We start from the raw sequence: 69767 nt of genomic DNA on the forward strand, positions 1-69767 counted from the left end.
TGGAGACACGGATGTTTTTCCCGTGGTTCGGATAGGTGGTGCTATCCTACATCCACGTTGATGGAGACTTCAACCCACGAAGGGTAACGGTTGCGCGAGTCCACACAGGGCTCCACCCAAGGGCAACGGTTGCGCGAGTCCACACAGGGCTCCACCCACGAAGGGTCCACGAAGAAGCAACCACCCACAAAGGGTCCACGAAGAAGCAACCTTGTCTATCCCACCATGGCCATCGCCCACGAAGGACTTTCCTCACTAGCGGTAGATCTTCACGAAGTAGGCGATCTCCTTGCCCTTACAAACTCCTTGGTTCAACTCCACAATCTTGTCGGAGGCTCCCAAGTGACACCTAGCCAATCTAGGAGACACCACTCTCCAAGAAGTAACAAATGGTGTGTAGGTAATGCACTCCTTGCTCTTGTGCTTCAAATGATAGTCTCCCCAACACTCAACTCTCTCTCATGGGATTTGGATTTGGTGGAAAGAAGATTTGAGTGGAAAGCAACTTGGGAAGGCTAGAGATCAAGATTCATATGGTAGGAATGGAATGTCTTGGTCTCAACACATGAGTAGGTGGTTCTCTCTCAGAACATATGAGTTGGAATGATGTGTGTGTTCTGATGGCTCTCTCACTGAATGAGAAAGAGGTGGAGGGGTATATATAGCCTCCACACAAAATCCAACCGTTACACACAATTTACCAATCTCGGTGGGACCGAATCAGAAAACTCGGTCTGACCAAAATAGTAAACCTAGTGACCGTTAGGAATTTCGGTGGGACTGACATGCAACTCGGTAGGACCGATTCGGTTAGGGTTTGGGCATAACGTAATCTCAGCGAGACCGATTACACAAACTCGGTGAGACCGAATTTGGTAATTAGCTAACCAGAGAGTTGGTCAGGCAAACTCGGTGGGACCGATTTGCTCTTTCGGTGAGACCGAGTGGAACTCGGTGAGACCGAAAAGTTACAAAGGGGAAACACTGAGTTTACATTGCAATCTCGGTGGGACCGATTCGCTCTTTCGGTGGGACCGAAAAGTTACGAAAGGGAAACAGAGAGTTTGCAACCCCATCTCGGTGGGACCGAGATCCTTATCGGTAGAACCGAATTGCTAGGGTTTGGCAGTGGCTAATGACAAGTGAAACTCGGTGGCGCCGGATAGGAAGAATCGGTAGGACCGAGTTTGGCTTAGAGTTTAGGTCATATGTGGATATGGGAAAGTAGTTGAGGGTTTTGGAGCATATCACTAAGCACATGAAGCAAGAGGCTCATTAAGCAACACCTCATCCCTCCTTAATAGTATTGGCTTTTCCTAAAGACTCAATGTGATCTTGGATCACTAAAATATAAAATGAAGAGTCTTGAGCCTTTGAGCTTGAGCCAATCCTTTGTCCTTAGCATTTTGAGGGTTCCACTTTCACATCCATGCCATGCCAATCATTGAGCTTTCCTGAAATAATCACCTTGGAATAGCATTAGCTCAATGAGCTATATGTTGTTATAAGTTACCAAAACCACCTAGGGATAGTTGCACTTTCAATCTCCCCCTTTTTGGTAATTGATGACAACATATAGATCAAAGCTTCGACAAAAGATAATAAGCATGAAATATATCGTCGCTTTGAGAAGTATGTGATAAGTAAGAGCTCCCCCTAAATTTGTGCATATTTAAAATTTGCTTTGGACTGCAAACGCACAAAGAGTTAGAGTCATGGGTTACTCTTCCATGTCACATACATCTTGGTGGAGCGCTCAAAATGATAAGAATGAAATACATGCACTCATCACCAAGAATAGTGAATGATCACAAACGATAGATAGAATGATAATATTTAAGCAAGCATTGAGCAAACATTAAGTGTAGCTTATGATCAAACACATGATCATCAATGTCTCACAAACATAAGGACGTAGTATCTCACACACAAGCAAACAAAGTTCGAAAAACCACCAAATAAAGCAAGAGAGAAAAGCAACACTCTCTCTCTCGAAGCCTATGATCTATACATCTTCTCCCCCTTTGGTAACAAGTTACCAAAAAGTTCCTAGAAAATGCATAGCACTAGATCGACGCTCAGGCTTGATCTTCAGGTGGTGGTGGAGTCCGGATCACTCCAAGGACGAAGCCTTCGGTAGACGTGGTCGGAGTGGAAGCTGAAGTGGATGCTGGAGCTGGTGGAACTGAGGCTGTGGCTGGTGCAGACGTTGTAGCTCTAGTGTCAGCAACTGGTAGTGCAGACGACCTTGGACCTCGTGGCACCCTTGCAAACGCATGAGTCGTGGTCCTGCCTCTCCTCTCATTCATGTCCTCCTGGAGCTGCTCCACTGCAGACTGAACTTCTGTTACCTTGATGTCCAAGTCATAGAACCTTTGTTCCATGATCCTCTCTAAACTCGCCTGGTTCTGAGTCAGGGTGGCTATACTCTGCTCAATCCGCAGGATGGACGCAATCAAATAACTGAGCTGCTCTTGTTTGGTCTTCAAGAAATAATCAGATGCCTCCGCTTGAGTAGGCATCCTGGCAGCTTTCTCCTTCTTCGCCTTCTCCTTCTGAGCTTGTGCATGGGCAGATGATGGTTCATTCTCTGTCATCACAACTTCATTGTTCTCAAAATCTGGACGGATGGGCAGGTGTTCCTTATCCAATAAATATACGCCCGTGCCCATCTTGGAGTTGATGAGCTCCTGAATCTGAGGGGCATATCCACAGCTCCTCTTTTGATCTGTCGCAGTCCTTTTGATTGTTTCCACTATAAGGCTCATGACTTTGAATTTTTGAGGCACGTCAAAAACATGAAGCAAATTGATCGCGTGACCTCTGATCATCTTGTGATCTCCAGACTTGGGCAGAAGGGTGTGCCTAAGGATCCAGTTGATCGTAGGCAATCCTGATAGCAGATAATGCACTGAGCCAAACTTGAACGTGTCAAGTGCTTCATTCGGAATCTCCTTGTACATGTTGGACATGGAGTTGTGGTCCATCTTTTTCTTGCCATAAATGTCCAGGTCATCTGCTTGCTCCTCTGGGGCATTGATCAGCTTCGCCCATTCCTCAACAGTAGAGTGGTACCTCGTACCCTCAGACATCCATGTAATCCTCCCATCTAGATAAAAGTGAGTTGTGGAGTAGAACTGCATGATGAGTTCCTCGTTCCACTTTGTGAGCTTCTGCCCAACAAAGTCCTCTACTCCACACGCCTTCATAGTCACCAGAGTCCTCCACAATGGAGCGTACCACCTTTATAACGTCGATCGCCAGATTGATGAGCCACGAGCCTGGAATGCGGAGTTGCTCCGCCCCTTTTATACTTGAATTCTCACTCGGATGAGATGTAATAAGAAAAACTTATGTAGTTTATTTATCAAAGACAAGAGCGTTATAATTTTCCCAGTGATTGTTATTGTTTTTGTTTGCGTGAGAAATCCCCCAGTGGGTGGCTTAGCTGCGAATCCGTTTTGCCTAAGTTTGTAAAAATAATTTCCTACCGAGTGGTGAGCCAGCCTCTCACTCGGAGGCTTAGCTGCGAACCCGCTTCGCCTAAGTATTTGAAAATCCTACCGAGTGGTGAGCCAGCCTCCCACTCGGGGGCTTAGCTGCAGTCCAGTACTCGCCTAAGTATTTGAAAATCCTTCCGAGTGGTGAGCCAGCCTCCCACTCGGGGGCTTAGCTGTAGTCCAGTACTCGCCTAAGTATTTGAAAATCCTACCGAGTGGTGAGCCAGCCTCCCACTCGGGGGCTTAGCTACAGTCCAGTACTCGCCTAAGTATTTGAAAATCCTACCGAGTGGTGAGCCAGCCTCCCACTCGGGGGCTTAGCTGCAGTCCAGTACTCGCCTAAGTATTTGAAAATCCTACCGAGTGGTGAGCCAGCCTCCCACTCGGGGGCTTAGCTGCAGTCCAGTACTCGCCTAAGTATTTGAAAATCCTGCCGAGTGGTGAGCCAGCCTCCCACTCGGGGGCTTAGCTGCAGTCCAGTACTCGCCTAAGTATTTGAAAATCCTACCGAGTGGTGAGCCAGCCTCCCACTCGGGGGCTTAGCTGCGATCCAGTACTCGCCTAAGTATTTGAAAATCCTACCGAGTGGTGAGCCAGCCTCCCACTCAGGGGCTTAGCTGCAGTCCAGTACTCGCCTAAGTATTTGAAAATCCTACCGAGCGGTGAGCCAGCCTCCCACTCGGGGGCTTAGCTACAGTCCAGTACTCGCCTAAGTATTTGAAAATCCTACCGAGTGGTGAGCCAACCTCCCACTCGGGGGCTTAGCTGCAGTCCAGTACTCGCCTAAGTATTTGAAAATCCTACCGAGCGGTGAGCCAGCCTCCCACTCGGGGGCTTAGCTGCAGTCCAGTACTCGCCTAAGTTTGAAAAATCCTACCGAGTAGAGAGAGACCCTCCCACTCGGGGGCTTAGCTGCAGTCCAGTACTCGCCTAAGTTTGAAAAATCCTACCGAGCGGTGAGCCAGCCTCCCACTCGGGGGCTTAGCTGCAGTCCAGTACTCGCCTAAGTTTGAAAAATCCTACCGAGTGGAGAGCGACCCTCCCACTCGGGGGCTTAGCTGTAGTCCAGTACTTGCCTAAGTTTGAAAATCATATGGAGTGGAGAGCGACCCTCCCACTCGGGGGCTTAGCTGCAGTCCAGTACTCGCCTAAGTATTTGAAAATCCTACCGAGTGGTGAGCCAGCCTCCCACTCGGGGGCTTAGCTGCAGTCCAGTACTTGCCTAAGTATTTGAAAATCCTACCGAGCGGTGAGCCAGCCCGCCACTCGGGGGCTTAGCTGCAGTCCATTACTCACCTAAGTATTTGAAAATCCTACCGAGTGGTGAGCCAGCCTCCCACTCGGGGGCTTAGCTGCAGTCCAGTACTCGCCTAAGTATTTGAAAATCCTACCGAGCGGTGAGCCAGCCTCCCACTCGGGGGCTTAGCTGCAGTCCAGTACTCGCCTAAGTTTGAAAAATCCTACCGAGTAGAGAGCGACCCTCCCACTCGGGGGCTTAGCTGCAGTCCAGTACTCGCCTAAGTTTGAAAAATCCTACCGAGTGGGGAGCGACCCTCCCACTCGGGGGCTTAGCTGCAGTCCAGTACTCGCCTAAGTTTGAAAAATCCTACCGAGTGGAGAGCGATCCTCCCACTCGGGGGCTTAGCTGCAGTCCAGTACTCGCCTAAGTTTGAAAATCCTACCGAGTGGGGAGCGACCCTCCCACTCGGGGGCTTAGGTGCAGTCCAGTACTCGCCTAAGTTTGAAAAATCCTACCGAGTGGAGAGCGACCCTCCCACTCGGGGGCTTAGCTGCAGTCCAGTACTCGCCTAAGTTTGAAAATCCTACCAAGTGGAGAGCGACCCTCCCACTCGGGGGCTTAGCTGCAGTCCAGTACTCGCCTAAGTTTGAAAAATCCTACCGAGTGGAGAGCAACCCTCCCACTTGGAGGCTTAGCTGCAGTCCAGTACTCGCCTAAGTATGAAACACATCCCAATCTGCAAGGACGACGAGGTGCAGGTCGACTGCCACCTTCTCCTTGGGAGCTTCGCCACAAATACAACATGCGCTCCATCCCAATCCACAAGGACGACGAGGTGCAGGTCGACTGCCACCTTCTCCTTGGGAGCTTCGCCACAAATACAATGTGCGCTCCATCCCAATCCGCAAGGACGACGAGGTGCATGTCGACTGCCACCTTCTCCTTGGGAGCTTCGCCACAAATACAACGTGCGCTCCATCCCAATCCGCAAGGACGACGAGGTGCAGGTCGACTGCCACCTTCTCCTTCGGAGCTTCGCCACAAATACAACGTGCGCACCATCCCGACCCGCAAGGAGGACGAGGTGCAGGTCGACTGCTACCTTCTCCTTCGGAGCTGTGCCACAAATACAAAAGTTGTCTCGAGTGAAGAATGAGTTCCACTCGACGAAGAATTCATGAAGATGTTCAATGATAAACGAAGTTCAGATAAATCCTAAAGGTTCCAAGTAGCGAATCAAAGGTACTCGGGCACCATGACCGAAGTAGTTTAACGGTTACAAAAACTACTCGGCATTCCGAGGCAAATTTAAAGCGTATCCAAGTTTCATAAGATTGTTCACTCAGCCGGAGGAGGGCTGGCAGGCTCCACGAACGAGTCCAGATCGATCCCATCAGCGATCCGAGTAGCGGCAGCAATGAAAGTCTCCATGAAGGACTGGAAGTCGTGCTTTTTGGTGTTAGCGACTTTGATCGCAGCCAGCCTGTCTTCACGAGCCTCCTTGCAATGGACTTGCACCAGGGACAACGCCACATCAGCACCACACCGGGCGGAGGATTTCTTCCATTCTTGCACTCGGCCAGGGATCTCGTTTAGTCGATTCATCAGAGATTCCAGATCATTCTGAAGCATCGCCCCCGGCCAAAGCGTTGAGTCGATTCAAGAGACAACCTCCTTCAGGCGTGCGAGGTAGCTTGTGGCACTGGCGATACGGGACTCCAGTCGGAGCACGTTCATCGCAGTTTCGTCGCAGACCGGGGAAGCGATAGGGTCCAGACCCGTCTCGACCCTTCTAGTTTCTTCATCAAAGTCTTGACAAAGTTCTGCAGCCAAAAGTCAGTTCAATCAACTGAGCAAAATCCAATGGCAAGCATCAACACAGTCGGATTAAAAGAAATACCTCCCAGCATGAGATAAAGCTTCTTGGCAAGAGCCCTCAGATAAGCTTCTGTGTCATTCCTCTTGCGGATCGCAGACTCCAACTTTTCGTTCAGGGCGACCTTATCCTTCTTTCGGCTGGTCACTTCGCGGTTAGCTTCATTAAGACAAGATGTCAGTCTAGTCACCTCTCCTTCAAGCGTTCCGACTGAAGCAAGCTTCTCGTCCGCGAGAACGGTTTTGTCTTGGGCTGCTTTTTGCGCGGCGGCGAGGTCCGAGTCCTTCTTGTCCATAGCCAACTTCATTTTCTCTGCAAAAGAAATAATCGTATCAAAAAAGAGACCAAAGAGATATATTGAAGTTCAGTCGGCAATCAGCTACCTTCCATACCAGCGGCCTCGTCTTGAGCTTTTTTCAGATTTTGCTGAGCCAATTCCAGGTCAAGGCTTAGCTAGATCTGTTGTTTCTCCAAGTCAGCAAAGCGAGCTCCAAGATCACAAGATTTCTGCAATCAGGGAGGGGAAGTTATTTTACAGCGAAAAACGACAAAGACAATAAATACTAAGACTACGATCGACTGCCCGCAGTCCACCATAGTCTCGGGGACTACACCCAGTGGGTGCACTTTGCGTGCCCCCACCGGTTCAGTTTACACTCGACACGGCCAGACCAGATCGAGCGAAAGAATCAAAATACAAAGACTACAGTCGACTGCCAGTAGTCCACTGTAGTCTCGGGGACTACACCCAGTGGGTGCACTCAGCGTGCCCCCACTAGTCCAAAAATTCAATTGACGCACCCAGTGGGTGTACAGATGCAAAGATTTTCGGAAAGAGAGTCTTCAGATAGCATATCCTAACAGAACAAGCGGTGACCAACTAACCTGAACATTGCTTTGGAGAGTCGAGCTGGCGTCATAGGCGGCCTGACTGGCGTCCCGCACCGCCTTCATCTTCTCCATCATAACACCCGCCTGGCGTATGGCTTCCTTGGCATCATTCACTTCGTCCTCTGGGACATGATGGATCGCAAAAACTGAAGGTGGGTCGGCAGGAGCTTGAGCAGTCGACGAAGAAGGCAGGGCACTCGACAATGGTACGGCGAAGGTAACAGAACCCCGATTGGCATCACTAGCGTCCTGAACGACTGGTTCCGCCATCGGCGTCGACTGTGGCACCTTGCTTGCAGGAGCTTTCCTATTTTTCCTCGTCAAAGGCCTCTCAATCTCTTCATCATCATCGTCATCGGGGAGGTCAATAATGTTAGGAGCTGTTCAAAGATCAATCGCCAAAATCACATCACCCAATGGTACACATTGCAGTTGAGTCGACCAAATAAAGACAAAATGACATAAATCATACCCAGATTGGAAGTGACTGCATCCTCCATTACCTCATCCTCATCCCTGTAAGCTGAGGTCCCGGAAGTAGCAGCGCTGCCAGTTCCAAAGTTCGTCTGGTTAAATCAAGAAAAAATAAACATCACGGAGCGTCGAGTGAATACAAAGGGAGACACTCATGCAGAAGCGACGGGGATGTCAATCTTAATCTTCGGCAACGCCTTCCGAGGCTTCTGCTCTGCAACTTTGGGATGCTTTGATGCTTTTTCAGTTGGGGTTGGTGAAGATGTCCGAGGACGCTTTGAAGACTGACCAGTCTGAGCAATCGCCTTTTCACGGGTGCTCGGTCGGTCTTGGTCAAGCTTGGATCGCCTCTCCCTGCGAGGAGGCGACTCGACTTCTTCTTCGTCACTTGAGTCGTCGCTTTCTTCGTCCCCTTCTCCGTCAGAATGCCATTTGCCACTGTCGCCGCCGCTCGCCTCTCCTTCCGGGTATTGCTCTTGCTCTCCGTTGGGCACTGAGTACATTTCGATAAGGGCCTGAAAGAAAGCAGGAAGAATAAAGTCAGTCGACGCAGTATAGACAGCTGCGCGAGTGAATTCAGGTTATAATCAAAAGCTCAAAATCGGACCTTTTTTGGTTCATGGGACTGGTCGAATGGAGGAACTCTCCTGGCTCCCCTGGGGTTGTCCTTGTTTCCGGTGATGCCCGGCAGCCACCCCTCCAGTATTTCGTCATTGACCTCCTCCGGGTGAATTCGAGTGGTGTCGTCAAGACCCGAATACATCCACATCAGATGGTCTCGAGCTTGAAGAGGCTAGATGCGCCGCCGAAGGAAAACCTCCAAGAGATCCATACCGGTGACCCCGTCACGGATAAGCTGGACCACTCGTTCGACCAGCACCCTAACTTGCGCCTTCTCCTCTGGGATCACCTTCAAAGAGGAGGGTTTCCTCACTCAGTCCATGGTAAAAGGAGGGAGGCCAGTTGACTGCCCTGGCGTCGGCTGGTCTTTGCAGTAAAACCAGGTCGACTACCATCCGCGGACCAAGTCGGGAAGAATCATGGTCGGAAAGGAACTTTTCCCTCTCATCTAAACACCAAGACCCCCACACATCTGAATCACTTGTGTTCTCTCATCACTCGGATTGGCCTTTTTCACCGTCTGAGAACGACAGGTGAAAATGTGCTTGAAAAGACCCCAGTGAGGCCGACAACCCAAGAAATTCTCGCACAAAGACACGAAAGCAGCGAGATACATGATTGTGTTGGGAGTGAAGTGGTGGAGTTGTGCCCCAAAGAAATTCAGAAATCCCCAAAAGAAAGGGTGAGGAGGCAAGGAAAACCCACGGTCGACGTGGGTGGCATGGAGAACGCACTCACCCTCCTGAGGTTGCGGCTCGGATTCCTTCCTCGGAAGCCGCGCCGATCCATGGGGGATCAGTCCTCCGTCGGCTAGGTCGTCGAGGTCTTCTTGGCAGATCGTCGAGTGGATCCAGTCGCCCTGGATCCAGCCCTTCGGTAGGCCGGCTCGTGAGGAAGATCCACCCCGACTGGTCGCCTTCCCCTTCGCCTTTGCCGTCGCCTTCTTCGCCCGCTCCAGAGCCGCCGTCTTCTCCTTCCCCATCATCACCGGCGAGACACGTACGGAGCGGCGGCGCTGGGGCGAGAACGAGCGCGACGAAGAAGCCTGAAGATGAGGAGAGGAAATGAGAACGCATTGTTCAAGAAACCCCGGTCCGACGCCTTATATGAGGTCACTTCCGAGTGGCTGACTGGTAGGCCCGAACGATCCTGTCAAATCCCGCAACAGTCACGCGCGCGATACGTGGCGAAAAAGGTGGCGCGGAGATCGAGGCGGCTCCGCCCTATCCCATCCGATTACTGCGGCCTCCCCCATCCCGCGCGCTTCCCAAAATTCGAATCCCACGAAATCCGTGGGCAGCAGAACAACTTGTCAGACAGAAGATCTCCTCCACACCGTCACTCGGAGCTTTTCAAGTAAAGAAACTCACTCGGCAAAAAAACTAAGAATGGATCAAGGCGACTGAAAAGGAAGTTGCTGTCGTCACTCAGGTTCATTGATCCGAAACAAGATATGCTCATGGCATGAAAAATGAGTCGGAGAAGTTCTCAACTCCTTCCCCACTCAAACCTCGATCCATTCGGGGGCTAATGATGAAGCTATGTACCTAGGGTAGGGTCATGGACCTGTCCTAATTTCCCTACCCAAGGACATCTCTAGAAGAAATCACCTTTCAATCGACTTGGAGGTGTTCCACTCAACAGACTCGAAGACACTCGACCAAGAAGCAATCACTCGACCAAGAAGCAATCACTCGACCAAGATCCAACCACTCAACGGCCAGGAGACCTAAAGTCACTCCGCACGCTAACGGTCGGTCATTAAGTAGCTTTTATGGTCATCATAGCACTTTATTAGGGGCGTTACCAGTAACGCCCGACCTTAATGTACTTAAAACCCTGCATAACTGAGGGCCGGAGGGGTCTGGCGAACTCTATATAAGCTACCCCCTCCTCAGTGTAAAGGGTTCGGATCCCTGTAATTCATACACACATAATCCAGTCGACCGCCCCCGGGCTCTGAGACGTAAGGCTATTACTTCCTCCGAGAAGGGCCTGAACTCGTAAACCTCGTGTGCTTACAACTACTCCATAGCTAAGATCTTGCCTCTCCATACCTACCCCCTACATTACTGTCAGACTTAGAACCACGACATCACCCTCTTATTAAAAAGCACTAGCTGAAGAGCGCAGCTGTCATTTGCATTCATCACTGTTAATTTATATTGGGTATGACTATGATTGGATCTCTTTTACCATGAATTACAATGTCTAGTCAGTCCTTGATCTTTAAAGGTGCTTTGCATTTATGTTTTGCGGTCTCAAAAAGGGCTAGCGAGATACCATCTTGTTATATCATATTATGATTGTTTTGAGAAAGAGTTGTCTTCCGAGATTTATTATTATGACTTGCTACTTGATTATGCTATTGATATGAGTAATGATGAGACCTGAGAATTATTGCAAATGTGGTTAGTTATGATCTATGCTGAAAACTTGAATGCTGGCTTGACATAGTTACGACAACAAGAGTAAACAGAGTTTGTAAAAGTTTTTCTTTCTTTCAGTTTGTCAACTGAATTGCTTGAGGACAAGCAAGGGTTTAAGCTTGGGGGAGTTGATACGTCTCCGTCGTATCTACTTTTCCAAACACTTTTGCCCTTGTTTTGGACTCTAACTTGTATGAATTGAATGGAACTAACCCGGACTGACGTTGTTTTCAGCAAAATTACCATGGTGTTGTTTTATGTGCAGAAAACAAATATTCTCGGAATGACCTGAAACTCCACGGAACATCTTAGAAAAAATAAAAAAAATCCTTGCCAAAGATGAAGACCAGGGGGCCCACACCCTTCTCACGAGGGTGGGGGGCGCCCCCCCCCAGGGCGCGCCCCCTACCTCGTGGGCCCCCTGTTGCGTCTCTGACTCCAACTCTACCTCCATATATTGAGTTTCGATGAGAAAAAAATCAGAGAGAAGAAATCATCGCGTTTTACGATATGGAGCCGCCGCCAAGCCCTAAAACCTCTCGGGAGGGCTGATCTGGAGTCCGTTCGGGGCTCCGGAGAGGGGGATTCGTCGCCGTCGTCATCATCAACCATCCTCCATCACCAATTTCATGATGCTCACCGCTGTGCGTGAGTAATTGCATCATAGGCTTGTTGGACGGTGATGGGTTGGATGAGATTTATCATGTAATCGAGTTAGTTTTGTTAGGGTTTGATCCCTAGTATCCATTATGTTCTGATATTGATGTTGCTATGACTTTGCTATGCTTAATGCTTGTCACTAGGGCCCGAGTGCCATGATTTCATATCTGAACCTATTATGTTTTCATGAATATATGTGAGTTCTTGATCCTATCTTGCAAGTCTCTATAGTCACCTACTATATGTTATGATCCGGCAACCCCGAAGTGACAATAATCGGGACCACTCCCGGTGATGACCATAGTTTGAGGAGTTCATGTATTCACTATGTGCTAATGCTTTGTTCCGGTTCTCTATTAAAAGGAGGCCTTAATATCCCTTATTTTCCAATAGGACCCCGCTGCCACGGGAGGGTAGGACAAAAGATATCATGCAAGTTCTTTTCCATAAGCACGTATCAATATATACGAAATACATGCCTACATTACATTGATGAATTGGAGCTAGTTCTGTGTCACCCTATGTTATGACTGTTGCATGATGAACCGCATCCGGCATAATTATCCATCACCGATCCGGTGCCTACGAGTTTTCCATATACTGGTTTACGCTTATTTACTTTCCCGCTGCTACTGTTACAATCACTACAAAATACCAAAAATATTGCTTTTGCTGTCTTTACTTTTGTTGCCGCTACCACCATTATCATATTACGTTGCTACTAAACACTTTGCTGCAGATACTAAGTTTCCAGGTGTGGTTGAATTGACAACTCAACTGCTAATACTTGAGAATATTCTTTGGCTCCCCTTGTGTCGAATCAATAAATTTGGGTTGAATAATCTACCCTCGAAAGCTGTTGTGATCCCCTATACTTGTGGGTTATCATTGAGCAATTGACAGAATTGAGCATAGTTATGAGAATATCTAGGCATGATCATGTATATAGGCATCACGTCCGTGACAAGTAGACCGAAATGATTCTGCATCTACTACTATTACTCCACTCATCGACCGCTATCCAGCATGCATCTAGAGTATTAAGTTAAAAACAGAGTAACGCTTTAAGCAAGATGACATGATGTAGAGAGATAAATTCATGCAATATGAAATAAACCCCATCTTGTTATCCTCGATGGTAACGATACAATACGTGCCTTGCTGCCCCTTCTATCATTGGGAAAGGACACCGCAAGATCGAACCCAAAGCTAAGCACTTCTCCCATGGCAAGAACTACCAATCTAGTTAGCCAAACCAAACGGATAATTCGAAGAGACTTGCAAAGATAACCAATCATACATAAAAGAATTCAAAGAAGATTCAAATATTATTCATAGATAGACTTGATGATAAACCCACAATTCATCGGTCTCAACAAACACACCGCAAAAAGAAGATTACATCGAATAGATCTCCACGAGAGAGGGGGAGAACTTTGTATTGAGATCCAAAAAGAGAGAAGAAGCCATCTAGCTACTAACTATGGACCCGAAGGTCTGAGGTAAACTACTCACACTTCATCGGAGGGGCTATGATGATGTAGAAGCCCTCCGTGATGACGGCCCTCTCCGGCGGAGCTCCGTAACAGGCCCCAAGATGGGATCTCGTGGATACAGAAAGTTGCGGCAGTGGAATTAGGTTTTTGGCTCCTCTTCTGATCGTTTGGGGGTATGTAGATATATATAGGAGTAAGGAGTACGTCGGTGGAGCACCGAGGGGCCCACGAGGCAGGGGGCGTGCCCCCCACCCTCGTGACCGCCTCTTTGACTCCTTGGAGTAGGTTCCAAGTCTCTTGGATCACGTTCGGTGAGAAAATCACGTTCCCGAAGGTTTTATTCCGTTTGGACTCCGTTTGATATTTTGTTTCTCCGAAACACTGAAATAGGCAAAAAAACAGCAATTCTGGGCTGAGCCTCCGGTTAATAGGTTAGTCCCAAAAATAATATAAAAGTGGAAAATAAAGCCCAATATAGTCCAAAACAGTAGATAATATAGCATGGAGCAATCAAAAATTATAGATACGTTGGAGACGGCCGAGGTGGGCACAACCCACCAAGGCGCGCCTGGGTCCCTCAGGTGGGTTGTGCCCCCCTTAGGGAACCCCTCTGGTACTTCTTTGGCCCATCTTGTATCTTTTGGCCCAAAAAATTCTCCAAAAAGTTTCGCTGCGTTTGGACTCCGTTTGGTATAGATTTTCTGCGAAGTAAAAAAAGCAAAAAACAGCAACTGGCACTAGGCACTATGTCAATAGGTTAGTCCCAAAAAATGATATAAAGTTGCTATAAGATGATTGTAAAACATCCAAGAATGATAATATAACAGCATGGAACAATCAAAAATTACAGATACGTTGGAGACGTATCACACAACATCAAGGTATAAAGCATAAACTTTCTTGAAAACTAACAAACTATGTCGTCAATCAACTTTGCAATTACAATTCATCATATTTTCAGGAAGGGTCTCGTGTCGGAACCTTTTGGCAAGTCCACATACTCAACTATCATTTAGTCTTCTATGATTGCTAACACTCACAACATATATATGGAGCAAAAAGTTTCAACCGGACACCTAGAAAGATAGGGGCTAATAGTTTCACCTCCCAACTTATTCACCTCAAGGGTGATGTCAACAATAATAACTCATGATCACCCATATCCAACTGGATATATGTTCCTAGATCTTTCCCCACCACATGATGCTTGCCAAAGAGAAAATAAAAAGGAATAGAGGAAAATACTTTGACTCTTGCGTAAAAGGTAAATACATAAAAGTAAAAGATAGGCCCTTCGCATAGGGAAGCAGAGGTTGTCATGCGCTTTTAGGTTTTGTATGCACAATCTCTTAATGCAAAAGAACGCCACATTATATTGCCCCTTATGATAGCAACCTTTATTATTTAGTTCATCGCTTTTATTACTTTGCCATCACAAGTTCGTATAACGCTTATTTTCCCTTACACTAAAAGATCAAATATATTTAGAAGCAATTTTTATTGCCTTATGCACCGATGACAACTTACTTGAAGGATCTTACTCAATCCATAGGTAGGTATGGTGGACTCTCAAAACATGAGTTTGGGTTTAAGGGTTTTGGATGCACAAGTAGTATCTCTACCTACCAGTAATGTGCAAGTCAAATTCTTGTAGCAAAATAACCCACCTAATGAGTCTAGGTTTAGCATCTTTCTTTTCCATAAGGTATTTAATAGCAACATGATTGGTGTGAACAATTACTTTAGAATCAACAATGTAGGATCTGAATTTATCACAAGCAAAACACAACTGCTAAAAATTCGTTTTCAGTAGTAGCATAATTTCTTTGGGCACTATCTAGAATTTTACTAGAATAATGGATAACATTTAATTTCTTATCAACTCTTTGTCCTAGAACAGCACCAACAACATAATCACTAGCATCACACATAATTTCAAAAGGCAAGTTCCAATCAGGTGGTTGAACAATAGGTGCAGAAGTTAAGGCTTTCTTAAGTGTTTCAAAGGCTTCTACACAATTATCATCAAAAACAAATGGAACATCCTTTTGCAAGAGATTAGTAAGAGGCTTAGAAATTTTAGAGAAGTCTTTAATAAACCTCTTATAGAAACCAGCATGACCAAGGAAACTATGAATGCCTTTAATGTATTTAGGACATGGCATTTTCTCAATTGCATCAACTTTAGCTTTATCCACCTCAATACCTCGCTCGGAAATTTTATGCCCCAAGACAATGCCTTCATTCACCATAAAGTTCCACTTCTCCCAATTCAAGACAAGATTAGTTTGTTCACATCTTTGCAAAACTCGATCAAGGTTACTTAAGCAATCATCAAAAGAAGTTTCGTAAACGGAAAAATCATCCATGAAAACCTCAACAATCTTTTCACAAAAGTCAGAGAATATAGCAGTCATACATCATTGAAAAGTATCAGGTGCATTACATAAACCAAAAGGCATACGTCTATAAGCATAAGTTCCAAAAGGGCAAGTAAAGGTGGTTTTCTCTTGATCAGGTTGTGATACATGTATTTGAGAGAAACCAGAATATTCGTCAAGAAAGCAAAAGTGTGTGTGCTTTTGACAATCTTTCCAACATTTGATCAATGAAAGGCAAAGGGTAATGATTTTTTCTAGTAGCTTTGTTTCATTTTCTAAAATCAATTACCATTCTATAGCTAGTCACTATTCTTTGTGGAATGAGTTCATTTTTATCATTAGGAACAAAAGTAATACCTTCTTTCTTAGGGACACAATAAACATGACTTACCCATCTACTATCAGTTATGGGATAGATTATACCTGCTTCCAGAAGCTTTAGTATTTCAGTTCTTACCACTTCTTTCATCTTAGGATTCAATCGTTGTTGGTGATCAACACCGGGTTTAGCATCAGGTTCCATATTAATCTTGTGCTGACAGAGAGTGGGACTAATGCCCTTAAGATCATCAAGAGTATATCCAATAGTAGTGCGGTGCTTCCTCAGAATTTTTAATAATCTATTTTCTTCATGTTCTGTAAGGTTAGCACTAATAATAACAGGATATAAGTTTTTTTCTCATCAGGATGAGCATATTTCGAAGTATCAGACAATTGCTTTAATTCAAACACAACATTACCTTTAGGTGGAGGAGGACCTCCTAGAGTTTCAACAGGCAAATTGTGTTTAAGGATAGGTTGTTGTTCAAAGAATATCTTATCTATTTCATTTCTTTCATGCAAGTGCATATCATTTTCATGGTCTAGCAAATATTGTTCTAGTGGATCAGTAGGGGGTACGGCAATAGAAGCAAGACAAATTATTTCATCCTTACTAGGCAATTCTTTATCACGAGGATGTCTACAAAACTTAGAAAAGTTAAACTCGTGAGACACATCACCAAAGTTGACACTGGTCGTTTCTTTATGGCAATGTATCTTAGCATTCATAGTATTCAACAAAGGTCTACCAAATATTATGGGGCAAAAATCATCTTGTGGAGAACCAAGAACTAGAAAATTAGTAGGGTATTTTATTTTTCCACACAAGACTTCAACATCTCTAACAATCCCATGTGGTGTGATGGTGTCCATGTTTGCAAGTTTAATAGTAACATCAATATCTTCTATTTTAGCAGGTGCTATATCATTCATAATTTCTTGATATAAGATAAAAGGAATAGCACTCACACTAGCACCCAAGTCACATAAACCATGATAGCAATGATCTCCTATTTTAACTAAGACAACATGCATGCCAACAACAGATCTATTCTTATCTTTAGTATCGGGTTCCGCAATTCTAATTGATTCATCACAGAAATAAATAACATGCCCATCAATATTATCGACCAAGAGATCTTTAACAATAGCAATACTAGGTTCTATTATAATTTATTTAGAGGGTCTAGGTGCTTTAATGTTACTCTTGTTAACCACGGTTGAAACCTTAGCATGTTCTTTTATCCTAACAGGGAATGGTGGTTTTTCAATATAAGCAGTTGGCACAACTGGATCAACATTGTAAATGATAGTTTCATCTTTAACTATAACTGGTTCCTCAATCTTTTCTTTAATAGGGGGATGATATTTAAACCATTTCTCCTTAGGGAGATCAACATGAGTAGCAAATGATTCACAAAAATAGGCTACTATCTCAGAGTCAAGTCCATATTTAGTGCTGAACTTGTGAAAGGCATCGGTATTAATAAAAGTTTTAACACAATCAAACTCAAGCTTAATACCTGACATTTTACCTCCGTTGAGTTCCCAATATTTAGAGTAGTGTTTAATTCTTTCCAAAATATCCCACATGAATTCAATAGTCTACTTCATAAAAGAACCAGCACAAGAAGTATCGAGCATGGATTGATCATTACGAGAAAGCCGAGCATAAAAATTCTGAATAATATTTTTCTCTCAAGAGCTCATGATTGGGCCATGAATATAACATTGACTTAAGCCTCCCCAAGCTAGATCAATACTTTCTCCTTCACAAGGCCAAAAATTATATACATAATTCCGATCACGATCAACTAGATGCATAGGATAAAACTTTTTGTGAAATTCCAATTTCAATCGATTCCAATCCCAAGCTCCAATATCATCACATAGCCTATACCATGTCAATCCCCCCCCCCAGAGATAAAGGGAAAACCTTCTTCTTAACTTCATCTCCGGGTAAACCTGCAAGCTTAAACAATCCACAAATTTCATCCACATATATCAAATGCATATCAGGATGTTTCGTTCCATCTCCTGCATAAGGATTAGCTAGCAATTTCTCTATCATACCCAAAGGAATTTCATAACCAATATTTTCAGTAGGTGCAGTAGGTTGACGGGCAACTCTTTGTGCTTCTGGTCGAGGTGAAGAACTGAAGATACCCTGAACAAACCCCTCAAAGGATTGTTTTCCATAGTAGCAAGTAATAGTAAATTTCAGCATGCTATATAAATTTTTCCTTACGAATTTCAACTTACCAAGAGTGCTTCACTCCCCAGCAACTGCGCTAGAAAAGAGTCTTAATGATCCACAAGTATAGGGGATCAATTGTAGTCCTTTCGATAACTAAGACTGTCAAACCCAACGAGGAGCAGAAGGAAATGACAAACGGTTTTCAGCAAGGTAATTTCTGCAAGCACTAAAATTGTCGGTAACAAGTAGTTTGATAGCAAGATAATTTGTAACGAGAAAGTAACAGTAATGGTAACAAAACTATAGCAAGGTAGCCCAATCCTTTTTGTAGCAAAGGACAGGCCAAAACAATCTCTTACAGTAAGCAAAGTGTTCTTGAGGACACACGGGAATTTCATCTAGTCACTTTCATCATGTTGGTTTGATTCGCGTTCGCTACTTTGATAATTTGATATGTGGATGGACCAGAGGCGGAGGACGAAATAAATTTAAGGCGTGGCTAAGTCTTGAGGAAAGAATTCTTTTGATGCAAATCGAAAGAGTCCTGGAAGTCATTCTCGCATTTTTAGGACATAGCTCATCAAATGCAACCTTCACTTCTGGAATTCTTTCTTTGACCCAATCAAGCAACTCTAAAAAATTCCCCTTGTTCAAAGAAGAACTAGATTCATCGTGTCCACGAAATGGTTCACCTTGCAATGCTAGATAAATCACAATGCCCGAAGATGTATCCACACGAGTTTCATACTTGACTAGTGAATGTTAGTTGTATGTTGTAACTTTACTTTTCACACTTGCCCCTTGATTTTTAAAATCATCACATGTTGTTTTTGAAATATTATGGATGCTACATGGTCCACCAACATGTTTACGAAATGCTGCAACCGCATTTTTTCAACAGTCAAAACCCAATTTGGAGAAGACATCATGCTTTAAAAGATAACAATAGAAGCAATAATCCTTATGCTTTGTTACACTATATTTCAACCAATCAAAGTCCTTATACCATTGTGGCCGGAAGCATCTTCCATCTCTATTTGGGGGGAAAGTGCAACTAGTTGGTTGAGTTGCACCCATTCGTATATAAGCAAATCTAAATCATCTCTAATGTTGGGGGCAATCACAACATTAATATATTACTACAATCTTCTTGGATTTAAGGCTTCAAGCTGCTGTTCAAAATTGCTACAAAATTTCAGACAAAAGAGAAATTACCTCTTCCCATTTTCTTTGGATTTGCTAGTCCATTCTTCTTTCTATCCATCTTCTAGTAATCTGAACAGAACATCACCGGTTGGGCATCTTATTTGCTTGTACGTATAATCATCTAAAAACAAAAACTTGTGCGTACAGTACAATACACAGTACACTAGTGGCGGCTGCAATTAGTCCTCTGATTCGGGAATTACCAGGAAAATCCCCAACCGCTGTCACCCGCTGGAGCTTGCTGTCGCAGCCCTCTAAGCCCCCAGCCTGCCGCCGCCGTCATCGGTCGCCTGCCTGGTCCTCGCGACCTGGCTAGCCGCCTCCGTGCTAGCTTAGGGTTGCGTCACGCCTGGGGAGCATGCGTGTGTGCCATTTTTTGCCTTCTGTGCATGGGCGCTCGATCGAATCGATGCTACCTGCATGGTCGATCTCCACCGGGCACCAGCTAGTGGCCCAACAGCCTGGATGTGTCGGCCCATCAGGTCAACCAGAAGTGACGATGGCTGCGGTCGAATGAGTCTAGAGTGCTAGTGCATATGTATAACTTTTTTTGCCCAAAATCAAGGTATGGCGGCTGCCATACCCTTCCCACCGGAGCCCTCTGCCAGTGGGGTGGACCGGTGCTTGGTTGTTGTTGAAGATGTTGATGAAGATTGGCTTCCCAAAGATGACAGGGTTGTTGGTGATGACCATGGCATCGATTTCCTCCTCCCGGGGGGAATTTCCCCGAACAGAATCGCTCCGCCGGAGGGCAAAAGTGCTCATGTCCAAGTTCTGCCTCGAGACGGCGGAGCTCCGTCCCGAAAGTCCTCCCTTTATTTTTTAGGGTAAATGACAATATATAGCAAAAGATGGTCGCCAGAAGTGGGCCAGGGGCCCACTACCCACCAGGGCGCACCTGGGGGGCGCCCTGGTGCCTAGTGGGCACCTAGGTGGCCTCCTCCAATGTCTGTTTTCTCTAGTATTTTTTATATATTCCAAAATAAATCTCCGCAAAATTCCAACTCATTTGGAGATGTGCATAATAGGTATCTCTGACGTAACTTTTTCAGGTCCAGAATTCAAGCTGCCGGTATTCTCCCTCTTTGTGTAAACCTTGCATATTATGAGAGAAAAGGCATTAGAATTACTCCACAAAGTGTTATAATGCATGAAAGCACTATAAATAGCAGTAGGAAAACATGATGCAATATGGACGTATTACAACATACCATGTCTTGTATATAATAGGTTATGATGTGTCTAACATTTAGCGTTTGATCCATCTCAAGCAGCACCAACTTGGAAACAAATTATTTTTAAAATGATAAACATGTTTTTGTTTTATTTAAATATGGTGTGCCAATGTACAAGTGCCTACTTTCTTCTTCTTGAAACGGGTTTCATATAGAAGATTCGCAAAATTACCGCAATGAAGAAAGAAAGTAGGCACGTCAATCTTATTTGAATAGTGTCCCCGTCAACTCAATCAAAAGTTTGCTAAAACAATACATTAAGGAAGTAGAACAAAGAAATTCACAATAATCATGGAACAAATTCCACGATAGATGAAGGAGAACGGGAAACATAGCGAGAGAGTAAACATAGTGTGGCATAAAAAACTAGCAAATGATGAATATGTGATGGCCAGCCTTAACTGATGCACACTCCTTATGTACTGCAGACTCTCCTCACCCCTCCCTCCCTCAATCCCTCTCTCTGGTATGCCCGTTCACGAATCTAGCTCTTTCCCTTACCCAAGTCCCACCTTCTGATTCGCGGCCTAAATTCACCCCTTCCTCTTCCTACACCACATAGACCACCCAAAATCTTCTACCACAAGTCGTTGATTTGCCTTTGCCATCGTTCTAAAGGTCACTGATATAATCTTGGATGGCGACAACCCTTCCTTCTGGCCTCCCTCTCAGAGGGACTAACTGAATATATCGCTAAACTAGACCCTTATAGGTTATTGCGGTTATCAGCATTGCTATTGTCACTAGGGTCATCACCTCCCCCCTCCCCCCTCCCCCCTCGCCTCCTCCAACTTAACGAGAATGGATTAGAAGTATATATATTCTTTACTTTTCTCTATTGTTTGTCTTTGTCATAATAATTAAAAAGTAAGATGATGGTGGATGAAGATGCCACAAAGTAGATGAAGGAGTCGAACTAGAAAGAGAGCGAAGAGTAAATATATAGTGACATAAAAACCCAGTAGGTAACGACTGTGTGATGGCTAGCCTCAACTAGTGCACACTCTTCTTGCCCTCCCCCTTTGCCAACTCTTTCCCTGGTATCTCCCTTTAGCCTTTGTTTGGTAGGAGTGGATTTGGAAGGTTTGGGGAGGAGGGGATTTCAGGAGATTTGGTGAATCCCCCTCTTCCACCCAATCCCTCAGATCCCCTTGAAAACTGAAATCCCCTTCCAGCCACAGTCCCGTCCATATAAAACACTATTTGGTAGGGAGGGATTGCCATATTGAGTTAAAATGGTGTAAAATAGTTAAAAATTCAATCTTTACATACATAGCTAGACACACTTGCTATAAAATTGTAAATGACAGCTAATAAAAATGTGACAACGGTTCTTCACATCACCAAAATAATTTTGCTTGACTTGGAATCAATATCTCATCACAGCAATATCAGTCACATCACAGCAACATAATCTCTCATAGCAGCATGCCTTGGAACCAATAATATCTTCATAGCAATATGATCTTTCATAACACCAAACATGATGCAATATAGGGGACTTGTGCTATAGCTCACAATCAATTGTATTTTTACAAACCAAGCAAGGATGAGAAGATGTTGTCATACATATGAAATGCTCTTACAATGTCATGATCATTGAGTTTTTGAATGGGCAAAAGTTTGTCCAGCTTGCTTCTCTAGTTGCCTGAGAACCTAATAAAACAAAAGGAGATGCGCTTTTTAAATAGGCCAACAAGTCAGACAGATGACTAGTACAAGAAAGCTAAATTGGCCAACCTATGTTCTACTCCCTCTGTTCCCTAATATAAGACCTTTTAGCTATTTCAAAATATTGACTACATACATACTAAAATGAGTGAACATACATACTAAAGTGTGTCTAGAACTCTAGATACATACAAATCAAGAAAAAGCTAAAAGGTCTTATATTAGGGAACAGAGGGAGTAGTACTCTATACTCACAACAAGTCAGACTGATGACTAGTACAACAAAGCTAAACTGCAATTGGTTCATATCTCAAACAGGTACAAAGAATCCATCATAATAAAGATAGCAAGTTTCAGACTATAGAAAAGCAAAAATAACAAAGTACCTCTCTATCAGAGACAACAAGGAATACAAGAACCAAACCAACAACTTGACTAGCCACATATCTTAAGTGACAAGAAATTGGAGGAAAGAAACAACAAGTAATTTGCTTAATATTGTTCAGTCCAAGAAAACATACCTCTGGATACAAAGAAAGAAGTGCACAATTACTACAAGTAAATATTTAAGTCAAGTATTTTCTCCGTTGCAAACCATGAGGCCCTCAAATCTTAAGATTTAGTTTTGACAAGAAAAGTAGAGAATTAAAATCCTGAGCATATAGAGAGGACATCGACAGCAAACAAGTTAATCTAATACACGCTTACAACTAGTTCATTCAGATAAGAACAATGAACCTGCACATGAAGTCATTGTTTAGTCATTGCTTAGTAATGTAATGCCAGGTACCAGAAATCTTCAGTCCAACTAGTTAGCTACATCATAAGTACTTCATGTTAATAGGAACAAAGTAGCTTACCTTAGATACGTTGAGGCAACTCTGCCATTTCGCTCCGAAGAAACACGGCAACACTCTCTTCATCTTCGGTGGCAGAATTGAGGAAAATCTCACGGTTCTCAACACTTTTGAAGACTTCGTAGGAAGCGGCTCTTTCATGGCGTTGTATGCTTTCCATCTTATGCGGAACAAGAATGCACTTGCTGATGGAGAACTCATGTGCATTTTTTGCCCGACCAACAGAGCAGATTCCTCCTCCGCTTGCTTCCTCTTAATATCCACACACTATGCCATCAGTTTCACCATTAGATCATCACGCTTCTTACCCTTCTTTGATTCCTTCACAGCCTTCTTTACTTGAAGCAGCAGCACCACCTCTTTGTGTAGCATCTCTTGGCTCATCACTTTGAACACAACATCCCTTGGACCATCGCTTTCTTTAGCATCTCTTGGCTCATCACTTTGAGTAGCATCTCTTGGATTGTCGTACATGTGTGAATCATCATCGTATTGATTCAGGTCAAAAGAGAAGGCAGTCTCCTCTCTTTCAACTTCAGGATCACCATCACTGACTTGTGTAACCTCAATTGATGTAAAATTGTAGTTACCTTCTGCTATGTGTCCTACACAAACACCCAAGTTATCATTAAAGGCCACATTGCAATGAAAATTCATTATAAATGTCAACAAAAAGAGAGGAAATGAAAATCCATTAAACCCAGTAACTCATCATCATAGAGATCACCTAGCTTAATTATCATAGAGTGGAAAAGGCTTAGTCTGGAACTTACTTATTTCTGGCCACGACTGCATATAAAACAAATGATTTATCAAACTTAGATTACTCGAAAACAAAATTGATTACAAAAGAAGTATGGAATACAAGAAGTTACAAAGACATGCACTAAACTAGAACTTACGGTCATCAAGTTCTGCCAAAGGTGTGGGTCGGCATCTATCATGTGTGTATGATAATTCCAGCTGACACCGCTTTGTTTCCGGGCATCCTTGAGAAGTCTGCATTGACCCTTTAACTCTTTCTGCTTCTCTTGATTTATTGTTTTGTGAAATTTGTATGGCCATATCCATCACTAATATATAATCTGCACCGCACTGCCATCACCATCAGCATCAGACCACCACAAACAAGCACTACTAATACTACTATATATCTCTAGTTAGGCAGGCAGATCGACCGCGAGATCAACATCAGTCACCAGGAGGGGGCGAACTTGGTTTAGAATCTGCCAATTTATCCTCCTAGATGCATCAGACCATCACCAGCACAAATTTATGGCAATCTCGTGGGCTAGTGTTAGGGTATAAGAGGGGCTAGAAGAGGACGACGTCCTTGGCGAGCTAGCCAGGTAGGGTTAGGGTCCATGTGGAGCTGGGGCTAGGATACGTCGTTCTTGGCGTGCTCGCCGGTGAGGACAAGGCGGACAGAGGGCGTGCGGGAGGTGGCCGCCATGTCGAAGACTTGCCTCCCGGGAGAGGAGGGGGAGGGAGGGGCAGCGATGACTTACCACTGGGGAGAAGTCCGGTGTGCCGGAGGAGATCGCTAGCGTCGGGCGGCGCGACGTCTTAGGGAGGAGTCGGCGGCGGCGTCTTGGCGAGGAGTCGGGCGGCCAAATCCTCGAGGCCACCCTCGAGGGTTCTGAAGCGTGTGGGAAGAAGTGGATAGAAGGGGAATGGGTTTGGCCCATGTAACCTCGCGTACCAAACGGATTGTCGAGGCTTTGCGAGGATTCTGGGCCTCGAGAGGTTAATCCTCTAATAAAAACACCTGCGACCCACGCGAAACAAACGAGGCCTTACGAATATGGTTATTTCTCCTAACTCAGGTCACACCTCCTACTTTCCCGCCACAAACCCACCACTTCCCCTCTCGCGCTCTTCGACCACCAACAATCATTGAATTGTTGCCCGACCACTCTGATCTTGGGTCGCCGTCGCCGGTGTCCCTACCTCATGGCCTCGCCTCCGAAAGAAATAACCGAAGGCACCACTAAACCCCTTAGAGGTGACCATCATATCGATGTTGCTAGCTAGCGATGTCACCCGAGTCATCGCCCTTGCTCCCCCTCCAACGACATTTATCTTTCCCCGTTATAGATTTTAGATTGACCACATTTCGTTTTTGCAGCTATTACAAACTTTACCACAAAGCACTATCCTTTTCTATGACACGTATTAATTACTAGTATTAGCTTTTTTACAGCGTTTTAATAATAATAATACCCCTCCAAAGAGTGCAGCTGGTCCATTGCTGACATGGCACACCCATCTCTTCCAAAACACCCTATCGCCCCCCTGCCTCGAGCTGCCATCCGATGAACCAGCAAAACCGTGGACGAGCACCGCCGGTATTCTGCTCCCGAATTCCACAGATTTCCACTCCCCACTCCCAAAGTCCCGATACTTTATAGCCGGCGACAACAAACCCAGCAAAATCCCATCTCTCAACCCAGTGAATCTGCTTCCCCTTTCCCTTGTCTGAGATCTCAGCCCGAGCCTGCACGCCGCAACTTCCACCGGAATCCTCCCCTCCTAGCCGCAGCGTCGCCGGATTGATTCAGAAGGTGGTATATCTGGATTGGATTCTTTCATTTATTTCTTGGTTCTTGTCGTGTTCTTGCTCGGAAAGATAGGATCTTGCCGCCGCTGGGCCGTCCCTGATTCCTCGGTGGTTCCTGTTTTTGCAGGCATTCTTGGTGGCCGGAGAAGCAGTCTTTGGTCCTCTGCTCGAGGTAATGGCAGCGGATAAGATTTGCTTTGGATGCGGGGGGTGTTATTTTAGACTATAAATACAGTATAAAGGCACAGCGCTCTGGCTTTGTGTTATCTTGTCTAGCTTATTTTAACTGAGAAAGTAAAGGGGGTCTAAATCAATGTTACCATGCTCTGCATTAACTACTACTAGTAGCATATTTTGTTTCAGTACAGCAAAGTTTAATGGAGTGCGAACTGCTAAGTGTTCTATTTAGGTCGAAACTCTTTGTTTTGTGGGCTGTTGTCCCCATTACTGTATTCAGTGAATAATGTGATTGTTTAGCAGTTGATGGCCTCCTTTTTTACTTTGTTTTTCTGTTATAATGTGATTTGATTTCTCACCATTTCAACTGATTGATTCCATGCAAGCCATTTAACTTTGCACTGTGAATTTGTAGCTTGCTTCTTCCTTTAAAATTTCTCAATTTACATTGACCCGTTGCAATGAGGAAAAACATACTGGATATCTATTGGGAGGGAGAGGTTGTTGCTTGTTTGTGCAAGTTTGATTTCTGCTGTAAAATGCTTAATTTAAACTGTTATTTCCTTTCATGCATGTTATCTACAAAAAAAATCTCAGTTATATGCAGGAGTGGTTAATTAGATACTCAAGTACATGCCATATGTGTGAATCGTTGGTTATATATGCATACTGCCCTAATTCTTGTTATTTGGATTTGCTGACAGAAGAATATAACTGTTATTCAGATCATCATCAAACATGTCGCTGCTATCGAAGTTACGGTTGGTCACTGTGGATGTGACTGGTACTCTGCTTGCTTACAAAGGACGGCTTGGTGATTACTACTGCATGGCTGCTAAGGCTGCCGGAAAGCCATGCCCTGATTATGATCGAATGCATGAAGGCTTCAAGCTTGCATACACTGAGATGGCAAGGAAATACCCATGCTTTGGATTTGCGGCAAAGATGCCAACGATCGAATGGTGGAGGATTTGCGTTAAGGATTCATTTGTTAAGGTAAAGCCGTTTTGCAGATATGGAATTTTTTTCAGGAATTAGTGTTGACCTTTTCATTTTCCTAGTTATCTGATTGCTCAATTTATACTACAGGCTGGCTATGATTACGATGATGAGACATTTGAGAAAGTGTTCAAGCGTATTTATTCTGCCTTCGGCTCCTCTGCGCCATACTCAGTGTTTCCTGATGCACAGCCCTTCATGAGAGGGCTGAGGGAGAAGGGTATCACAGTTGGCATCGTCAGCAATGCAGAGTACCGTTACAAAGAGGTCATCTTGCCTGCGTTAGGGCTGAATCAGGTTTGATAACATTAGAGACGACAGTCACAACCTTTTCAGCCATTTGTCGTCTTATAAAAGCAGTCACCTGATGCATGTCTTAGCTGTGCATCTAGGGCTCGGAGTGGGACTTCGGGGTGTTCTCAGGCATCGTCGGCGTCGAGAAGCCCGACCCAACGATCTACAAGATCGCGCTAGAGATGGCGGGGAACGTCGCACCAGAAGAGGCGCTCCACATTGGCGACAGCTACCGCAAGGACTATGTCCCCGCACGAAGCATCAGGATGCACGCGCTGCTCCTGGACCGATTCAAGACCGCCGAAGCCGAGAGCTGGAGGAAGTCTGGCGCACCGGTCCTCCCTGACCTCGAGGCCGCGCAGGCATGGCTCACCAAGAACCCGACCGAGGAACCCGCTGAGGAGCCACTAGGGGCCGCGCTGCTGCGCAGGATGGCCGAGAAGCTCTGAATCTCGCCCCTGGGATAGTTCCTGTTGTGCTCTTGCTGGGCAGTGAGGGAGCCAAGGAGAAGGGATGTGTTGTAGTGATGGTTCACTGGCCTGTTTAGCTAGCTGGAGCTACTTGAACTCTGGTAGTAGCTTCGGGTACTGTTGCTGACTGCTGAATGTGGCAAGTGATTCAGTCGTGCGACGAACATCTTGCAACGACGAATAATTCTAATCATGTTTTGCATAATGGAGATATTTAACATGGTTCTGCATCGCGTATGAGGTTGATAGGATTGCAATGTTGGGGGCATTTTGAAACTCCCAAGATGAATGTGATATCTCAGCAGAAGCCTACTGTGTGGGCACAGTGGGTAGAAAGCCCTCTGGTTGCTCTCCCTGGTTCTGTTGTTTGGGTCCCACTGTCAGCCACCAGGGCGCCATCCGGCGATAGTTTGGTGAGTAAAGATTGGCTAAAGGCACCTTCAGTGTTTTTGCCAGTGTCAATCACCTCGCCATCAACTGGAAAGGCGCCTTGGCAAGTGAAGAGATCATCTGGGAGAAAATTTCCATTCTCGCCAGGTGAGACCACCAACAGATGGGGTAATTCTGTCGAGTATTCCCTCAAAAAGGGGCAAAATGTCTGAGTATTTGGTATGTGGATAATAGTAGTTTGTCCAAGTATTCTCCGCCTTTCGTTGCATTTCAGAAAATCTATTGTGGCAAGATTGGCTGGATGGATGTGTAGTGTGCATTCCTTTTTGAAATTTCCAGTGCTGCTAATTGTCCCGGGTTGCTGGGTAGAGAGAATTCCATGAAATGAAAACCACTACGACAAATATCAAAGCAAAAAACTTGCTGCCCCAATGGTAAGAGACAACGGCGCAGCAAGGCGTGCATATCCTTCTAGTTCTACACAACTTCTAAATTTTACATCAGCGCCACAAGGTAATAGGGGTACGCTTCTCTCTTTCTTCAGGAAAACAGAGATTTATTATCATGGTGATCTAGTTCTACTCCAGGAGAGGCTTGGTTACATCTGCGCCGCCCCACTTTCGCACACGGCTTGAAGCCAGCGCAGCCTGCAGTTTTAGGGCATGAGAGATGAGCATTTTCCATATAAACAACATTTACATACTTACAACATATCCGAAATCAAACAAAGGTGAGAAGGAATTTTATACCTCTGCGTTCCAATCCGTTCTCCACACTATGAAGATTAAGATCAGTGTCTGAAGTGCAATCCCGCAAAGCATGCCGGCCCAAATCCCCTGAAATCACAACCAACGCCACAAAATTCATAACCGAAAATATCGAAGAATCATACCACAAATACCCTCCTCCATTTTAATTTTTGCAATTTTGCGGTACTGTTTAAATAGCATAGCCAATTACCCCAACTCCATAGTTGAACTTGTAGCCGAGGAGATATCCCAGGGGCAACCCGAAGATGTAGTAGCAGCCGAGGTTGATGTATGCGACAAGGCCCTGCCACCCTCCTCCAATGGCGACCCCTGAATGAGAGGAATATTGAGGCGACATGAACAAAATGAAACTAGCAATGGTGTGAGAGGGAGGGAGGAAGCATGCCTGAAAGCACGGGCTGCACGCTGTTGAGGACCATGGTGAGGCCAAGCAGCCCCGCGATCCTGGAGACGGCGTGCTGGAGCTCCGAGTCGGTGGTATAGATGATGGAGAAGCTGTCTCTGAAGATGAGCACGAGGGCCATGCAGAGCAGCCCGATTAGCAGCGACTCGCCGACGACGACCATGACCGCGTGCTTCGCCGCCCTTGGCCGGCCGGAGCCCAGCTCGTTGGAGACTCGAACGCTGATGGCCGCGTTGAGGCCGATGAAGATCATGCCCTCCCATCCGTTCACATTCATGCTGCAAAGCCACAAATGTTGTTCTGTCAGTTAGTTCAGAATGTTGTCAGGTTGTAATGAGTTTTGGTAACAAGTAGTAGTAGTACCAGATGCCGAGGGAGTCGACGGCGATCTGGGCGTCCTGGAGGTGGCCGGTGAGGACGGTGATCATGCCGATGTACCAGATCTCGAGGCAGAGCATGACGGCGGACTCGAGCGAGAGCCTGACGAAGGCCCACATGTCGCTGAACGCGGCCACGGACCAGCCCCGCCAGCCGTCCCGGCACCAGCCGACGATGTAGGCGGCCTGGGCGAGCGCGATGGCCCAGAGCGAGACGTCGTAGGCGGCGGCGGCGCCGGGGAGGCCCCAGCCGAGGACGGCGACGAGGAGGTAGGTGAGCGCGGCGTGGAAGCCGAGCCCGGCCACGCCGACCCAGGCCAGCACCAGCACCTTGCTCTGCGCCTGCAGGAACTTGGCGGTGGGGAAGTTTACGGCGAAGGAGAGCGCGCCGGGCAGGATGCGGAGCGCGAACCGGGCCGCCTCGCGCGCCACGGTGGCGTCCTGGCCGATGGCGAGGAGGAGAGGCTCGGCGAGGGCGTAGAAGGGCACCATGAGGAGGGAGGCGGCGATGAGCACGATCCAGGAGCGCTGCAGATAGACGCCCAGCATCGCCACCTGGCCGGCGCCGAACGCCTGCCCGCACAGCGTCTCCAGCGCGCTCCCCATGCCCAGCTGCATGCCATGCACGCGACGTGTTCGTTAGTAATGGCGGGTGTGAGAGAGTGAGTGAGTGCCGGGGAGGGAGGAGAGGAGATGGGTGCGTACGAGGAACCCGAAGGAGAAGGTGGAGAAGACGGAGAGGCCGATGGAGGCGGCGGCGAGGGGCAGGTTGCCGAGGTGGCCGACGAAGACGGTGGTGACTGAGCTGACGGCGAAGAGGCTGAGCGTGGCGATGGCGATGGGCGTGCCGATGCCCCAGAGGCGCCGGGACTCCTCCCAGACCATCCGCGCCGCCTCCCCCGCGGTGCGCACCGCCGCCGCGTCGCCGTGGCCGCCGCCGGTCCCCATCCTCGATCGGCCGGCTTGCTGATGCAGCAGCTGTCACCGGTCTGCCTCCGCCCTCGGCTATCAATCCAGGTATCTATACTCCACGCTCCGGGGAGGGAGCGGAGGGCGGCCGCCGGTAGGTAGGTGGCAGCTACCCGCGCGCGCGCTCGAGAGAGTACCTACCCGTTGCGCGCGCGTGCCTGCACGCCCGTTTATCGAGACGTCGAACAAATTCTTCTGCCGATTCATCACCAGACCGGTTCCTCCTCCCAGGCTCCAGTCGTGGTGCACTCGGTAGTGTCCGCGGTGCGCCGGGGCTCCCGCGGTGGCAGGCTACTGTGGGTGGTCGCCGGATCTGGGCGGTCAGATCTGAGGCTTTGGACGTGGTCTGGCCGATGCACAAGATGTCGCAGGGGTTCTCGTGGGACAAGATCCGGGTGAAAACCTTGTCTTCTGCTGACGGCCGGAGCCGGTGATGGTGACGCCCCATGCGTTGTTTCCTTCTTGAAGGCATCGTCGAAGTGAAGCTCCCACCTCCTTCTGCTACCTTCGGAGAAAACCCTTATCAATCAGTCGGATGATGGCAGCGCTCATGTGTCGTTTCCCATTGGGGGCATCATTCTTGAAGAGGTTCATCGGCTAGAGGGACCAGTGAACTACTACAACGGTGGAGTGGCGTGGCATCTGACGCGTCGACAACGGCGGGTGTCGACGGCATGGGGTAGCGGGGTCTGGGTGATGGTTGCATGTTAATGGACGCACGCAAAATGGTGGCACTGTCTGGCGTCGTGGTGGCGTCAACGGTAGTTGGGCCTGGCAAGGCATGTGCATTGATCTCTCTTGAAGATTGGATGGCATAAGATGGCAGCGGCGGATTCTTCAGCGTGCGCATGCAATGTGTGCTGAGAGTTTGCTACACCGGTTGGTATGCGGTGTGTGCTGAGAGTCTGCTACACCGGTTGATGCTCTCAGCTCCTGGCAGCCTGGGATGGCCACTGGATTAGATGGTGTGCGTGGATACGACACTCCATGAGACTTGTAGGTGTAGCGATTGGGGTCACAAGAAAGGTGGCTTCTGATTAATCCATATATCTAATTTGACGGACTTTGTTGAATTAACTTTACGAGACTTGTAGGTGAAGCAATTGAGGTCGACAGAAAGGTGGCTTTTGGTTGATACTCCATTGAATAATTAATGAAGATGGCTATCGATGCAAAGGGCGGAGGTAATCCTCCTTTTCAAAAATAATATGTTCATCTCTTGAGCGGCGTCTGCAAGTCTGCTGAAAATTGAATCGATGCAGCTCGTGAAGAGCTTCTCTTTGGATATAGACTACTCCTTCATTGTTACCCCGATTAAAGAATACCAGTACTTCATTGTTACCCCGAAAGAAGTTACAGCAAATCTGTTTTCAGACTTCACCAGGTTATCGGAAAACGCAACTTTGGTGTCCCAAGGGATGCACAGCACTGTATGGAAACTCATAGGGTCAATAAACTATTACAGTACATTACAGGATGGTTAATAAATCCATACCACGAAACAAGAAACTTGATACTCCCTCCGATCCAAAATAAGTGTCGCAGTTTCGAACCGGGACTAGTTCAAAACTGCAACACTTATTATGGATCAGAGGTAGCAATACAATCCGTAGTGGTACTCAACAACAAAGATCGGCTGCTGTATGCATGCCCCCTAGCACAACAAACAAAAGAAATAGAAGAACATAGATAGATCCGTTTGTTAAAATGTACACACAGGTGGTCTAGAGCTACTGGGAATGTCAGGTATCATTTAGGGCATGATGATACATTTCACGTAGTCGAGGCGGGCATCAATTGCACGCCATATCAAGTTCGGAAACACCCTTAGCGGCCTGCGGGGTGCCTGTTCCAGGACAGGTAGTTGTGATCTCCCAGTTTCCTGCAAAAAGGCCATAATTTAGATCGTTAAGAAGGCTCTCATTCAGATAGGACAACAGAAGAAATACTGGTTAGTTACATTACAACAATTTACACTGACTGTGGTGGTTTGGTGTCAAGATTGTCCTGTAGTGCTTGTGATAGCTTGATCATGTCCGCACATGTATGACAAAGTATGAGCTGGTATGGATGCAGCACTCATGGTAGACTACCAGGGTAAACCAACTAATTCTATATACCTATACTTATATACTATATAGTGTACCAGTTTTGAATTGGACCTATAGATCAATGCTAACCATTGGTCTGCTAAATCTAACGGATGCGAGCAGTTCGATTTGCGGTGAGCAGTAAAACGTGGATGTCTCCATCCTATTCTAGAACCACTTAATTTCTGCATTTGTATAATGACATTTGTGATTTTTTTTAACCAAAACCACTCTGTAATTTAAGACGTGCAATGCACGTGTATGCATACTAGTAGTAGCATAAAAGGCCAAAGTAAATGGGAGCAGCTGGTTGTCCTTTGCCTGGTCGGCTGGCCCTACTGACATTGGCAAAAATATATATGCTTCTACCCAAAATCTCTTTCAACAAAAAGAACAAATCATGAACTATGCTCATACAAGGATACAACCCAATGCCATCCTAATCTTACCAAGACTAGGAGAGTCAAGATGAAATAGAGTACATCATCCATAGTCAGGAGGATGTCAGTATACATGGACGGATCACTCTGCCCCAACCAACCTTAAGTAACTGCCATACTATCTATGCCATGGCGACCAAAATAGTTGCCACGGGCCACAGCCCACAAGTGTGGCTAATTTAGGCAAAAAGGAGGCTAAGAAAGTGTGGCAAGTCACAGGTGCAAAAAGGAATCAAACACTTCACAGAAAAAGAGAGGTAAAACTGACAATTCTAGGGGTTGTTATGTTACATATCGAACCAAACACTCCCAAAATCCAGCAGATTAGCTGCAGGCATAGCATTACTGCTCCAAATGTAGCATTAGGTGGACAAGCATCTCAACAAAGCTAAATGCATGTCTCACGCATGGCTTACAAACACAAAAGGTACACATCAGCAGTGGCACATTTTCATTTAACTGTAATGGACCTGAGTTCAAAAGCTACTAACCTTGGCTTTATCAAGTATAGCAAGGTGAATGCAAATGCCAAGAAAATACTGAGTCCACCAACTATAAGGTACGCAAATCCAAGAAAATCATTCTTTCCTCCCAGCCAGGTTGCAGTGGAAAGGACCAACTTCTTCTTGCCACCGAAGCTATATGTATTGTAGTTGTTACTCAGCCTCACTATTATGGTATCATTCGCCTTGAGATCAACGTATATCCTCCCATATAACTTTCTGAATGTAGGAAGCGCTGCAGTCCGCATCCAAACAATAAGATCCTCCTGTTCGCTCAGCTGCCACATAGAAAGAGAACAGACATGAATAACTTTTACAGGTATTCAATACCCAGAGAAACTTCTTTTATCCAAGTCAAAGAACTCAAACGAACCATTGTTGCAAATTAAAATGTTGAGGCTATATATAGTAAGTGAACAATTGTAGCCTACATATATATGGAACACAGTACAGATTAAGAATTTGCATACCGGGATACTTGAGTTAAGCTTCTTTCCACCTATGAGCGCACCATTCTGGAAGTTGCTTGGGTAGACATTGTTGGCAAATTTGTGCTCCCTATCACTTTTCCAGGAGATGTCCTTCTTGTCTACTGTCAAGTTGTCTTTACCACGAGTGAAGCTATATGTGTCATTAAACAAACTCCAAGCAATCAGACCACAAGGAACAATTGGTTTTCCATCAGCCGTGAACCTCTCAGGGTCACATGAGGTTGTCGTATTTGACTTCTTGTAATCTCTTAGCTGTGCATCATTTCGGCTCTTCACATACCTGAAATTGGAAATTTTGTAGTACATGTTAAGCCCCCAACACATGCTATTCGTAGCAATATGGTAACCAAATTATCAGTTAATCTGCTATGTAGTATGCCTTTTTTATTTTGATTGTACAAAATCGATTTGCAGTTTGCAGAGAAACATGAAAATGGATAGCTGTGAAGTTGCTCCAGAAGTTATGGACTGAAAACATCAAATAAGACTATACCTCCTATGATTCTGATAGAAGTTATCAAGCTGGTAGTACACATAAATTGGCTGTTTCATCTCCTTTGTAACCTGCACGGTAGCAACCAGATCTCATTTTAGCTAAGAGACTGATAGAAGGTGCTTGCTTTTAGCTGGACACGCAACACAATTCTATTCACTTGAAATATTTATACTGTAAGATAATCGTTCAGTTATGTATTACCGTGAGAGTCCTTGTGCAGTCTTTGGGTATAGTCTCATTCTGGATGTACGCAAGCTTGTTATCAGTCATGTTAGGTGGGACACATGCATGATCATACCGATCAATGATCTCAACAACCTGCAGTCAGTCAGCATAAGTGAAGTCAGAAACTGCCAGTGTGTGTGTATGTGTTAACACAATGTGTAAAAGATACTCAGCGCCATACATCTTGTGCAGCTAGTAGCGAAACGACACCAACTGGGACAAAGACGACGCCGACAAGGAAAAACACCGAGACAACCTGCATAACACAAGACGAAACATCTGTGAGCTGCACCAGCACGCGCACTGTTGTATTCTACACCGTAATCTCTGGAGGCACCATGCTTACCCATTTTGGAGTAAGGATCGGCTTGCAGGCCGGCAGCTCTTGCTGCGTGAACTTGGAATCTGCGCATAATAACCCAGGAGTAAGAATTGGCTTGCATGCCAGAAACACAAGCAGCACCGCAAGGTTAGGAGTTACGCTAAGCAACCACTTCATCCACATATCTATACCAAACGTTCAAGATGTCTGTTGCTCATACACAAGCAAACAATGCGATCAGGTAACTAGACACTAGACTGTCTCTTTTTCCTTGATTAAACGAGCTATAATTGCTAGATTAAGCTCCGTTGCTTAGCATGAGCTAAGCTTATAGTGTAATTTAGTTGCTATCCAAACTTCGTGAACTTGGAACCTGAGCATAGGGATTCAGGAGTAAGAATTGTCCTGCATGCCAGAAACACAAGCCACACCACTAGAACAGGAGCTTCCATAAGTAACCACTCCATCCACACTTCGATCCCAAAGGTTTAGTGATATCCATAGCTCATACACTAGACCGAATGCCCTTTTCTGGATGAAACGAGCTATAATCACTAGGGTAAGCTCCGGTTCTCAGCAAGGAAAGTACAGACCCGAGCTACTAACCCACCGTGGTGCCAACAGTAAGAGAGAACACGACCACCTAGCAAGCAAGCATCCCCGAGCCCCCCGCGCTAACTAACCAAACCAAATCGGCGCCGCCAAGAGCACCAGCAGCACACCGCATCCATTCCGATTCCCGGGCAGCAAGGAGAGTCATATCAAGCAGGGGAAGAAAGGGGCGGCGGCCAGTCCAGGCCAGATCTCACTCACACTTGGGCATCCTGGTGTTGTTCCGCCTGGCGGCGTCCCCATCGGCCCCGGGTCCGCCGTTGCTCGTGCCGGCCGCGACAGCGTCCATCATCATCCCCCCGCCGCCGCCACGCCGCTCCGGAGCCCGATAAACCCCGGCCCGCCCCGGCGGCGCCGCAGGAAGAGGCGGCCTCCGCTGGGGATCCGGGGAGGGAGGGAGCTCGCGCCGATCTCGGGGCCGGGCTCGCCGCTGGCCCTCGGGGAGGGAGGGAGGGAGCTTGCTTGGGTGGGAAGGAAGGGAAAGCGCGGAGTGATTCTGACCCCTCGGGGACGGGGGAGGGGGGATGGAGGAGGGACGACGGCACGGCTGCGGTGGGTGCGGGGTGGGCCGGTGGGGTGTGTCCGTGTCGAGCCGGGGGAGACGACCCTGGGGGTCCCGCTGGTCAATGAGAGCTTGACTTCTCCGTCTCCGCTTTCACTGGCTGGTTTCTTCTAGAAACATCACTTTTGTTTCTGGTTTGTTTTGTTTTGGGGATTTCTTTTAAAAAAATTGAAGGTAGATTATGTTCTACTCCCTGGTGTCAACAACGCTCTTATATTATGGGACGGAGGGAGTACCTTATATAGTTTTGAGGATTTCTGATGAGCTATTTTTATTACTGATCGAGACGGCTTCTACGATGAACTAATGAAATAGGCAGACTGTTTTAATGCATTTTTGTCTTTCGCATTGCGTATGACTCGCAAGATTGCATGAATCGACAACCTCCGAGATAGACACGTTATCCGATCTAAATGGTGCTCGGTGAGGAACCGGGGAAAATTGGTCAGCCCGTGGAGTTCTTTCTTCTTCTTTTACCCAGAAATTAGTTGCTTGAATATGAAAGTATTTTGGCTGGCATATCTGCTCTTTGTTTAGTGCGAGAATTCGACTCTACTCATGTTATAGTCGCGGATGTACTTATTTATACTACCCTAAGGAGGAGGGATTAACTAATGGAGTGCATTTTGATGGCAATTCTAGGCAAGACCTATAATTACATGGTTTGTTTCTGGCAACCCAGAATTCTTTATCTTGGCGTAGATTGGTGTGTTAGGACGGATGATGCGAAAAAGCTTTTTTTTTGTTTGACCCGCGTCGACGGGTGCCAAACCATCTAGGATGAGTCAAACAAGCGGGAAGGGCCTCCTGGTAATATCCGATATACTAATGGTTCGCCATATTAGTATCTACTCCCTCTGTACCGAAATACATGTCGTTGGAGTAGCTGCAGCTACTCCAACGACATGTATTTCGGTACAGAGGGAGTAGATAGCACTTATATGTGATGTCAAATCATTTTTTTGAGGTTTGGCTGTGGTAGCAATCGAAATGGTTGTTTCAACCGGGATGGCCTTTTTCTAAAACTTAAGATGATTTATTCTCACAAAGAGGTACGCATTTCTCACATCGGTCCATTGGTTATGGGCTGGGCCGAGGACCCATCGAAGACTGATGAATGGGCCATGATGGCCCTGGTCCTCGGCGTAATCAAGATGAAGAACTCCTGGAGGCTTGGCGTACACTTCAAGCGTATTTGAAGGATTAGCGTGTTTATCCCTAAACTGTAACCGACCATGTGTAAACCCTAGGTACCCCCGGCGTCTATATAAGTCGTGGGGTTTAGTCTGTAGAGACACGCGTACACCTTCGCAACGTTTAGAGCTTACAACATCCTCATACGATCTTGAGGTAGATCAATCTGTACTTTGCACCCCATCACAATCAATATATAAGGGCATGACACAGGGGTTTACCTCATCAAGAGGGCCCGACCCTGGGTAAAACATCGTGTGGCGAAGGCAAGGCAGGGCGCGCGGGCGAGCTCCGGCCTTGGTGGCCGAAGTGCGGGGCGTAGGCAAACGACATAGATTGAGCGAGGGGAGGGGTAATGGGGAGAGGAGCTCACCGTGGAGCTCATGGCGGGTTCAGTGAAGGCCGGGAAGGCTTGACGGCGACACTATCGACGGTGGTGGCCAGCGGACAAAAACGAGGAAGACCGACGAGGGCGGCGCGATGCGGCGGCTTGGCGAAGTGCCCTTCAGTGGGGATGATTAGCACGACAATGCGGATCTTCTGGCCATCTTATGGCATGTGGAGGCTTCTGGCCACGGGATCGACGTGGACATGGCCACGACTGAGCTCGGGCAAGAGCACAATCGGTGATGGCGAGTGAGGGAGTGTGGGAAAGCAGGGCGGCGGGGGTGCAGGGGGTCGAGGGGGACTTATAGATGTCGGGGAGGCAGCGGATGGCCGGCACGTGGCCACGGCCGTGCGTGCGGCGTCCACCTCCCCTCTGGTGAACAAAGGTAGGGGACGACCGATGGGCTGAGCCGTATACTGTAGCAACAGGCCGAAATGCACAGTGTAGTTTTCCCCTTTTATTCTTTTCCTTATCTCCTAATTAATATAGCTCATGTTTTATAATTACTTGAGGTGAAAAATAGATTTTGTTGATCATGATATTTGACATATAAATACTATTTAATGTAGCAATGACATACACAAGCTTTTGCAATATTTGGAAATGCATAAATATTTGTTTATTCCAAATCTGCCTATTTAAATACTATTGGTCCACATTAATTGTTGCTAGAGTCAAATTACAATTCCCAGTGAGTTTAGTTCCACTTGGAAAATTGCTTAGGGATTTAATCAGATGATATGAACATTTTTAAATGACAATTTGGAAAATATTTTTGTTTTCTTATTTCTAAATTTGAATTTGATAGTTGAATTAATTCTTCATTTAAATTTAATAATGTTAATCATGATGACATGGCTTCATTAGGGTGAGTTCATTGTAACTTAATTATAGGAGCATACATTGTACTAGTGGTTAGTATTGTTCCAGTTCTTTCTACATCATTAAAGCATCACTGCTAATTATTGACGTTTTCTACTACACGTAGACATCATATTTTGAATTTTTCTTATAACTGTAGAATTCAACCTTCGTACCAAAATCTCCAAGGCCAGTCCTTTGACTACAAATATAGTCAAATCATACATAACCCTTGACTCCCGACATTCTTCAAACGACTCATTTGGGAGATTAGCTATAAGTCAACAAGTTCATATGACTATTTAGTAATTCAATATCCGTGTGTTCCCACTGCATCCTTTATCTTACTTTTTAATCAACTTAAATAGTTAAAGCACATTTCTACGACACCTTTCAGAAGGTTTCACTTGCAGGATGACGATATTTACAAAATTCCAAAAAAAGGCAGCGCGGTGCACATAGCTCCCGCTTGCGCAGGGTCCAGGGAAGGGTCCGACCAATTCCAAGGAGCATTCAAAATTATATTCATGATAAAATGAAAATTGAGCATAGTATTGAGGTATGTTTTTCTATATACACAGTATTGGAACACAGTATTTAGCAGTGCTTCATCTTGTAATGTATGTTCCTTTTCTTCTTCTTTTAACAATAGGCCAAACTGAAACCTTCAAGTATTGTCTCAAAATTTCTCCAAGAATGATTGAAGATTCAATCCTAACTATGAGAACATATGTAGATGACATCTTGCAAGTACTTTGCCGCAATCCCAAAAGGATATTAATTTCTTCTCCATTATCCTCCATATTTAAGAATTTCTTCTTAGAAATACCAATACAGGCAATTGTCGATCCGCCAATACTTCAAACTCTCTTTTAAGAACTCATAAGGCATCTGGTGATCAAATTCACCGAAAGTGAGGACGACATTTATTCTTTCAACGAGCAACTGAAACATTGTACCAGCTTCTAGGTCCTAAAAGGATAGAACTACCAGGTGCAAGCATCACTCCAAATCACAATGATCAGGAGTACAAGTATATTGGAGACATTGGTATCACAAAAGGTACAAGTTACTCTGTTTGTCATCATTTTACTAGCTCTCCTTTTTTTACTAGTTCAACTAACTTTGTTCATCAGTTACAAAAAGAATTGTATGACCAGTTGTTCTCAAAAGGACAAAGCACCTTCTCAAAACTACAACAGAAATTCTCGTAGAACAACTTCGACTTCGAAACTCCTATTGTATCTCCTTATTGTATTTGACACCTACTTATGTTAAATTGTGTATGGGTCAATTTTTAAAAAAAGATTGGTGACCTGCTTACATGTATAAAAGTTGGTATCACTACTAGTTATCTTTTATTAATCCAGTTCATTTCTAAGAGCTACTTATTTATGCAACCATTTTTTAGGCACACACCGTGAGTTACAATGGAATTCAAGATCTCAAATTGAGAGAAAATCATCTGACTGTTCCTCCAACTAGTAGCAGAATCTTGAGTAACAGAAGCAGCTCAAGTGAAAAAATCCGTTCTAAATAGGTGATAAGTGGGGGCTATCCTTAAACAAATGTCTATTTGGTTCTAAAACGAACCCTCATGCAGTAGTAACATTTTGTGGAGAAGCTTCGTTTCATATTTTTGAAGAATTAGCTCTAGATCCAGTTGCCAATTCTAGCTACAGTTTTGGTAGTATGGTACATCTATCTCCAGATCCAAGTGCACTACTGTAACACGCCAAATATTTAACCCAAGATTTTACAAAATAATAATAAAATTTTGATAGAAATAAAATTTTCTTGTATAATAGTAATATGCTCAAACTGGTCCGGAATTGGAAAGTGGATGTCGTGATAAAAAGAATTTAATGGCCAAGACGGGTTTTTGCACAAAAATGATCTATAGGCATCACAGGATCTCACATAATTTTTTTGCATTTCTAGATTTTTTTTGACATAGTTTTAGTGCAACAGGAGCAATTTAGGGTTTTCAAAATGCCATTAAAGAATTATTTTCGGGAAATTTTATGATGAAAATATTTCCTACTGAATTTCACAAGTAATGAAGGAATATTATCAATACCAATAATTTTTTCAAAAAGTTTTGTGTATAGAGGAGAGGAATTTGGAAAACGGGAAACAAAAATGACTGGAATTTATTAAAAGACCTACAACCCTATTTTCTTTTGCTCAAACAATTCTGAAAATTTTCCATCTTGCAGTCCTTCCAAAGAAACCCTGAAGTCCTGAAGATCAGCTCCATTTGCATCTTGCAAGTTCACCAAATAATTCCCTGGAGTTTTGGGTCAGAACTGAATTCGATGAAAACTTGTACTAGAAACTTTGTTATTCTGCCTAAACAACCCTGCTGTCATCACTATCATGTAAGGAGACATCATTCTGCCTGGTTTCATGACCAAAAAAATTCCCTAGGCCACTGTTTCATTTCGTCAAGCACCTCATGTGCATGGCAGAAACCTGCGAGCTCATGAACTTGCAATCGACACCTGGTCATTTGGCCAAACAAACATGTCCGTCATCTCTACCAGAGCAAGAGTAGCCATCCTTCCAAAACTCGTAACCAGTAGAGCTTCCTAGATCCCCTAGCATTTCGTCGAACGCCCCGTGTGCGTGCCCAGAGCGCGCGTGTTGCACGCCAGGACCAGGACACCGCCCGCACCCGCACGTCCCCGGCATCGCCTCGCCTGGCTCCCTCGCGTGCCTGGGCCACCACCCGCACCGGCTGCAGCCTTCTCCGCTCCGGAGCCCGTCCCCGTCCCCCGGCGCCGAGCAGCACCGTCCGCCGCCCAAGTGAACTCTGGGACGGCACCGCCCAGGCCACCTGGAGCCCCTCCGAGCCAACCAGCGCGTCACGCAATTAACTGCCAACCGCCTGAGCTCATCCGCAGCCCACCGACAGCAGCCGGTTGCGGCTCCACACATGGGCTTACGTGCCGCCACGCCAATGGACCACTTGGACAACAGAGGCGATTATAAAATACGAGAAGCTCCCTAGGCCACGACTCCGCGCCACCAAGAACACCAACCATAGAAATCCCCAAAGCAATTTCCAAGTACGTAGATTTCATGGCGGGAGCGCTCGAGCCTTTTACCGGAGATGCTCCGCCGCCCCAGAGGCCGGCCTCTCACCCCTTCTTCTTGCCCCCGCCTTTCCCCGCCGGAGCCCGCATGGCGCCGACCCATACTCAGCATGTCCAGGCGCGCCCGCGTCTTCTTCGCCCGCAGGCCGGGCTGGCTCCTCGTGCCCAGCCAATGAAGACCGCAGCAGCCGCGCCTGCGTCGGTGAAGCTGTACCGCGGCGTGCGGCAGCGGCACGGGTGCAAGTGGGTGGCGGAGATCCGGCTGCCGCGCAACCGGACCAGGCTCTGGCTCGGAACCTTCGACACCGCCGAGGAGGCTGCTCATGCTTACGACCAGGCCGCCTGCCGCCTCCACGGGGACGCCGCGCGTCTCAACTTCCCGGACAAGGCCGCCTCGTCGCGGCCCCCCCTCAACGCTGCCGTTGATGCCAAGCTCCAGGTCATCTCCCGCACCATCGCCGCGTCCAAGAATCATACTCCAAGGCCACGCCAATAAACTGCCCCGCCCTTCGGGAACTCTGGTGGCTCGGCTACGTACGTTGACACGTTGTCGGCTTCCGCTTCCGCGTCTCCTATCCACTGGCGGCGATGGAACAGCTCAACTTGGGGGGACGAGTCGGAGAGTTTCATGCTCAACATGTACCCGTCCTAGGAGATCGACCGGGACTCGCTCACTGCTCAAAATGTTACAGAGGGAGTAACATATTGTACTGTCATTTTAACTTTCAAAAGTAAGACGCGTTAGAGCATCTACAACGGGACCCCTCAAACTCGTCTCAAATGTCCGGGGCAGGCCGCCCGATCATAAAATTTAGACCTGGACGGACCCCTTAAACGGCACTCAAACGGCCGGGCTGACCAGCACCCCCCATATCCAACCCAAAGATGCGGCAGATATGGGGCGCCCGGGCACGCACGTCAGACCCGGCCCACGCTGGCCCAACCGACCCCACATAAAATCCTTTCCATCTGTTCGTCGGACCAAACCCTACCCACTTCACTCTCCTCCGCCACCCAAACTCGTCTTCGGCTCCTTTCGGTCCTCTCCGGCATGGCGGGCAGCGGATCTGAGTCTTTCACCTCCAGATCCGTCGACCCCGAACTCATACCGCGTGGCCCCGAGGAGGAGATGGTCGTCCGGCTTGCGCTCCGCCGCGCTCGGGAGGAGGCCCGTGGACGGTTGCGCTCGGACTCCATCCGTCGGGAATCCGTTGCTTCCGCTCAAATGGGGCATGGATCCGGCGCTAGGCCGGCAATAGCTGCCTCGCTGGAGGCCGTGCGGTCCATCTGGCGTCCGAACGGGCTGGCAGACGCGAATCCCTCCGGTGGCGCGCTGAGCATCGGGGCGCACCATGGGCCTCGTCTGACAAGGTCATGGCAGGGCGTGCCCGCCGTGCAAGGCACCGGGAGCAGGAGGCGGTGGCAGCCCTCGTGACGGCGGATGTCAGCGAGGCGGAGTCGCATTCGCCGGCGCCCCGTATGACGCATCAGTCCGAGCGCCGCAACCATATTGTGGTGGACGTCGGCGGCTCGTCCTCGGATGGATCCATCATCGATCTGACGTCCACCGGCACCGTTCGGATTCCGGTCTCCGGCGAGGAAGAGTAGGGCATGAAAGACGGCATGGCCTTGAGTCCCGTGAGCCAGTTCGTGTCCTACGCTCTACCCTACCTTGCCGGCGACCGATCCAACACTCTGCCCGCCGGACATGACCAGGGCGGAGCCAGGCGAGCGGAAACGGACGAGCTCCGGTCAAAGATCACTAAGTTGAGGTATTCGGATGTGAAATGCGTTTTCAAGGGGTGACCGGTCACTGTCCGCGGATGCGCCCGGACGCGTCCGTAAACGTTTGAGGGGTCAGATTTGTCAAGTCCAACTGTAGATGCTCTTAGTAAGCATGTGGATAGTCCAAACCCTTCCATGAAGCATGACCCAAAAAGAAAAGAATGCTCACAGCGCAAGAAGAACAAAATCAAACTGACAACGCATAATAATAAATAATACTCCCTCTGTTTTTTACTCCGCGTATAAAGTTTGGTCAAAGTCAAACTACACAATGTTTGACCAAATTTATATCAAAAAATATGAACATCTACAATACTAAAACTATATAGTATGAATATACATTTCATGGTTCATCTGATAATATTGATTTCATATTGTGAGTGTTGATATTTTTTAATATAAATTTAGTCAAATTTTACAAAGCTTGACTTTGACCAAACTTTATATGCATACTAAAAAGAAATGGAGGGAGTATAATCTAGTAAGCTGAGCAGGTTGGGGGCCAAACCTGGCTTGGCTGTCTCTGAAACTCAGTTTGAAAGGATGGAGTGGGCAATGGCAATGGGGAAAGAAAGCACACTCCATGTGAGATGAGATGTGGGTGATATCTCCGCAGCTGTTGTACAAGCCTCAAGAAAGACGCAGAGGAGGGTCCTGCAGAATAACTCTGATTTTCTTAGTACCTCTGACTCTCTGAGTACGAGTAAACTGCCTATCTAGTAACTTAGCAAGTACTGACAAGTGCAAAATAAAATAATGTGCTAGTAATATATATACGTGCTATTAATACACAACTACGGAAAGTTCTCTTATGTTTTGAGCAGAGACAGGGCAATGATTAACTGGTCTACTTGTGAGATTTGACAGAATCAAATCTCACAATTAGGGTAAAACACATGGATTCATTTCATCCTACTCCTACATGATGTGGGGTTGTTATATCTAAGCATAAACACGCCGTAATTAGCACACACTCTGAACTGAAGCTTGCAAAACCAAACTCTTTTCTTTCGTCAAGCCTGACAAAAAAAATGCATTTGCATGATGTGTGTGAGAGTGTGAACGTTGGAGAAGCAAGGATCAGTGCAGGGCAGCAGCCGCAGAAGAAGCAGCTGAACCTCAAGACAGACAGGTCTTACTCAGATGAAATAAACCGAGTTCTAAGTGTATAAAGGGTGATGATTCATTCGAGAGACATAGGAGTAGCATCTAACATAACATATTGTACTGCCAACTGAAGTCTCACGAGTAATACACCTGTAGGCTGAATGCAAAATCTCACAAGTGGAGTAGTTGTGAACTGAATCTTGCAAAGTCCAAACAAACCCTTGCTTGAACTTGAAGCCTGACAGAAAGAATAAACTCACACTGGTAAACACATGAATTTAATCTAGGACAGCGTCCCCATATATATTAACGGTTGGTTAACGCCACACACATGGATAGTGTGCCAAGAAATCAAACCGATTCAGAAGAAATTAACACTTCTATAACTGCTCTAGGTCGAAGAAGGGCTGGGGAGCGGAAAGGGGAAGATTGGACGCGAAGAGAAACTTTATAATATCATGCGGAATAACTCTGTTTTTTAGCACGTCTGAAGAGGAACTTGCCTATCTAGTAACTTAGTATGTACTGACAATGTACAACATCATACGTATAATGTAGCAGTATAGAGGTGCTATTAATGCACAACTAAGGAAAGGTCTCTTGTGTTTTCCTTTTTGATAAGAGACAAGGCCATGATTAATTGAATTGGTGGGATTTGACTGAATAAAACCTCTACATGTGTAAGTACTCCCTCCGTCCCAAAATTCTTGTCAAGAAATTTGGGACAGAGGGAGTAGTAAGTAAAACACAAGAAATTTGGGACAGAGGGAGTAGTAAGTAAAACACACTCAGTCAAGGCCATGTCTCTGTAGTTTTTTTTTAATTTTTTAGAAAAGGCGGACGACCCCCGGCCTCAGCATCTGGAAAGAAGAAACCAAGTTCTAATAAGTGTATAATAAAGAGGGATCATTCATTCCAGAGACATACTAGTAGCTGTATCAACACAAGGGGCTGTCGTGATACATGTTGTACTGTGAATTGAACTCTCACAAGTAAGACAGCTTATTAGTAAGTTGAATGCCCCCCAAATCTCACGAGTGCTTGTGAAGTGAATCTTGAAGCCTGGCAAAAATCAAGAATTGCTCCCAGGAAATCTTGAAGCTTGACAAAGTCATCACATAGCGTACAGTACAGTACAGGGTGCCAATAAACAAAGTGAATCAGAAGAAATTAACACCTCTATAGCTCTAGGTCGAAGAAGAAGTGCTTGATTACCGATTGGGGTCATAGAGAAGCCTGACAAAGTCATTACATAGAGGGAAGAGGTCCTCTGCCGTCACCGTCAGCCGCCCGGCGGCTTCCTCCAGCGGCGACGGAGGGGAGGATGGGGATGGAGGTGCCCGGTGGCGTGCGGGGTGGATTTCACTTCCAACCTTTGCAACAACTAAGGATGCATACAACCATTAAGCATCAGTATCAGGATTTTTATCTTGGTTAATAATCAAGCCCGGTCCTCGAGTACCCGGAAAGGCTGGTCGTCAAGAATAAATAGGGAACTAGGGGCTGATCTTACTTGTGAGTGATGAGTGTCTAACGGTGAAATTAGGAGTTGATGTTGTTCGGCCACTGTACATTTGTGCCTGAGAGTATATATAATGTGGTTGATTGATCGCAGCGAATATGGAAATATGGCTTAATTGCTAGTGTTCTGGTTCAAACGGTTTATGTACTCCAAAGTGTATGAGGAAAGAAACTACATTAAGCCTACTGCCAAAGATTACGCATGCAAGTGGTCGTGCCGGAGTGGTTATCGGGCATGACTAGAAATCATGTGGGCTTTGCCCGCGCAGGTTCGAATCCTGCCGACCACGCCTTTTTTTTCCCTCTTGTTTCCCTATGCTTGTTTCTTTTTTTTTGAACACTTCCCTATGCTTGTTTCTAACCAGACGAATGGTCTCCACCAATTGTTATCTTGGAGGATGTTGTTTTGTTCTAGAAGCGTACCAAACAGAATCACCATTTCTAGATTCTGTTTTTTTATTTAAGTTATGAAACGGGATCGACAGCCGCCGAACGTTTATATTATTTTCACATTTTAAGTCATGCACTTTTAGTACAAATTGTGAACATTAAAAATAAATGTAAACATTAAAAATAATTGTAAACATTTTCTTACAATCCTTGAACATTTTTAAAAATTCATGAATATTTTTTAAGTTTTAAAAACATCCTTTGAACATTTCTTAATTTTGCAAACTTTATTTCAAATTTGTGAATATTTTTGAAATCCAAGATTTAAAAAAAACATTGAACATATTTTTATACTCATGGTTTTTAGTTTGTAATATTTTAAAAATCAGTGAGCATCTTTTGATTTAACGAACTTTAAAAGAAAAGATAGCCGGCCAATGGTACACACCTATGTTTGGTGGTCCCCTCTTTCACTTCCTTGCTTTTTATAAGATAGCAGTGGAGCTAAGTGAAAAAAATATACTAAGCGAGCGAGTGGACCAGGGAGCCGAGTTGAGCTAGCGGGAATTTCGTGGGGCGGCTCATGTGAATGTTATACAGGAATTTCATGGTTTCAGCGTTGAATAGGAGCTTCCAAGGGGCTTGCGAACCTTCCCCTAGGTCGCGAACCTAGGGTTCTCTAGTCCTCCGGCGGCGCGACCGCCGTGAGTTCCTTCGAGACCCGATCGACACTCCGTCGATTGGCTTCCTTTTTGCTCGAGCACCTACCCGCTCCTCCTCTCTATCGTTTTCGCCCCCCAAGTCAATCTGGTCTACCAGGGAGACCTTGAGCGATCATGGCGGAGGGGCAGGGGAGCGGATCGGGCACCCAGGAACAGGAAGACGATATCAGCAGGCTGCTTGAGAGATTGAACCTAGAGGAAGATGAAGCAGATGACCTAGTCTGGGAAGATGAAATTGATGCGGACGAGATTAAACCGAAGTGGCTTGCCCTAGGGCGGGTTCTGACGATGAAATTTTTTAGCCAGAGTGCCCTGATCGCGGAGATGAAGGCGGCGTGGAATCCTGCCCAACCGGTGGTTTGGAGAAGGATCAAAGTAAACCTCTTTTCTATTCAATTCAGCTGTCTGGCGGACTGGAATAAGGCCATGCATCAGGGGCCTTGGGATTTTCACGGTATGGCTTTGCTCATGGCCGAGTATGATGGATTTACAAAACCAGAGAGAATAAAGTTAGACAGGTTGGAAACTTGATGCCAGATTCACAGGTTGCCGGATGGAGTTCTGAAGAGTAAGAGTGCTTTACATAATCTAGCTAGCAGAGTTGGCTTGGTGGAGGAAGTTCAGGTTACATTACCGAATGGTTTCATTGGTGAATTCATCAGGGCAAGAGTGAGATTGGATGTAAACAAAAAGTTGACTAGGGCAGTTGGAATCACAAAGGCAGGTTCGAATCCTGCCGACCACGCCCTTTTTTTCCTTTCGTTTTCCTCTTGTTTCCCTATGCTTGTTTCTTTTTTTTGAACACTTCCCTATGCTTGTTTCTAACCAGACGAATGGTCTCCACCAATTGTTATCTTGGAGGATGTTGTTTTGTTCTAGAAGCGTACCAAACAGAATCACCATTTCTAGATTCTGTTTTTTTATTTAAGTTATGAAACGGGATCGACAGCCGCCGAACGTTTATTTTATTTTCACATTTTAAGTCATGCACTTTTACTACAAATTGTGAACATTAAAAATAAATGTAAACATTAAAAATAATTGTAAACATTTTCTTACAATCCTTGAACATTTTTAAAAATTCATGAATATTTTTTAAGTTTTAAAAACATCCTTTGAACATTTCTTAATTTTGCAAACTTTATTTCAAATTTGTGAATATTTTTGAAATCCAAGATTTAAAAAAAACATTGAACATATTTTTATACTCATGGTTTTTAGTTTGTAATATTTTAAAAATCAGTGAGCATCTTTTGATTTAACGAACTTTAAAAGAAAAGATAGCCGGCCAATGGTACACACCTATGTTTGGTGGTCCCCTTTTCACTTCCTTGCTTTTTATAAGATAGCAGTGGAGCTAAGTGAAAAAAATATACTAAGCGAGCGAGTGGACCAGGGAGCCGAGTTGAGCTAGCGGGAATTTCGTGGGGCGGCTCATGTGAATGTTATATAGAAATTTCATGGTTTCAGCGTTGAATAGGAGCTTCCAAGGGGCTTGCGAACCTTCCCCTAGGTCGCGAACCTAGGGTTCTCTAGTCCTCCGGCGGCGCGACCGCCGTGAGTTCCTTCGAGACCCGATCGGCACTCCGTCGATTGGCTTCCTTTTTGCTCGAGCACCTACCCGCTCCTCCTCTCTATCGTTTTCGCCCCCCAAGTCAATCTGGTCTACCAGGGAGACCTTGAGCGATCATGGCGGAGGGGCAGGGGAGCGGATCGGGCACCCAGGAACAGGAAGACGATATCAGCAGGCTGCTTGAGAGATTGAACCTAGAGGAAGATGAAGCAGATGACCTAGTCTAGGAAGATGAAATTGATGCGGACGAGATTAAACCGAAGTGGCTTGCCCTAGGGCGGGTTCTGACGATGAAAAGTTTTAGCCAGAGTGCCCTGATCGCGGAGATGAAGGCGGCGTGGAATCCTGCCCAACCGGTGGTTTGGAGAAGGATCAAAGCAAACCTCTTTTCTATTCAATTCAGCTGTCTGGCGGACTGGAATAAGGCCATGCATCAGGGGCCTTGGGATTTTCACGGTATGGCTTTGCTCATGGCCGAGTATGATGGATTTACAAAACCAGAGAGAATAAAGTTAGACAGGTTGGAAACTTGGTGCCAGATTCACAGGTTGCCGGATGGAGTTCTGAAGAGTAAGAGTGCTTTACATAATCTAGCTAGCAGAGTTGGCTTGGTGGAGGAAGTTCAGGTTACATTACCGAATGATTTCATTGGCGAATTCATCAGGGCAAGAGTGAGATTGGATGTAAACAAAAAGTTGACTAGGGCAGTTGGAATCACAAAGGCAGGTTCGAATCCTGCCGACCACGCCCTTTTTTTCCTTTCGTTTTCCTCTTGTTTCCCTATGCTTGTTTCTTTTTTTTGAACACTTCCCTATGCTTGTTTCTAACCAGACGAATGGTCTCCACCAATTGTTATCTTGGAGGATGTTGTTTTGTTCTAGAAGCGTACCAAACAGAATCACCATTTCTAGATTCTGTTTTTTTTATTTAAGTTATGAAACGGGATCGACAGCCGCCGAACGTTTATTTTATTTTCACATTTTAAGTCATGCACTTTTACTACAAATTGTGAACATTAAAAATAAATGTAAACATTAAAAATAATTGTAAACATTTTCTTACAATCCTTGAACATTTTTAAAAATTCATGAATATTTTTTAAGTTTTAAAAACATCCTTTGAACATTTCTTAATTTTGCAAACTTTATTTCAAATTTGTGAATATTTTTGAAATCCAAGATTTAAAAAAAACATTGAACATATTTTTATACTCATGGTTTTTAGTTTGTAATATTTTAAAAATCAGTGAGCATCTTTTGATTTAACGAACTTTAAAAGAAAAGATAGCCGGCCAATGGTACAGACCTATGTTTGGTGGTCCCCTCTTTCACTTCCTTGCTTTTTATAAGATAGCAGTGGAGCTAAGTGAAAAAAATATACTAAGCGAGCGAGTGGACCAGGGAGCCGAGTTGAGCTAGCGGGAATTTCGTGGGGCGGCTCATGTGAATGTTATACAGGAATTTCATGGTTTCAGCGTTGAATAGGAGCTTCCAAGGGGCTTGCGAACCTTCCCCTAGGTCGCGAACCTAGGGTTCTCTAGTCCTCCGGCGGCGCGACCGCCGTGAGTTCCTTCGAGACCCGATCGACACTCCGTCGATTGGCTTCCTTTTTGCTCGAGCACCTACCCGCTCCTCCTCTCTATCGTTTTCGCCCCCCAAGTCAATCTGGTCTACCAGGGAGACCTTGAGCGATCATGGCGGAGGGGCAGGGGAGCGGATCGGGCACCCAGGAACAGGAAGACGATATCAGCAGGCTGCTTGAGAGATTGAACCTAGAGGAAGATGAAGCAGATGACCTAGTCTGGGAAGATGAAATTGATGCGGACGAGATTAAACCGAAGTGGCTTGCCCTAGGGCGGGTTCTGACGATGAAAAGTTTTAGCCAGAGTGCCCTGATCGCGGAGATGAAGGCGGCGTGGAATCCTTCCCAACCGGTGGTTTGGAGAAGGATCAAAGCAAACCTCTTTTCTATTCAATTCAGCTGTCTGGCAGACTGGAATAAGGCCATGCATCAGGGGCCTTGGGATTTTCACGGTATGGCTTTGCTCATGGCCGAGTATGATGGATTTACAAAACCAGAGAGAATAAAGTTAGACAGGTTGGAAACTTGGTGCCAGATTCACAGGTTGCCGGATGGAGTTCTGAAGAGTAAGAGTGCTTTACATAATCTAGCTAGCAGAGTTGGCTTGGTGGAGGAAGTTCAGGTTACATTACCGAATGGTTTCATTGGTGAATTCATCAGGGCAAGAGTGAGATTGGATGTAAACAAAAAGTTGACTAGGGCAGTTGGAATCACAAAGGGAGGTGAGACAGAGAAGTACCTAGTGAAGTTTGAGAAACTTTCAACGTTTTGCCACGCTTGTGGTTTTATGGGCCACTGGCATGAAGAATGTGGTTCTGGGGAACATGATCAATCTAAATTTGAATGGGGGAGCTTCCTGTTGGCAGCAAGAAGAGGAAGAGGTGGTGGCCGAGGTGGTCGAGGCCCTGCGAATAGACAGAAAGAGGGAGAAGAAAATCAAGGTGGGCGGGGCCGAGGATCTGGACATGGGTTTGGAAGAGGCCGGGGCACAAACAGCCAATTCAACCCACCTGATCCAAGTAATGGAGGTAACTATGACAGGCCATGGAGATATAATTATAATCACATGGAAGGAGCGGAAGAAGGAGGGAGGATAGGTGATGAGATTGTTCAAGCATCGACTCAGGATGTAAGAGTTAATGTGGAGTCTGATAACGTCCTGGGAACGAGACTAACAGCAGATAGCAATTCTGTAGCCTTATCTGGAGGTAAAACAAATATGGTTTCAGACCTAAAATCTGCTATAATTCCCTTTGCTGGGAGTAGTTCAGAGAAGGCCCCGGAGATGGCCACCATTGCACCAAAAATAAATCTATTTGGGGGAGATGCACAAGACGAAGAGAGGGAGATGGAGCCATCAAACACACCTCAGAAAAACTCGAACATGAAAAAGTTTAAGGACAAGGATGGGCTAGCGGTGGACAGTAATAAACACCAAGAAAATACATCGGCGACGTCCCGCGAGGACGATTGCCGGACGCAATGAAACTACTATCTTGGAACTGCCGGGGGCTTGGGAACGAACCGGCAGTTCGAGCTTTGTTGGACGTCCAGCGAAGCACATGTCCCGACGTGATGTTTCTATCGGAGACTCACATGGATAGTTTTCCAGCTGAATGCTTGAGGAGACGTTTAAAGATGGATCAGAAAATGGTGTGTACTAGCAATGGGAGAAGTGGAGGTCTGATTCTGCTGTGGCGTAATGGAATAACGGTCCAAAGACTTGGACTAGACCCAATGTTCATAGATGTTCAGATCACGTGTGATAATAATACGTGGCGATTTATTGGTATGTATGAAGAATTCCGCTGGGCAAACAAACACTTGACATGGGGTCGAATGCGAGATCTATATCAGAGCAATAATAATCTTCCATGGTTGATGATGGGAGACCTCAATGAGATCCTTTTCTTGCATGAGAAGGAGGGGGGTAACCCATGGCCCCCACAATATATGATAGCTTTTCAACAGGCAATCGATGACTGCAGGTTACATGATATGGGGTATATTGGAGATATTTTTACATGGAGAAGAGGGAGAATTAGAGAAAGACTGGATAGAGGCCTAATCAACAATGAATGGGCTAGCCTGTTCCCTAATGCTGGTGTAGAGCATTGTAACTTCAATCATTCAGACCATCGACCCTTGTTGCTGAACATAGAATTTTATGTTAACCAAGGAGTTGCAAATGGTGGTCCTAAGAGGTTTGAAGCGTGATGGTTGAGAGAAGCGCAGTTCCCGGACTTGGTAACAAAAACATGGGAAAGTTTGAAGAACGACCCAGCGTCACCGGGGGTGTTCGAGAAGCTTACAAAAATGCATTCGGTCTTTCATGATTGGGACCGGCGTGTTCTGAAAAAACCAAAGAAAAGGTTAAGAAAAGCCCAACGTGAGTTAGAGAGGGTCATTTCAGGGCCTATGACTGATGAAAATGAGACGAAGAGGAAGGAGCTTGCAGAATTGGTGGAGTATTTACTGGAGTTGGAGGAAATTCATAGTATGCAAAGATCACGAGTGGATTGGCTTAAGTTTGGTGACAGAAACACAACTTTTTTTCAAGCGTTTGCAGCAGCGAGGCGTAAAAAGAATTTTATTAAAAAATTGAAAGATGCCAGTGGCGATATAATAGAGAATGTGGATGAGTTGAATTCTCATATCCAGAGCTACTTTGAGGGGCTGTTCACCTCAGAGGTATTTGACACGGACCAGGCGTTGTTGCAAAAGGTACAGCCTAAGGTAACAACTCAGATGAATGACATGTTGATGGCCCCGTTTACTTCTGATGATGTTCGTAAAGCGGTGTATAGTATTGGGGATTTGAAGGCACCGGGTCCTGACGGACTACATGCGATATTTTTTAAAAAGTATTGGCACATTATTGGGGAGGATATTACTGCTGCTGTACTACATGCTATCAACTCAAAACATATTCCACAAGAGTGGAACGATACATCTATAGTATTGATCCCTAAGGTGGATTCCCCAGATGTGATCACTCAATACCGTCCAATCAGCCTTTGCAATGGTCTGTACAAGATAATATCTAAGATGCTTTCTAGTCGTTTGAAAAGTATTCTGCCAGATATAATATCTCCAACCCAAAGTGCATTTGTTCCTGGTAGAATGATAACTGACAATATTCTAGTGGCTTATGAGTGCATTCATAAAATTAAGAACACTAGGAATACTCAGGCTGGTCTGTGTGCAGTCAAATTGGACATGCATAAAGCTTATGACAGAGTTGAGTGGGTTTTCCTGAGGAACATGATGAAAAGGCTGGGTTTTGCTGATCGGTGGATAGATCTTATAATGGAATGTGTGAGCTCAGTAAGATACAGGGTTCGTTTTAATTCACAAGAAACATAGATGTTTATTCCGTGGAGGGGAATTCGGCAAGGTGACCCTTTATCACCTTACCTCTTTCTAATTTGTGCTGAGGGTATTTCTAGCATTTTGCAGTATGAAGAAGAAGTTAGTGGCATTGATGGGATAAGAGTGTGCAGGAATGCACCGTCAGTTTCACACCTTTTATTTGCTGACGATTCTCTAATTCTCATGCGGGCAGATATGTTAAATGCAACTTCCTTACGGCAAGTGTTGGAGACTTATTGTGCAAATTCGGGACAGTTGGTAAGTGTTGGGAAATCAAGCATTTTCTTTAGTCCAAATACTCTGTTGCAAACAAAAGATGAAATATGCCAGGAGCTAAATATTACAAACCAGGCTCTCACAGATAAATATCTTGGTCTACCTGCTATGGTAGGTGCAGATCGGATTGATTGTTTTGAACACTTTTGTGAGAAGATTAAGAAACTCTTGAAAGGGTGGATGGAGAAGCAACTCTCTACAGGGGTAAGGAAATTTTATTAAAAGCAGTAGCTCAATCCATCCCTGTGTTTGCCATGTCAGTTTTTTGCCTACCAAAAGGAGTTTGCAAATATATCATGGATGTCATTGCTCAATATTGGTGGGGAGATGATGAGGAAAATAAAAAAATGCATTGGTTCTCTTGGTGGAAACTTTGTATACCAAAGTGTGATGGGGGTTTGGGTTTTTGTGACCTACACTCTTTCAACTTGGCGCTCCTTGCAAAACAGTGTTGGAGATTGATTATAAATTCGGAGTCTTTTTGTGCTCGAATTTTGAAGGCGAAATATTACCCCGATGCAGATTTGCTGCATGCTGGGCCAAAAACTGGGTCTTCATTCACATGGCAGAGCCTGGTAGCAGGTCTAACTACTTTTAAAAGAGGGTATATTTGGCGAATCGGATCGGGTGAGAATGTAAGCATATGGAATGATCCATGGATTCCCTTCAGCCCGGACAGGAGAGTTATAACTCCTCGGGGACAGATCCTAATCTCACGAGTGGTAGAGCTAATTGATCCAGTTACATTGCAGTGGGATGAACAATTGATACGGGATATTTTTTATCCTGTGGACACTACTAGAATTCTGCAAATACCGCTCAATTTCTAAGCTTTTGAGGACTTTATTGCATGGCATCTAACAAAGCATGGGAGATTTACGGTTAAGAGTGCATACCATGAACAATGGTCGCATAAGTATAGAGGTCAATATCTCCCAAGCTCATCGTCTAGTAGTACCATGCAAGCTGCGATCTGGAAGAAGCTATGGGAGCTTCAAGTGCCACGGAAAATTCAAATCTTCTGTTGGCGGGCATTGAGAGGAATTGTTCCAGTTAAATCCATTCTCGCTAATAGACATACCTGTTGATGGTGCATGCCCAGTGTGTCATCAGGGGGCGGAAGATCTGCGTCACATGCTGTTCCAATGCGATTTAGCAAAGAGCCTATGGGCCGGGCTGGGTCTATCAGAGCATATTGACTTCGCTTTACAAGTAGACAGATCGGGGTCGGTGATCCTGGAGTTTCTGCTGTTGGAGTCAGACCAACCTCTGATAATGATGTCAAATGTGAAGAAAACGGAGGTGATAGCGACCGGATGCTGGTACCTCTGGTGGCTGCGTCGACGACACACTCATCATGACTCTATTCCTCCTATCTTCAGGTGGCACATGTCTATTCTCGCAATAGTGAAAAAATGTACAAACTCTGTGATGCAGAAAGCGACTTTAATGGAGCATAAGTGGAAGAGACCAGAGCCAAGGTTCATAAAACTTAATGTTGATGCTTCATTCCATGCGGATGAGGGAGCAGGCTCTGTTGCAGGTGTGCTACGAGATGATAGAGGGAATTTCATTGCAGGGTTTTGTAAATATATATCACTGGCAGCAGATGTTGTGACTATTGAAGCAATGGCATTGCGGGATGGATTAATTCTGGCGAACTCCTTGGGTTTCAACAGAGTAGAAGCGGAGTCGGACTCGTTGAACGTCATCAACTGTTGTCGAGGACAAGATCAATGGTGGGATGCAGCTGCAGCGATCTTCGCCGAGTGCATAGACTTATCAACGTCAATAGAAAAGGTCATCTTCTCTCATTGTTTTCGCGAAGCAAATTCAGTTGCGCATGAGCTAGCAAAGTTTAGTTTTTGTAATAAATGTGATGACAATTGGACTAACGAACCTCCTGAGTTCTTAGTTAGGCCAATTGGTGAACGATGTAACTACCGTTTAAGTTCAATAAAGCTAGCCATGATGGCCTCCCCCCCCCCCCCCCTCCCCCCCCAAAAAAAGGGGCTTGCACAATGACCACTGACTAACACTGACTCCAAAATTTGCAAGGACACCACAACCAGGCACCAATCAAACCCACTCCCCTCTTAGAACAAATACAGTCTCTATCAGCTCCCAACATGATATAGGAATGGAAAAAAACACAATCATAACATAATTAATACACAAAGCGCAACGCAGATAAAACCGAAATGAAACAATCGACCGCAATAACCTGTAAGAGAAACAGTGCTTTTGACAGTCAGGTCTCCACTGCGCGGACTGTATGCAATAAGTCTTGATTTTTGATTATATTTATACCCTCTCACCGAAAAGTAACACAGCTGCACCACAGCACCAGTACCGTCTGTTATAAGGTCAAACAGATGTCTCTCTTTTCCCATAAATGCCCGCCATGTTAACTGTGGAAAGAAAAAAAGAAAAACAAATTCTTTCTTCTGTTGGTGTCAGGCTGGGTGGTGTGTCGTCTTCTTCCTCTTCTTCTTTCTACCGAGCAGGAGATTGTGTAATGTCACCCAGCATCTCGAGTGCAGGGCAAGGGTTGTCGATCGGTACCTATCAGAGGAAATGGTCCAGCATTATAGGGATTTTAGCCACCATGGACATTCGACAGGCAGCATATATAGCAGTACACCTGCCTGACCCCATAAGGTGCTTAGGTATTTGATGAAAGCGCAAGCGCAAGTGTTGTGATGGATTACCATGTGCCCGGATCCGAGTATCCAGTAGAATTTCAGGTTCTTGTACGACTTGACGAAGGCCTGGGTGCCGGCCGCCTCACCGCCCTTGCAGTAGACCGGCTTCCTGGGCGCGTCCGTGAACTTCTTCAGGCCTTTCCACCTGACGACAACATGTACACATGCATCAACGGATAAGCTCACTTGTCCTTACAAACACACATACACAGAAGTGTATTCTGCACAGGTGAGTTGCAGCAATTACTTGAGCTTCTGGACCCAGTCCAGTGTTCCCTTGGTTGCGCAGATGAGATCGAGCTGCAAGAACCAACGTTGATTAGTTGGATCTCATTACAAATGCGTGTGAGCTTGAGCTTGGGTCTTTCACCCATACCTGTCCGCTGTAGATGGTCACCTCCACGCCAAGTTTCAGGAGCTCGTCAACCTGCATACATCCATCATCACTCACATCAGGTTAATGAATTGAACCATTAGCTAGGAGAATATAAACAATGAATGAATCAATCAATGAATTACCTCGTGGATTCTAGGATTCATGAAGTTGCCTCTGAGGGCCTCGAACACGTCGCCCGACTGCTCTCCCCAGGTGAAGTTTCGGGGGACGATGCCGAGCTTGGCCTTGACCTCGGTGTTCATGAGGCCGCCGAGGCCGCCTTCCCTCGTCGCCTTGGAGCTCAGGTAGCCCGCGTACCCCACCTTTCTCACGGCCGCCGCGTCCGCCGCCGAGTTGTCCTTGAGGATGTTGTAGAAGTTCTGCCACGCCCACACGATCAAGCCCCACGATGTATCAAAACTTAGAACCCAAAGCTCAGGTAGCTCGTGTACCCCACCTTCCTCGGGGACGGAGGAAGAAGAGAGACAGAGATCAGGAAAGGAATATGAACTGTGCGTACGACGTTGTTGCTGTGCTGGTGGACGGCCGACTCGAGCTTCGCCCACGACGTCTCGGCCGCCGCGTACTGCTTCGCCTTGAGCTGCGCCTTGATCTGCTGCGCCAGGCTGCGTAAGTACGTGTCACTCAGTTAACTGCTTTTTTGGGTACGTGGTAACATACTCTTCGTCGTTAGTTAAGTAGAGATCAAAAGTGAAGGCATTGAAGATAGATAATCGTGAAGAAATGGAAGGGTTTAACCTATCGCATTGCTGCAGTCCGTTCTCGTCGATACGGGACAATTGGTACAGCAACGGCCCCCACGACAACTGCATCCAGTAAACCGATCCACAAGAATCCAGTAAATATATAGGAGTAATTCTGTTAATTAGTTACTCGATCGATTTTTGCAAGCACAGCTATCTCTCATCACTTAGACTTACCACGGAGTCCTCGGGTGAAATCCAGCTATCACCGAGGGCCACACCTGCATGGTTCGTGGTAGTACGTACAACAATTAATATTCACCAAAAATCAGTTAATGGATTACCATTAGATTAGATGCATGATGGGCTAGCTCGTTAATCATCAATTAATGGATTTGCTAAAGATATTGGCTGTACCTCCAAGCTTGGCGTGGAGGCGTCCTTGGCGGATGGCCTTGAGCGCGGCGAGGGCGGTGGTGACGGCGAACTTGCCGCCGTAGGACTCGGCCACGATGTAGAGTGGGCTCCCCTGCAGCCGCGTCTTGTGACGGTAGAGCTCGATGAGCAGCGCCGTCAGGTCGCCCGCCGCCTCGGCGTCCGTGCGCGCCATCAGCCTCTGGTTGCCGCCCTCCACGAAGCTGAACCCCGTGCCCACGGGGTTGTCCTGCACGGCCCACCTCAGCATCAGAATTCAGAGATCAACCGGCCATCGCCATTGCCCGGCCGCACGCGAGGAGGAAGAAGAAGAAGAAGAGAGTACTTACTACGAAGAGGAGGTCGGCCTTGCTGAGCCAGGTGGTGGCGCGGGGCTTGAGGTCTGCGTCCAGTGGCCCGATCTCCATGAAGTTGCCGTAGCCCGTCCCCGACCCGCCCTGCAATGCATGCCATGCCAGATTGAATTACTAGCATGGAAGATACTCCATGGATTGCTTGATTAATTGGTACTCACCGGGCCGCCCTGCAGCCACAGCACGGTCGGCCATGGCGCCGTGCCGTTGTCCACGCGGTGGGGGCTGCGGTACAGCCACCAGAACATGTGCGCCTCTGCAGTTCAGTTGTTAACCACGCGGGCACCATGAGCAACCATGACCAGTGCAGTGCTGATTCAATTGGGAAGGAATTTTCTTACTTGGTCGGACTTCCACGTATCCCCACTCCTCCGACCCATCGGCGGTGCCGCCAGCGGCGGCGCTGGAGGGCAGGACGAGGAGGAGGATGACGAGAGCGGCGTAGGACGGCAGGAGCACCCTCGCCGCCGCCATTGTGGTTGTGACTGTCGCTGTGAGCTGTGTGGTGTGACAAGGACTCGTCTTGGACCGCAGGACGCACGCAGGAGGCCGTGTGATGCTGGATATATACTGTGGGGTGGGACCCAGGTTTGACTTTCAAAAAATCCTATGCGCACTACTCCCTCCGTTCCGAATTACTTGTCGCAGGTATGGATGTATTTAGATGTATTTTAGTTCTAGATACATCCATTTCTTCGACGAATAATTTGGAACGAAAGGAGTACATTTTTGAAATTGAAGGAGTATAGGGCTGTATCTTTATTATTAAACAAGAATATGTACATTGTTAATTTGGAATGAAAGGAGTACATTTTTGAAATTGAAGGAGTATAGGGCTGTATCTTTATTATTAAACAAGAATATGTACATTGTTGTTCGCACACAACCATTAATAATAAGAAAATAATTTAGAAAACAAGCATCAATCTAAAAAATCAAGCCATTAATACAACTAATTACATATGCAATTAATTAGTTCTATTTAAATAGAGATTTTTTAGCAAAATAAATTTAGAAATCAAGTCATTAATGTAATTAATTAATGAAAATAATATCTGATGAATATTTGTTTGGAAAGGTTTCCCAGCGAACATGCGAATTGTCATTCGATTATTTGCCGTGAATCGCGACACAAGACTTGCACCACATCAGCTTTCCAGACTCGTTAACTATAGACATCATCCTATCGAGCGTCCAATCTTTTTTTCTCTTCACATAAAAAGAGAGCAACGTGGGGGTCTCAGGGGGTGTTTGTTTCCAGAGACTTTTTTGTGTAGGGACTAGAAAAAGTACTTTTTAGAGATTTTTTTATCAAACGGGAGGGACTTTTTAGAAACTAAACAAGTCATTTGGGACTAAATGATGAAGAATCTCAAGGAGAGTCTTTTTGGGACTTTTTGAGACTTTTCCAACAATGCCCCTCCATGCATCCATTGGCCCACCATCCCATGGTGTTGTTTGATTGTTATTTTTCTATATACTAGGGGCAACATGGTCATTTAATAACCTCTAGGAAGGGACTAGGGACTTTTTAGTCTCTGAAAACAAACATGAAGGGACTTTTTAGGGACTAGGGACTTTTTAGTTGGACTAGGGACTAGAAAAAGTCCTAGGACTAGAGAACCAAACACAATCTCAAACTCACAACCTCCCACACAGTGGCAGAGCTTGGCTCAGAAAGCTGGGCGGGGTGGCTGTAGAAATTAATTATAGGGATTATATTTCATTGCCCAAAAATATGTATGCACTGTAGAAAACCGTATGGGCTGGATGGGCCACGGCCCATTCGGCCTTGCTGTAGCTCTGCCACTGCTCCCACTGGAGTGGCGACATCCTTGCCACTTGGACTGAAGCGGTTTTGTGAACATACTATACGCTTAAATAGCTTTATGTATTTGATGCTAATTTCCTTTAAATTCGTTATTCATTTAAAAAACAAAAATCCCAATTTTTTTTTTCATTTTTGGAAAAACAAAAATCCCTATTTTTTAGAGGGAAAATTTCCTAAACTTGCTATGTAGTAGCATGTCAATTTCTTTTTGCAAACCATGACATTTTTTGTCTTCCAACACATGGCAATTTTTAGTGCTTTCTGTATTGCCCCCATGGCGAGCTTTCAGAAATTTTATCACATATTCACTTGCAAACTGTGAAATTAAAAAATTTGTTTGTGTTGTTTAAAAATAGTTGGAAATTGAAAAATTCATTAGAACTCCTATTTTTTTGGAATTTTTATTCCAAAATTTTAAAAACTGTTCGTATTTTTAAAATTTTGTTCTTTTAAAAAATAGAATATCTATTTTTTTAGCTTTTCGAAAACATTCAGATACTCAAACATTATTTTCGTTTTAGAAATTGTTAACAATTTCCAAGAAATGTCTGAAAAATTTCAAAAAAAAATCAGATCTGCCGCTGCTATTAGTTCTTGAACTTTGACGTTTGTCATTGGTCACTTATAATCATTAGCTCTACTATAGTTGGTAACACACCTTCATGAATAGTGGGTCTCGGTTTCAGTTCCATCCGACGGCACCCCACCCAGCCTATTGGACGCAAAACACGTGAAATAGATGCTCCCCTCATTCATATATGGGTTTTCCTCTTTTATTTTTCTTTTTTTTCCATTTTTCTCTTCTAGGTATCGATTTTCTTTTGGTTCTCTTTTGTTTTTTACATTTCCTTTCTTTATAGTTTTCTACATTATAAATATTCTTTAAATTGAATATAATTCATGAATTCAAGAAAAAGATTATGAATTTAAAAAATATTCACAAATTTGAAAAATCTTTGCGAATTGAAAAAGTTTGAGGAAATAAATAAAAAGTGCATGAATGAAAAAAAAAGATCGTGCAAGTAAAAAAAAGGTGCATGGATAAAAAAATGTTCGCAAATTTGTAGAATGTTCACAAGCTTAAAAAATGCTTGTGAATTCATGAAAAATTGTGCAAATTTGACACCTTCGTCAGTAGTTGGTCTCGGTCTCAATTCCATGTGAAGGCACCCCACCCAGCCTATTGGATGCAAAACACGTCAAGTCAGTGCTCCCCGCAAACCAACTAGTGATTGGATGGTTAGAGGGATATTGGTATCCCCAGGCCACCAGGGTTCAAGTCTTGATACTCGCATTATTCCTGGATTTATTTCAGGATTTTCGGCGATGCGCTTTCAGTGGGAGGAGATGTTCCCGTCGACGATGAGGCGCTTACTGTGACTTTGTAAATCTCAAAATGATATGCTGGCTCAGTCTCTCGAAGGTGCTCATAGGGGTAGGGTGTGCGTGTGTGTGTTTATAGGGGTGAGTGTATGCGCGTATGTAAGAGCACTTGCGTTTGCACTGTGTTAAAAAAAATAGGTGCTCCCCTCATTCACATATGGGGGTTTCCCTTTTGTTTTTCCTTTTTCCCATCTAGGTATATATTTTATTTTGGTTCTCTTTTGTTTCTTACAGTTTTCTTTCTTTATATATTTTTACACTATAAATATTTTTAAATAAAATAGAATTCATGAATTCAAGAATTCAAGAAAAAGTTTGTGAATTAAAAATATTTGCAAATTTGAAAAACGTTTGTGAATTGAAAAAATTCAAGGAAATAAATAAAAATTTGATGAATAAAAAGAATTCACGAATTCAGAAAAAAGTTTTCATAAATAAAAAGAGATTCATGCATAATTTTTATTTCACAAATTCATAAAATGTTCATGAGTTTAAAAATGTTTGTGAATTTACAAAAATTCGTGCAAGTCAATAAAATACCATGAATTAAAAAATTTATGAATGTTCTTAAATTTGAAAATACTCAAAAAAATTAAAAATGTTAATGATTTGTAATTTGGTTAAAAAACAAAAAAAACCATGAACTAAAAAATGTTTGCGATACAAATTTTTTTGTTCAAGAATATGAAAAGTTGTTCCCCAGTTTTGAAAACTGATCGCAAATTCAAAAATTCTTGACGAATTATTTTGTTTTGTCAAAATACAAAAACAATTCTAGGAAAATAGAAGACAGGTGATTAAAAAACCAGCCAGAAACACTTCAGAAAACAAAAAAGGAAGGAGTGGAAAACAAGTGAAACACAAAGAAAAAACAAAAACAGAAAAAACACAGGAAACTAGTTGAAAACACAATGGAACAGAAAAATAGAAAGAAATACCAGTGAGAATACAACCCCCCCCCCCCCCCCCCCGAATAAAACAAAAATAATCAGTAAAACAAATGGAAGCTTTCCGAAACCAGCGTGGAAGGTTCCCAAAACCGTTTCCACACAAAACGGACGCTTCACGGTTTAAAGGAACGCTTCGCGTTTTCTGGTGGGCTGCCCACTTATGGTATGTAGCAGTGAGCACTATGGTTCGCTAAATAGTACTAGCAAAAGGGCCCGTGCATTGCAAAGGAAGAAAAAAAATTCATAATCTTCAATGACCACGATCATAATTTTCTACATCACTGAGATAAACTATCACTGTCATTTTTGTAAAATCGTGACAATTTTTGAAAATCATATTTTTTTTAAACTCGTGAACATATTTGAAATCATGAATAGTTTGCAAATTAGTGAACATTTTTATAGATCTTCGAACATTTTCTTAAATTATGAACCTTTCTGAATTTCTGAACATTGTACACTATCTGCAAACATTTTTTTAATTGTGAATATTTCTCAAACATTTTTCTTGAATAGGCGAACATTACTAGAATTGGCGAACATTATTTTTGGAAATTGGTGGAACAATGTTTGAAATTCATGAACATTTTTTATTTAACAATGTTTTGAAATGCATGATCATTTTTTAATCAACAAACATTTTATGAATCAATAAACTATTTTGTAATTCACGGACATTTTTGAATGTTTTAGAATATTTTTCAATTTATGAACATTTTTGAATTGGCCAAATTTTGTTCAATTTCATTAACAGTTTTTAAAGCAGAAACTTTAAAAAAATCATGAACATTTTTTGATTTCCCAAACCTCTATTTCCAAACTTGCAAATTTTTTGAATATGCATTTTTTTTGAAAAATCGCGAACGTTTTCTAAATCCACAAACATACATGAATTACTAAAAAAATAATTTTAGAAAATAATTTTTATTTTGATTTTTGGAGTTTCTTTGAATTTGTAATAATTATTTAAAGTAGAAAAAACAAAGATGGAAAAGGAAAAGGAAGAAAATAGACCGCCGGGATATGGGCCGGGCCCAAGAGGTGCGCTACGTTTTGTGCGAGTAGAGCGCAGTATAAGGTTCCTGCTGCATGGGCCGGCCCAGGCGGAGATTCCCTATGTGAAACGTTTTTTTATTACTTATAGGTGACATGTAATATTTTGTAACTTTATGGGCAATTTGATGATGTACCGACATAAGCGCTATTTGCTTTATTATTAGGGGTAGATTTGCGGCCAATTGCCCCCTGGCTAGAATATACCATGATTTTGGCCCACCAGACTCAACTTATGGAAGGTATGGGAAATGACTTTTCCTAAGATCGACCACCACCGCATCATATGTACTCTTAAATGTAGAGGCCGAGGGCTTCAACCTCTTTTATTAAAATTAAAACAATACTCTATGCTCAAGTCAATCATTCATGACCTCACACTCTACCTATACAAAAGGGGGAGGGCTTGGAAGAAAAACTTCAACGGTGTGGCATTAGCATTGGCTGGTCTTGCATACACTTTTTTTAGGGCAAAGCAAAGCTTTATAAATTAACGGTGTACGGGCAAATCACCCGTAACACAAACAGCCACAGCGGGCGGTACATTTGAGTCCCACTCGATACAGGTATTGAAGCTACACGAGTGACCGAGTTTTGCTAATTCATGAGCTACAGTATTCGCATTGCGACGACAAGCATTAATGGACTGGTTGGAGAACCACATCTTCAGCTGAAATTTGATATCCTCGATGATGGCCGCATGCGATGATGCGTCCGCCTTCGTGAAGTCTAGCGCTTGTAGTAGTTTGGAGTCCGTCTCAAAGATCGTCCTCAGTGCACCCACATCAACAGCCATCGAGATTGCTTGGGCATGGCAATCACTTCTGCAGCAAACGGATCAGCGGTGTGTTCTGTGCGACCAGCTTGCGCCAGTAACACTTCTCCCGTGTGATCCCGGATCACTACTCCCCACGTCACAAAATTCTCTCCTGGCGTGAAGGCACCGTCGATGTTGATCTTCACTCTATCATGTGGCGGGGGCTGCCATTTGCAATCTGGAACGGGTTTTGTTTTCATTGTAAACAGCTGCATATACTCCAAGGTGTTGCTCATGGCGCGCCTGGTCAAATTGGCCACCTGGACAGGTAGTTCTCCCTCCCTGACTTTATTTCTATTATTCCACCAATGCCACCAGAAAGTGAGGATTTGCACTCGCATTTTTTCATCTAGCCCCCATAGATAGTCCTGCATTGCATGTACGGACGTAAACTGCTCTAGCTCAGCTCTGAATCGTTCCAGTTGCATGGCTCTCCAAGCTTCCTTCACGTATTTGCACTTGACAAATAAATGAGCTCCATCCTCATCCGCTCGACCACAAAATAGGCATTTTGTGGACTCCAGTTTAACTCCTCGCCGGGTCAGATTTGTGCGAAGTGCCAAGGACTCATGTTTGATTCTCCAAGTAAACATTTGGATTTTACGCGGGCATGGCAGCTTCCAGATCCTCTTCCACGACTGTTCCGGGCTTCTCTCAAGGTTGCCAGCCGTCATGTCACTGCTCCCTGGTACCCTGCCCCGCTCTTCCCTCTCGATCTGAACCTGCAACTTGTACGCGCTCCGGACCGAGTGGTTGCCTTTCTTGTCAAAGTGCCGAGCCCTGAAGTCATCCACCCCCTCCCGTAACGGGATTTTGAGGATATGGCTAGCATCATCCGGCCAGAAGGTTGCCTTTACCAGGTCCTTGTCCCAAAACCCTGTGAGAGGGTTGATAAGTTCATTGACCAAGGTTAACAGCCTATGTCCTCTTGGCGTGATGATTTGGCGAGACCATGCCCGGGGAATCCAAGGGTCAGACCAGATGTTCACATCGGTGCCGTCTCCGATCCTCCATATGTAGCCCCTTTTTTACCAATTCCAGGCCTCTTAAGATACATCGCCATGTATATGATATGCCGTCTCTTGGCACTGCTTCTAGGAGCTCGCAGTGAGGGAAGTATCGGGCTTTGAGGATTCTGCCAGCCTTGTCGTGAGAGCATAGCGAGATTGAAGTGTTGGAAATATGCCCTAGAGGCAATAATAAATTGGTTATTATTATATTTCCTTGCTCATGATAATCGTTTATTATCCATGCTAGAATTATATTGATAGGAAACTCAGATACATGTGTGGATACATAGACAACACCATGTCCCTAGTAAGCCTCTAGTTGGCTAGCTCGTTGATCAATAGATGGTTACATTTTCCTGACCATGGACATTGGATGTCGTTGATAACGGGATCACATCATTAGGAGAATGATGTAATGGACAAGACCCAATCCTAAGCCTAGCACAAAGATCGTGTAGTTCGTATGCTAAAGCTTTTCTAATGTCAAGTATCATTTTCTTAGACCATGAGATTGTGCAACTCCCGGATACCGTAGGAGTGCTTTGGGTGTGCCAAACGTCACAACATAACTGGGTGGCTATAAAGGTTCACTACAGGTATCTCCGAAAGTGTCTGTTGGGTTGGCACGAATCGAGACTGGGATTTGTCACTCCGTGTAACGGAGAGGTATATCTGGGCCCACTCGGTAGTACATCATCATAATGTGCAAAATGTGACCAAGGAGTTGATCACGGGATGATGTGTTACGGAACGAGTAAAGAGACTTGCCGGTAACGAGATTGAACAAGGTATCAGGATACCGACGATCGAATCTTGGGCAAGTACAATACCACTGAACAAAGGGAATTGAATACGGGATTGATTGAATCCTCGACATCGTGGTTCATCCGATGAGATCATCGTGGAACATGTGGGAGCCAACATGGGTATCCAGATCCCGCTGTTGGTTATTGACCATAGAGTTGTCTCGGCCATGTCTGCATGACTCCTGAACCCGTAGGGTCTACACACTTAAGGTTCGATGACGCTAGGGTTATAGGGAAAGTATGTACGTGGTTACCGAATGTTGTTCGGAGTCCTGGATGAGATCCCAGACGTCACGAGGAGTTCCGGAATGGTCCGGAGGTAAAGATTGATATATAGGAAGTATGGTTTTGGCCACCGGAAGTGTTCTGGACATCACCGATAGTGTACCGGGACCACCGGAGGGGTCCGGGGGTCCACCGGGAGGGGCCACGGGCCCCGGAGGCATACATGGGCCAATAGTGGGAAGGGACCAGCCCCTAGGTGGGCTGGGGCGCCTCCCACCAAGGCCCAAGGCGCCTCCAAGAGGGGAGGGGGGCAAACCCTACGGCAGATGGGCCCTAAGGCCCACCCCAGGTGCGCCTCCCCCTCTCCCCCTTGTGGCCGCCACCCTAGATGGGATCTAGGGCTGCCGCACCCCTTGGGGTGGTAACCCTAGGTGGGGGCGCAGCCCTCCCTCTCCCCTATATATAGTGGAGGCAAAGGGGCATCCCAACAGACGATTCGATATCCCTATTGGCGCAGCCCTACCCCTCTCCCTCCTCGTCTCTCGTAGTGCTTGGCGAAGCCCTGCTGGAGTCCCGCGCTCCTCCACCACCACCACGCCATTGTGCTGCTGCTGCACGGAGTCTTCCCCAACATCTCCTTCTCCCCTTGCTGGATCAAGGCGTAGGAGACGTCACCGGGCTGCACGTGTGTTGAACGCGAAGGCGCCGTGGTTCGGCGCTTAGATCGGAATCAACCGCGATCTGAATCGCTACGAGTATGACTCCTTCATCCGCATTCTTGCAACGCTTCCGCTTAGCGATCTACAAGGGTATGTAGATGCACTCCCCTTCCCCTCGTTGCTAGATTACTCCATAGATTGATCTTGGTGATGCGTAGAAAATTTTAAATTTCTGCTACAATTCCCAACAGTGGCATCATGAGCTAGGGCTATGCGTAGTTTCTATGCACGAGTAGAACACAAAGCAGTTGTGGGCGTAGATATTGTCAATTTACTTGCCGTTACTAGTCTTATCTTGATTCGGCGGCATCGTGGGATGAAGCGGCCCGGACCGACCTTACACGTACTCTTACGTGAGACTGGTTCCACCGACTGACATGCACTAGTTGCATAAGGTGGCTAGCGGGTGTCTGTCTCTCCCACTTTAGTCGGATCGGATTCGATGAAAAGGGTCCTTATGAAGGGTAAATAGAAATTGGCATATCACGTTGTGGTTTTGGCGTAGGTAAGAAACGTTCTTGCTAGAAACCTATAGCAGCCACGTAAAAACTTGCAACAACAATTAGAGGACGTCTAACTTGTTTTTGCAGCATATGCCTTGTGATGTGATATGGCCAAAAGGTTGTGATGAATGATATATGTGATGTATGAGATTGATCATGTTCTTGTAATAGGAATCATGACTTGCATGTCGATGAGTATGACAACCGGCAGGAGCCATAGGAGTTGTCTTAATTTATTTATGACCTGCGTGTCAACTTAAACGTCATGTAATTACTTTACTTTATTGCTAAAGCGTTAGCCATAGTAGTAGAAGTAATAGATGACGAGACAACTTCAAGAAGACACGATGATGGAGATCATGGTGTCATGCCGGTGACAACGATGATCATGGAGCCCCGAAGATGGAGATCAAAAGGAGCAAAATGATATTGGCCATATCATGTCACTATTTGATTGCATGTGATGTTTATCATGTTTTACATCTTATTTTCTTAGAACGACAGTAGCTTAAATAAGATGATCCCTCACTAAAATTTCAAGAAAAGTGTTCCCCCTAACTGTGCACCGTTGCAAAGGTTCGTTGTTTCGAAGCACCACGTGATGGTCGGATGTGATAGATTCTAACATTCGAATACAATGGGTGTTGACGAGCCTAGCATGTACAGACATGGCCTCAGGACACATGCGAAATACTTAGGTTGACTTGACGAGCCTAGCATGTACAGACATGGCCTCGAAACACGAAAGACCGAAAGGTCGAACATGAGTCGTATAGAAGATACGATCAACATGAGATGTTCACCGTTGATGACTAGTCCGTCTCACGTGATGATCGGACACGGCCTAGTCGATTCGGATCATGTTTCACTTAGATGACTAGAGGGATGTCTATCTGAGTGGGAGTTCATTAAATGATTTGATTAGATGAACTCAATTATCATGAACATAGTATAAATTGTCTTTGCAAATATGTTGTAGATAAATAGTTCACGTTGTAGCTCCCTGTTTCAATACGTTCCTAGAGAAAGATTAAGTTGAAAGATATTGTAAGCAATGATGCGGACTAGGTCCGTAGTCCGAGGAGTGTCCTCACTACTACATAGAAGGCTTACGTCTTTGATGCACCGCTCGATGTGCAAACCCCTACAACGTCGTCTGTGGATGTTGTGAACACCTGACAGACACATCCTGATGACTACTTGATAGTTTAGTGCACCATACTTTACGGCTTAGAATCGGGATTCCAATGACGTTTTGAACGCCATAGAACATATGAGATGTTCCAAGAGCTGAAATTGGGATTTCAGGCTCATGCCCGTGTTGAGAGGTGTGAGACCTCTGGCAAGTTCTTTTGCCAACAAGATGGAGGAGAATAGCTTAGCTAGTGAGCATGTGCTCAAAATGTCTGGGTGCTACAATCACTTAAATCAAGTGGGAGTTAAACTTCCAGATAAGATAATGATTGATAGAGTTCTCTAGACACTATCACTAAGCTACTAGATCTTCGTGATGAACTATGACATGCAAGGGATGGAGTTGATCCCGGAGCTGTTCGCGGTGCTTAAGACCGCAAAAGGTAGAAATCAAGAAGGAGCATCAAGTGTTGATGGTTTAACAAGACCACTGGTTTCAAGAAGGGCAAGGGCTAGAAGGGAAACTTCATGGATGGCAAACCAGTTGCCGCTCCAGTGAAGGAACCCAAGGTTGAACCCAAACCCGAGACTAAGTGCTTCTATTGTAAGGGGAACTGTCACTAGTAGCAGAATTACCCCAAATGCATGGTAGATAAGAAGGCTGGAAACTTCAACAAAGTATATACGTGT

General features: G+C 45.3%; 6 protein-coding genes and 1 non-coding gene across 10 annotated transcripts; 3 read left to right on the forward strand and 4 right to left on the reverse strand.

Annotated features, from left to right (window-relative positions):
• Nucleotides 1-23272: 23272 nt before the first annotated feature.
• Nucleotides 23273-24766, reverse strand: LOC125519313 (uncharacterized). 2 transcript variants are annotated; one of them, XR_015611457.1, is made up of 3 exons: nt 24564-24744; nt 23958-24140; nt 23273-23660 (listed from the first exon to the last, which is right to left on the reverse strand). XR_015611457.1 is itself a non-coding variant. In XM_087536577.1 (3 exons), the coding sequence occupies exons 1-3, from the start codon at nt 24741-24743 to the stop codon at nt 23323-23325; spliced, it is 711 nt and encodes a 236-aa protein (XP_087392703.1). In that variant the 5' UTR covers nt 24744-24766; the 3' UTR covers nt 23273-23322. The 2 variants fall into 2 exon arrangements, 1 of the variants encoding a protein (XP_087392703.1); XM_087536577.1 differs by having other exon boundaries at nt 23958-24150; nt 24564-24766.
• A 551-nt stretch (nt 24767-25317) lies between these two features.
• On the forward strand, nt 25318-27781 carry LOC125519204 (Haloacid dehalogenase-like hydrolase (HAD) superfamily protein). Of its 3 annotated transcripts, none has more exons than XM_048684077.2 (5): nt 25318-25619; nt 25743-25787; nt 26497-26788; nt 26882-27088; nt 27184-27781. In XM_048684077.2, exons 3-5 carry the CDS (start codon nt 26531-26533, stop codon nt 27532-27534), a joined length of 816 nt encoding a protein of 271 aa, XP_048540034.1. In that variant the 5' UTR covers nt 25318-25619; nt 25743-25787; nt 26497-26530; the 3' UTR covers nt 27535-27781. The 3 variants fall into 3 exon arrangements, with proteins under 3 accessions (XP_048540034.1, XP_048540035.1, XP_048540033.1); XM_048684078.2 differs by having other exon boundaries at nt 26500-26788; XM_048684076.2 differs by having other exon boundaries at nt 25319-25619; nt 26518-26788.
• A 568-nt stretch (nt 27782-28349) lies between these two features.
• LOC125519203 (protein DETOXIFICATION 35) lies at nt 28350-30600 on the reverse strand. Its single transcript, XM_048684075.2, has 6 exons — nt 30201-30600; nt 29482-30107; nt 29101-29396; nt 28906-29024; nt 28695-28781; nt 28350-28592 (listed from the first exon to the last, which is right to left on the reverse strand). Exons 1-6 carry the CDS (start codon nt 30441-30443, stop codon nt 28524-28526), a joined length of 1440 nt encoding a protein of 479 aa, XP_048540032.1. The 5' UTR covers nt 30444-30600; the 3' UTR covers nt 28350-28523.
• A 1293-nt stretch (nt 30601-31893) lies between these two features.
• Nucleotides 31894-36206, reverse strand: LOC125519802 (ALA-interacting subunit 3). The gene is made up of 8 exons (XM_048684570.2): nt 35845-36206; nt 35056-35114; nt 34891-34965; nt 34686-34802; nt 34482-34552; nt 33968-34268; nt 33486-33775; nt 31894-32346 (listed from the first exon to the last, which is right to left on the reverse strand). Exons 1-8 carry the CDS (start codon nt 35936-35938, stop codon nt 32292-32294), a joined length of 1062 nt encoding a protein of 353 aa, XP_048540527.1. The 5' UTR covers nt 35939-36206; the 3' UTR covers nt 31894-32291.
• Nucleotides 36207-41651: 5445 nt separating this feature from the next.
• LOC125525060 (ethylene-responsive transcription factor RAP2-13) lies at nt 41652-42502 on the forward strand. The gene has a single exon (XM_048690070.2). It carries the CDS (start codon nt 41733-41735, stop codon nt 42240-42242), a length of 510 nt encoding a protein of 169 aa, XP_048546027.1. The 5' UTR covers nt 41652-41732; the 3' UTR covers nt 42243-42502.
• Nucleotides 42503-46367: 3865 nt separating this feature from the next.
• TRNAS-AGA (transfer RNA serine (anticodon AGA)) lies at nt 46368-46449 on the forward strand. Its single transcript has one exon. It is a non-coding gene; the product is annotated as a tRNA-Ser (tRNA).
• Nucleotides 46450-56349: 9900 nt separating this feature from the next.
• LOC125522952 (serine carboxypeptidase-like 51) lies at nt 56350-59169 on the reverse strand. The gene is made up of 12 exons (XM_048687992.2): nt 58988-59169; nt 58808-58902; nt 58623-58730; nt 58276-58522; nt 58096-58139; nt 57914-57981; nt 57675-57780; nt 57298-57534; nt 57155-57205; nt 57026-57078; nt 56785-56923; nt 56350-56638 (listed from the first exon to the last, which is right to left on the reverse strand). The coding sequence occupies exons 1-12, from the start codon at nt 59118-59120 to the stop codon at nt 56570-56572; spliced, it is 1350 nt and encodes a 449-aa protein (XP_048543949.1). The 5' UTR covers nt 59121-59169; the 3' UTR covers nt 56350-56569.
• Nucleotides 59170-69767: the final 10598 nt, after the last annotated feature.

Source organism: Triticum urartu, chromosome 7A (assembly GCF_056163025.1).
Source record: "Triticum urartu cultivar PI428250 chromosome 7A, HENAU_Tu73, whole genome shotgun sequence".
NCBI lineage: Eukaryota > Viridiplantae > Streptophyta > Magnoliopsida > Poales > Poaceae > Triticum > Triticum urartu.

Bases quoted from the DNA above. Each gene is read 5' to 3' on its own strand.
- LOC125519313 (XM_087536577.1), bottom strand. From the start codon at position 24,743: ATGGGCCAAACCCATTCCCCTTCTATCCACTTCTTCCCACACGCTTCA. The intron at 24,151-24,563 runs GTAAGTCATCGC...TGGTGATGGCAG, and splicing joins CACCGGACTTCTCCCCAGTG to TGCGGTGCAGATTATATATT. The intron at 23,661-23,957 runs GTAAGTTCTAGT...GTGTTTGTGTAG, and splicing joins TTTGGCAGAACTTGATGACC to GACACATAGCAGAAGGTAAC.
- LOC125519204 (XM_048684077.2), top strand. From the start codon at position 26,531: ATGTCGCTGCTATCGAAGTTACGGTTGGTCACTGTGGATGTGACTGGT. The intron at 26,789-26,881 runs GTAAAGCCGTTT...TTTATACTACAG, and splicing joins TTAAGGATTCATTTGTTAAG to GCTGGCTATGATTACGATGA. The intron at 27,089-27,183 runs GTTTGATAACAT...CTGTGCATCTAG, and splicing joins CTGCGTTAGGGCTGAATCAG to GGCTCGGAGTGGGACTTCGG.
- LOC125519203 (XM_048684075.2), bottom strand. From the start codon at position 30,443: ATGGGGACCGGCGGCGGCCACGGCGACGCGGCGGCGGTGCGCACCGCG. The intron at 29,025-29,100 runs GCATGCTTCCTC...CCTCTCATTCAG, and splicing joins CGTGCAGCCCGTGCTTTCAG to GGGTCGCCATTGGAGGAGGG. The intron at 28,782-28,905 runs GTAATTGGCTAT...TTGTGATTTCAG, and splicing joins AGTTCAACTATGGAGTTGGG to GGGATTTGGGCCGGCATGCT.
- LOC125519802 (XM_048684570.2), bottom strand. From the start codon at position 35,938: ATGATGATGGACGCTGTCGCGGCCGGCACGAGCAACGGCGGACCCGGG. The intron at 34,966-35,055 runs GTAAGCATGGTG...TGTGTTATGCAG, and splicing joins CGATCCTTACTCCAAAATGG to GTTGTCTCGGTGTTTTTCCT. The intron at 34,553-34,685 runs GTAATACATAAC...GCTACCGTGCAG, and splicing joins ACTGCACAAGGACTCTCACG to GTTACAAAGGAGATGAAACA.
- LOC125525060 (XM_048690070.2), top strand. From the start codon at position 41,733: ATGGCGGGAGCGCTCGAGCCTTTTACCGGAGATGCTCCGCCGCCCCAG.
- LOC125522952 (XM_048687992.2), bottom strand. From the start codon at position 59,120: ATGGCGGCGGCGAGGGTGCTCCTGCCGTCCTACGCCGCTCTCGTCATC. The intron at 57,781-57,913 runs GTTAAACCCTTC...GTACTTACGCAG, and splicing joins GGACTGCAGCAATGCGATAG to CCTGGCGCAGCAGATCAAGG. The intron at 56,639-56,784 runs GTAATCCATCAC...TTCCTCTGATAG, and splicing joins TACTCGGATCCGGGCACATG to GTACCGATCGACAACCCTTG.